Source organism: Micropterus dolomieu, linkage group LG21 (assembly GCF_021292245.1).
Source record: "Micropterus dolomieu isolate WLL.071019.BEF.003 ecotype Adirondacks linkage group LG21, ASM2129224v1, whole genome shotgun sequence".
NCBI lineage: Eukaryota > Metazoa > Chordata > Actinopteri > Centrarchiformes > Centrarchidae > Micropterus > Micropterus dolomieu.
This window is the reverse complement of record NC_060170.1, coordinates 27,991,853-28,058,374: the sequence shown is the minus strand read 5'-3', so window position 1 is coordinate 28,058,374 and position 66,522 is coordinate 27,991,853. Positions and strand designations below refer to the sequence as shown.

The window sequence follows — 66,522 nt, the reverse complement described above, 5'->3', positions numbered from 1 at the left end:
GTGTTATGAGAGCCCAGGTTGCTCTGATAGCGGCCTTCAGCTCTTCTGCATTGTTGGGTCTGGCGTATCGCATCTTCCTCTTCACAATACCCCATAGATTTTCTATAGGGTTAAGGTCAGGCGAGTTTGCTGGCCAACTAAGAACAGGGATACCATGGTCCTTAAACCAGGTACTGGTAGCTTTGGCACTGTGTGCAGGTGCCAAGTCCTGTTGGAAAATGAAATCTGCATCTCCATAAAGTTGGTCAGCAGCAGGAAGCATGAAGTGCTCTAAAACTTCCTGGTAGACGGCTGCGTTGACCTTTGACCTCAGAAAACACAGTGGACCAACACCAGCAGATGACATGGCACCCCAAACCATCACTGACTGTGGAAACTTTACACTGGACTTCAAGCAACGTGGATTCTGTGCCTCTCCTCTCTTCCTCTAGACTCTGAGACCTTGATTTCCAAAGGAAATGCAAAATTGACTTTCATCAGAGAACATAACTTTGGACCACTCAGCAGCAGTCCAGTCCTTTTTGTCTTTAGCCCAGGCGAGACGCTTCTCACGCTGTGTCTTGTTCAAAAGTGGCTTGACACAAGGAATGCGACAGCTGAAACCCATGTCTTGCATACGTCTGTGCGTGGTGGTTCTTGAAGCACTGACTCCAGCTGCAGTCCACTCTGAATCTCCCCCACATTTTTTAATGGGTTTTGTTTCACAATCCTCTCCAGGGTGCGGTTATCCCTATTACTTGTACACTTTTTTTCTACCACATCTTTTCCTTCCCTTCGCCTCTCTATTAATGTGCTTGGACACAGAGCTCTGTGAACAGCCAGCCTCTTTAGCAATGACCTTTTGTGTCTCGCCCTCCTTGTGCAAGGTGTAAAGTCAGCAGTCTTCCCCATGATTGTGTAGCCTACAGAACTAGATTGAGATGCCATTTAAAGGCCTTTGCAGGTGTTTTGAGTTTTAATTAGCTGATTAGAGTGTGGCACCAGGTGTCTTCAATATTGAACATTTTCACAATATTCTAATTTTCTGAGATACTGATTTTGGGGTTTTCATTAGTTGTCAAAATGATAAGTAATGAACACTTGAAATATATCAGTCTGTGTGGAATGAATGTATACATTATACAAATTTCACTTTTTGAATGGAATTACTGAAATAAATCAACCTTTTGATGATATCCTATGACCAGCACCTGTACATTAGATTAAGTGTTCAGGTTTGCAGCCTACAAATGTCATCATGCATCCTGTTCAGATTCCCAGTTCATCTTTGTCCTTCAGACTGTTGCTTACAGACTTGAAACCATATGAATGCTGGAAGGAGCGCTACAAAATGGGGAGTGGACACCCCTCCACTCTAAGAGGACAGGTTTGACAAGTAGGGTGTCACCAACATCTGACAGGGTGCAATTATGAAGTGTGAAACCTGAATGTGTTATATATATCTTAAACATGGCAGGACCGTACTTGCTTTTCATAGCCTTCAACTCGCATCATACAGGTGCATCTCAGGAAAATGTTTTTTTCTGTAATTTAATTCTAAAAGTTAAACTTTTCTATATCTTAGACTCATTACATATAAAATGAAATATCTTGATGATTATGGCTTAGCTCATTGAAATCAAATTAAATATTAGAATAAAGAATGTATAATACAGACATGTCGACCTGAAAAGAGCCTTTAATCTCTCATTCTGGTTCAGTACTCACCCACAATCATGGGGAAGACTTCTGACTTGACAGTTGTCCAAAAGACACTCATTGAAACCCTCCACAAGTAGGGAAAGCCACAGAAGATTATTGCTGAAAGGGCTGGCTGTATCAAAGCATATTCACGGAAAGTTGACTCCTTTTCAGATGTAATTTTGCATTTCATTTGGAAATCAAGGTCCCAGAGTCTGGAGGACGATCGGAGAGGCACAGAATCCAAGTTGCTTGAAGTCCAGTGTGAAGTTTCCACAATCAGTGATGATGTGGGGTGTCATGTCATCTGCTGGTGTTGGTCCACTTTTCTATAGTCCAGAGTCAGTGCAGCAGTCTACCAGGAGATTGTAGAGCGCTTCCCTCTGCTGACAAGCTTAATGGAAATGCTGATTTTCTTTTACAGCAGGACTGCCCACAGTTCCCAAACCACTAGTCACTGGTTTGTTGACCATGGTATTACTGTGCTTGATTGGCCAGCCGACTTTTCTGACCTGAACCTCTTAGAAAATCTATGGGGTATTGTAAGAGGAAAATGAGAGACCCCAGATCCAACAATACAGACGAGCTAAAGAGCCGCTATCAAAGCAATCTGGGTCTCCATGCCAAGTCCGACCAAGTAATGAGTGCATAAATTAACCTTTTCAGAAGGTCAACATGTCTGTATTATAAATCCTTTGTTCTAATATTTTGAGAAATGGATTTTTGATTTCCATGAGGGCTAAACTGTAATATTCAAGATTAAAAAAACAAAGGCCTGTAATATTACACTTTGTGTAATGAATCTAGAAAATATAAACCTTTCACTTTTTGTATTCAATTACAGGAAAAAAATAATTTGAGATGCAAATGTATAGCAAGGGCAGATATTTCATGCCACAGTTATTGGGGACAATAAAAAAAAATCCATCAGCAGGAGATTTTAGAAATAAAGTTGCTGAGTGTCTGACAACAGTGGTTATATTTAATTGTTTTAATCCAAATTATTGCTTCATCACAATTCATTCACCCGAAGTAGTTGCCTAATTTCAATTTAATAGAACTGCTGTTAAGCTAAATACAAATTTTGTCTATGTCTATTCTTTTGCCAGATGTGGACAGTTTATTTTATATATGCTCGTTGCTCAACAGAAGAGGGCAGCATTACAGTTTGAAAAGTGCCTCTGAACTGTAACTGAAGGCTAAAAAACATGGGAGGGAAGGAAAAGAGAACTGTACTCAGAAGCAGAACACCAGTACTGAGATTGCACATAAATTGTAATGTTTACATATTTTAATGACATCTGTGGATGAATGTGAAAGTAGGAATTAGTGTAGTGTACTGCTATATTGACTCAACCATTTTACATACAGATTGCGCATCAAAAGGCCAGTGCTATATATATTGGATTAAATGCTACTGCCTTTAGGGTCACCACTACTGTTATGTCTACTGCTGCTAATAATTCTTAATGAGCGGAACTAAAGGTATTTAGTGCAGAAAAACACAACACCAAATTATGATTTGATAACCCCATAAATTGTGGAAGCAGTGAGTTTAATGTTCCCATAAATCCTTAATTAAATCCATCCGTCCAGGAAATGCCTATGGTAGACTGACAGAACGGCTCAGATAGGCTGGGCCTTCTGCATGCTGTTGATCACACCACTAGATGTCATGGGCCCCTCAAGGAAGACTCTGCAACAGACAAGGGCCTTATAGAGGGCCTATGTTTGCTTCCCGGCTGGAAGTTTTCTTTTGTTTATCCTTTGGCTGAAACACTAGCCTGAGCTATGCCTCCGTCTCAGCAGTAGTCTGGTTCACATCTCTGATAGTGCTAAAAACCTCGTTGTTTTTAGATGTTTCTGCTCTAACGTGACATGGGGGACAACATGCCCAAAAGGAATCATCAGACATCTCACATATCGTCTGTCATAGGTCCCAAAAGCTTGCGCAACTTCCCACCAAAATCTCCCCCAAGACATCTTCTCAGTACTTTTTGAGCTTCTCTGTGTTCCACCTTTCCTTCCTGAGGTTCTCCCATTTCTCAATACCCCACCTGGAATGGAGTCCAGATGTGGAACGGGGAGAAGGAGAGATTACTTGCTTGGCTATAAGGAGCGAGGGGGCTATGGTGTGGGTGCATGGAGAGAAAATGTTGGAACGACATTAAAGTTTGTCTGGATGCCATTAAGTACAATTTGATGTAATGTGCAGTTTGGGACGTGACTTTAAATGGAAACTGTGCTCTCCAGATGAGAGAGATTTGGGCCTTTTGTGGAGTTGGAGGGGGGTGTTGTGCATGAAGCCTTATTTAACAGCTTGGATAAACAGCCCTCTGTTTCGGTGCTGAGCAGGCGCCCATCCACTCCATGTGCTTTCTTTCAGTAATCATGCTGGCTTTCTGAGCCTGCTCCAATGTACAGTATCATATACAGGAATAACAAACCTGGGGTCCACTGTGTGGGTCAGAGCACAGTGAACCATTATACTGCCAGGCATGCTCGCATGACTGAGGTGCCTGCAGTTGGGATATGTCGGTGAATACATGTCAAGCCCAATTGCATAAAGTCCCTTTTTAAAAGCTTTCCTGGTTTTGAAATGCTCTCCAGATTTGAATCACTCCGGTCTCCATCCTCCCGGGCCTCTCGTATATCAAAAAGTATTTTTAAAACAGAACTGTATTTTGGGAACTTTCCATATACACACAAGCAAAAATGTGAAAAGGAGACCTTGAGGAAGTTTATGATCCTCTGTATTTTTTGGATTGTGTGTGATTCTTTCAGTGGTTGAAAATTTAATTTAAAAAAATGTTATTCTTTCAACAAAAGATTTGAGTGACTGGAATATTTTTCTCCCAGAGTATCTTAAAATCTAAGCGTTAGTCGAACATGCAGTAGACCTAGCGGCAGTACGGGCGGCTATGGCTCAGGAGGTAGAGCGGGTTTCCTGTTAATTGGAAGGCGGGCCTCTGGTGGCTGTTCCACCAGTGTATGAATGTGTGTGAATGTTAGTTTCTGTTTGAGCTCTTAGGCTCAGTGAATGAATGGTGAATGCAGATGTAGTGTAAAAGCGCTTTGAGTGGCCAAAAAGACTAGAAAGGTGCTATACAAATATGGAGCATTTACCTGTTAGCCATATATTATATCTAGATTGACAACAACACTCAGTTGACTTTGAATTGGGCTTCAGATGCCTACTTTCAGGAGGTTAGTTTGCCTTGTTAGAACTGCGAAAACTTATTTGTAGTCATATAAAAGGTCACTTTTATTGCACCCTCTCCCTAACTGTGACCATCACTGCATAAAAACTTGTATTGAAGTATCTATTGCAGTGTATTATGGGGAGCTTGCTGTTGCCTTCCTGTTGGCTTCCAACTGGACATGAAAAAAATTTCTTCTGGGATAGAAAAATGTAATCATAAAGTTACCATCTACAATATGACAGCTCAGTCTCATTTTACTTTTAAGATCAAATTGTTTTGTGCTGCCATAACACTCTCTGCAGCAACGCTATAGAATTTTCTGAAGGGTATCTATAAAAAGTCTTTACTTCCTCTGCTTCCCGCTGATTAAATGAAAAGCCTTTGAACTGCTGAAACACACAATACACAAGAGACCTTCAGAATTCATTCATAACTTTAGTTTGCTCTCCCAATGCATGTGCACATTGAAATCACAACCTTCCTGTCCTCTACAACCTGGATGGAAACAGCCAGTTCAAATCAAAAAGCAGCAAAACAGCAGCAATGTGGCACTTCACTACCGTCAACAATCAAACATTTATAGCAAACAAATCAGTTGTACAGATCTTATAAGGATACAAAATGATAATGAGGTATTTAGTCATTATTCCTCATCAGTTGGTCTTATAATGCAAATATAGATTAAGCACAAATGAGAAGATGCATATATTCAGAAATGATTTTCAGATTTGACACAAATAATGTGTTTTAATATCATGTAGGCCTACTACCAATTAAGAAAATTGCCTACTGGACTATATCATGATGAAGGTGTGTGAAGCAGGCTCAGGTGGGTACAGCCCAGGTCACATGTGAAACCTCCTCCCTGTCTCTCTCTGGCTGAGCTGGATGCGCTAGGACCGCGGGGACCATGGCGCAGACGGAGACGGAATGGGCGCACTTGGGGTAGTAACTAAGTGAGTTTGAGTGTGACAGAGGCAAGCAGGCAAAATCGCTAGATTTTGGGAATTACACGGGAGCCGATGAAGACCAGCTCATTTCTTGTCCGAACTAATAGTTTACTCCCTGTTTAATTTTTTTTAAGTGGCGCTTGAGAGAATTCTACTGAGACCTCGGTCGGACGAAACCCTGAGGAAAACTTTTGAAGAGCAGCGGCAAAAGTTTGAGAATATACTTTTTTTTTTATTTTTTTTTTTACTTCTTCATATAGATGTCAGTGTGGCTCTGGCTGTGGCTCTGGCTGTGACTGCTAAGTCGTGAGTCTCATCAACCCCTGGATTAATTTGTAGAGTGGGAAAATAACGGTAACGTGGACACTCCCAAGTATCCTAGAAGTGATGTAAATCTCTTAAGGTAATTAATGCGACCACCAACGTTTTTAGTCAGAAAACTGCGCCCGTTTAGGAGTTGAAGAAGTTTGGATGGGCTAACACACCCCTTCAATTTAATAACTATTTGGACCAAAGGGAGTTGTGCGCCCGGGCTGCCATGACATAACGGGACATTCTTGGAAAACCGAGGGTGCTGAATATTTCTGAAATGACCGGACGATGAGTGCTTATTGTTGAGCGGAGGATCTCCAAGTTTACCATTCATTCAAGACTTGAAAGGTAATTGTGTTCCTTCTTGCCCTCATTACACCCCCCTCTGAAAGCTTCATGGTGGAGATATGGGATGACTGGAGGCGGGGGTGCAGCTGAGGTGATATCCAGCCGAAGGACAATGTTTGCGCCCGGCGTTGGCATCCCTCTGCTGCCGGGGCGTCTGGTACTGATGCTGCTCCTGCTGTCCGCCTCCGAGCCGAGGCTCTCCCAGGCTTGTCCCGGGTTGCTCGCCTCCACCAGTGGCTGCAGCTGCACGGACGAGCGGTCCAAAGCGCACGGCGTCCAGGCTGTGGGGAGAAGGGTCAGCTGCAGCAAAGAGGAGCTGACTGAACCACCGGATGCCAGCCTGCTGCCCAACAGGACCGTCAGTCTGTGAGTGTCTGACAAGTTTACTGTTACCTCTGAACCAATGATATATCACTAAATTATGATTATCTTGCTGTGGCCTAAACAGCAGGCTGTGTCTGCGGCACTGAGTGGTGAGATCACATGGTGACCTTACATTATGGCGTCATTCATGTCCTCTGGTATGACAGCAGTATTCCTTTAATATCCTATAAAGATTTATTGCAAGAAAATGTATTATCAGTTTTAAGCTGGCATAGCCTTTGCTGTAGTTACAGTAAGTGTGAACTAATTGGAGGAGTTGAGAATTTGAGGAGTGTTTCCATGTTAGGATTTAATTGGGTGAATATGTAGTTTTGATGGTGTATTTTATATGAAATACATGAACAAAGTTCAGAGCAGGCCCACACAACCATGACTCTGAGCCCATGACTTTGGGTTTAACTGTATTGAGGACTTGCTGCAGTAATAAGGCTTATTAGGTCAGAAGTTTACATCTTGATCCAGTTTAACTCTGTAGTGGAAGGGCTGAGAGTCACTTCTCTGTAAAGCATTAGGAAGATCAGTGAGAGGGAAGACTGGCCGCATAGCCATCATCTGGCCCTGCCTCTTTGACACAACTCTGTCACTTTAAATTTGCCTGTGACCCAGCCTGGCTGCTCCCAGTTCAGCTTTCTTTTTCTCCCTCTACTACCACATGGCCCAGCTGACTTGGCCAGGCAAAACTAGAATTAACAGAAACACACTTGGAGTGTTTTATATGAGAAAACACCAAAATTATTTGGTGAGAACTGGATAGCAATAATTCTGGGCTTAGTTTGATATTTTTGTAATTATGAAGCAGTTATTTGTGTGGTCTGTTTGGACAAAACTTGAAAGGGCCAAAAGACATTATCTTTAATGATGGATGGGCTACCAATCTACCAGTGACACATTTTTGGGTGTTGTTTTAATTCAGTTTTGTTCAGCAGCACTTTCTTCACAGCTACTCAGACTTTCTGAAGACACTGCTCCTTCCCACAGTATGTTACTGTCTGTGTACTCTGACCCAGTGAGAGAAATGCTAGCTGCATATGGCCACAGTTAAAAAATATGTTCAACTGCCCCACTGCAGCGAGCATTTGAGGTAAAGTAAGGGGATTTATGCCCCAGGAGAACTAAAGCCAGCCAGCAGTCCATTTATAGGGCCTTATGTTTCTTGCTTAATAAAGATGGAATAAACATCTGGGGAACACATTGCTGGAAACCAGAGGAGAAAAAAAAGGCTTGGGTGGCAGTGGTCGAGGTGATTGAAGATAATCTTCCATCCCCGCATCTAGTAATTTTGGTTGAGTTGTTTTTGTACAGATTTCTAGCATTCTGTGACACTTTTCTTAGGCTGTGTACAAGGAGCAAACGATTATAGCCGTGATCCGCCATTTTAGCTTTACCTTTCCCAGGAACTCTGTGTCTGGAAAGTTAATTTTCCTGAAGATTTGGTGAGTTCCTCAAGCACCCATGCTCCCATCGTTGCTCATGACATTAGGTCCAGATGTGGAATGTGAGAAGTTGTGTTGATATTCGTGTTATTCCTGACATTCCTCAGTCTGCTCAGAGACTTCAGACAGTATCCCAGGTGCAGCAGGGGAGCTTTCCCCATGCCCTACGCCACCTCAGTCCCTCTCCACATCGGATGGCCTGACAGCCAGCCACGCTGCCCTCTCTCCTGGAGCAGCCTGAAGGAAGGCTCTCCTCCATGCTGAGCAGGCAAGGGCTGGAGGACACCAGGCCCAGGGCTTCCGGGGTTGGCTGCTACGTGTAATGCACAACAGCTGGCCCCTGTGAACATTCCAGCTGAGGCCCCTAAGCCTCATGGGAAATCCCAACGGGGATTTGTTTATTAAAACTATTAGTTGGCTGTTTGTTGTTCCTGCCAGCCATGAAGGAGCAACCAGTTACCCCAATATTATTGCCCCCTCTTCTCATCAGTGCCTCTGCTGCACTTTGAGTACATTACTGTGAGTCAGATTATACACTGCAACATTTCTATAAACTCACACTTATCACTAGTTTAATGATCCATTATGGTATTCTCAACTTTCCACCATGAGCTCCCACTTTCCCTCTTTCTCTTTATCTCCAGCTCCCCATTTCTTTCTCTTTCCCACCCCCTCTATCATGAGTTCATCCACACGCAGTAACTCTCAACCTAAATATTTAGTCGTCTTGGTAGGAAACTGCCATGTCCAAACTCCTTCCAGATGTGAGCCTGCGCGGGGCTTGTGTTTAGGCCTAATTATGCACGGCTGCAAAGGAGCTGGATCACTGGGAGAGGAAGAGGAGCAGAAGGGTAGAAAGGGGAAAACAGATAAGAGTGTGAAAGCGAAGAGTGCCGTTGTTGAGGGGAGAGTAGGAATAAATGACGGAAGTTGAAAAGAGGCTGAAGTGAAAGAGAGAGTTGAACACGAGGGGTAGAAAAAGTGGGAAGAGGGAACCAAGAGGGGAACAAAGAAAGAGCGCAGAGCAAGAGAGAGGATGGAGGAGGGAGAGGAGAAGCTTGGCAGGCGGTTCAGAGGGATGTGCCCCCGGAGACCGACAACTCCCCAGCCCCTGACTAACAGATCTTCGACACTGGGGTGAGAGGGAGGAGGAGGCAGGGCTCCTCAGTGTAGCTTCACTTCTGTTATTTTGGTGGTGGAAAAAACAAATATGCGCCTGCGCCGCGAATGGATACATATCATGCACATTCAGCCTATAGCTCAGAAACACACAGAGCAATAATTCCTTTCTCAGCGCTGTGCAGTGGCAGCTGTGTTTGTTTTACTGTTTTAATGGATAACAGTCAAATGAAGAGAATGTACAGTGGCAGTCTATGTGTGAATGTGCTGGTGTCTCGTAGCTTGTGGTTTTTGCAAGTCGAAAGCGCGCTCCTCCCTTGGCATATTTTGTTGTCATCATTGTCAGTTACTGATGGCTTGGGATCAGTGGGTGCCAGCCTGAATGAGTGGGCACAGATGCACAGGGTAGGGGGTCAGCATGGCCGTCCTTGGCCTGATGCCCCCTCACCCAAGACAGATGCAATGCAAGACAGTTGCTCCCTGCACTTGAGCCCAGTTTGTCATTGTTGCTGGCTGGTAGTCAGGGGTTTAAGATAAAAATATTACAACTAGGGCAGTGATATTTTTATCAGTAAGGACCACCGTTGTAAATGAATGAACTGTAAAGGTTTCCGTTTATACTGTAGAGGTTGTTGTCAAACAATGGCCCAGTGGCTTTCTTGCCTAGAGTCAGATGAAGCTACAACTAGCAGCCAGTTAACTTAGCTTAGCATAAAGACTAGAAAGACGGGTAAACAGTTAGCCTGCTCTGTCCAAAACTCACTTGTTAAAGCATTAACATTACTTCATTTAGCTGACACTTTTATTCAAAGCGACTTACAATTGCTATATATGTCAGAGGTTGCACACGTCTGGAGCATATTTGGGGATTGAACACGGGTCTCTCACACCAAAGCTTTTCCCTGTGTATTATGTCTTTATGCTGAGCTAACTAACCAGCTGCTAGCTGTAGATTTTTTAGATTCATATTGAATGGATGGAGTATTTATAACCATCTTTACAGTTTGAAGATAAAAAGAAACTGGGAATAATTCACATCAATGAAGCATGTTATTAGCTGCAAATGTAAAGTAGTGATCAACAGTAACATGACATACTGTTGCTCGCTGTGGACTGAAATAGTTGCAGTGATGGTTAGGCCTACAGCACAATCCAATAACTCAGCAGTGCAACAACGGTTTTCAGCACAGAATTATTTACTGTTCTGTCTCTGGTTAGCTCATTTGGGGTTCTTAATTTAAACAGTAGTTTGACATTTTAGGAAATCCACTTCTTTGTGTACTGCTACTTCAGCTAGTTGCTGCTCCTGAACTTAAATCAAATGTCAGTGAATGAGCTTGAGGTGGTGGTAGGCAGATTTTGTAACCTTCGGACAAAGCCAGGCTAGCTGTTTCCCCCTGTTTCCAGTCTTTGTGCTAAGCTAAGCTCAACGATACCTGGCTGTAGCTTTATATTTACCAGCCAGTCTTCTCAACTGGTGTAAATGCTCCATATTTGTATAGCACCTTTCTAGTCTTTTCAACCACTCAAAGCGCTTTTTACACTACATCAGCATTCACCAGTCATACACATTCATACACTGAGCCTAAGTGCTCAAACGGAAACTAACATTCACACACATTCATATACTGGCGGAACAGCCGCCAGGGGCAAATCGGGGTTCAGTATCTTGCCCAAGGACACTTCGACACGCAACCAGCGGGAGCCAGGGATTGAACCGCCGACCAACAAAATTTTAATTCGATCTTACCAACGTAGCTGCACTTGTTTTTGTAATAGCTGAAATAATTGTGACGTTTAACGGTTTCACTGGAAATGTTAGGAGGTTAAATGTATTTATTTATTTTTATACTTAACCCCACATTTATCTGGTTTCCCTTTATTCAATGTTGGTTCAATTTAGCCGACCATCACACAGTCCCCTGCATCACTGTTCACTCACTGTCAGCTCACCTCAACAGTATCATCGAATGGCTACAGAATGAATCTGCATCCCTTTAATCACCATTTTATCTTCTGAGTCACATCATCGGTCTCTTAGTTGTGGCCCATGTGTGGACTGAAACCCAAGGGCCAGCAGATGTGTTGGTGGTTTATGTTGGGTCTGTGAGTCAGTGTTGAGGTGGGAGTATGTCGATGAAGCGTCCTAAACAGTCATCTTATCAGAAGGCAGAATTCCAATAACAGGGAGAGCTTTGGACCCTGGGCATTCCTTCAGCGATAGGGTTTATTTATGTGGAGAAAGGTGTTGAGAGGAGGGGGAGTGGGCCCTCCTCCACACATGTTAGGTGGTGCAGTGGTCAGCAATAAATCAAAAAAGCAAACAAAGGCCCGACACTGGATACTCAGTGGCAGCACCTGCCAATGCCACATAAGCCCCGGGTTTTTATTGTGCCCTCGCAGGTCAAGGTAACGTGACCAGAGTGGCACATCTCCAGACACCTACTGTGCTGTACTGTAGCTGGCCACCTGTTTGAATGATGAATGTGCATGTCACTTATCACCTCGTTGTGTTTGTTGATTAAAAGGCTGCGATATTTCAAAACCCGGCAATAACAGAGAGATGTGTTGTCAGAGTAGTCCCATACCCCTCAGTGGCCTTTTGTTATTTTAGTTTTTCCTTTCGCACTGTTCTCTTCTTATCTTACTCCAAAAATGCCTGACTTTGACTTTTCTTTGCCAGCGCTAACTTCCCTCTCCCTGTGTCCGACCACAGCGGCCCCCAAAGTTCCTGCTCTTAGTCGACAACACATGGATACAGATGGAGATAATGGGTGTCTATAGTGGGAATGCCTGTGGCTTCAGTGTGTGTGTGTGTGTGTGTGTGTGTTATTGTTTCTGATTTGCTTTCTCTTGAGAACAAATCCATGACAAAAGTGTAGTCATCTAAGGCATACCAAGAGTTCACTAATGTAATCTGAGAACTCTTAATTTACAGTTTGATTACTCTTGGGTTGAACACTCCAAGTATTCACCTATATATCCCACAAGCTTCTTTCCAGATCTCTTTAATCCGTCTTTCTGAAAAAATGTAATGTGTTCCTGGAGTTTAGTATCCACATTTTAAGACAAATTGGCATCCATTAGACTATAACACTTGCTATTCAAATTTTAAACCTCTTTGATTTAAAAAGTTAAACAACAATGCATTTTCCAGCGTGGCATTGTTATGTATGTCATTTTTCCAACTGTTTTGCAGTAATCTCTGCTGTCTAAATTAGTTTTTTCCTGTTCTGCTGTTATTACAGACATGTCTGAGCTAACAGCTGCCCCATGCCTCCCCTTAAGCTTAATACTTTGCAGATAGAAATGAGAGTGGTATTGATCTTCTCAAGTAATAAAATGTTTCTTTAAGTCTGCATATGAGGATCATAGGTTATGTCCAAGTATTCAGGAGCTTAACACTTCAATTAGGTGCCAGGCCGTGATGAGCTCGAAAAGTTATTGCGTTATAAAAGTTATAGCCTCGGAGCTGAATTTTTGAAAGCTGACGTTGATGAGGGGAGTTGCAATATAGGAGTATATAGACTTGCAATAGTCAAGAAGGGATAATGACATTAACCATCAAGTCAATCACACACACATATTTTTAATTTCAGTTGATTGGCTGCCAGATTTTCAGGCTTAAAATGACAAATAAATGAATCTCCGACTCACATATCCAATTTTAATATTGTGTTTATCAATAAAGATTGTGGCTATGCTTTTTAATTATCTGATTACATGTAAGCCAACCAACAGTAATTCATCTTCATAATTTCTCTGTTACCCCTCCAAAACATTTTAATGTTGAGTATGCCATTACTGTAACATAGAACCACAAGATATTAAAAATCTGTCACTTCAATTCTTTTATCAATCACTCCTTCTATAAATATGAGTTGGTTTACAGCCTCAATCAAAGGGACAGAGCCAGTTATGAAATAAAGCATTAAGCTTTTATTAAAATCTTTGTTGATGGAGCAAACCACTGTAAAAAGATACAGTATGAATGTGTATTCCTTCATCTGAATTCTTTGGAAAGCATGTTGGTCTACCATATTATTATAAAACATGCTTTATGATTTTTTAAGAAATTCTGGGAATCTGGTGTCAAAATTGGTTGACGTGCAGTAATTAGAACTGTCGCGATGTGATTCTCTGCAGTCACACAGAAAAAACCCCCCACAGAACAAAAATCACAGCCTCATCACAGATGCCTTTAAAGACACCGTGAGAGTATCTGGGGCAGAAAGATTTTAGCCAACCCTTTGTAAAAGCAGTCTGATTTCCCAGCAGTCTTTGCTCAGAAGCAGAAAACAGAGGCTGGTTATGAGACAGAACAATGAGACAATGTTAGCCAGGCATACACCACATTCCACTCACTGTCTGAAAAGGCTAAATTCACTAAATTGCCTCATTAAAAGTGTAAAAACACTTTAGATGGTGATTAAACTGACTATTGTGTTCCTGCTCTGCAGCCATAAACTTTCCAATTTGGTTTGTCTTGACTTGTGTTTGACTCTAAATATTGCAATAATTTACTGCAGCTTTACAGTAGGGCTGCGATATTTCTACTAGTGTTCTAAGGTTGTTAATATTCATAGCAGCTACTTGTTTACATCTTTAAAGTTCACTGCTTGTCCAGCTTTAGCAAATTGTGTATAGACAACATAAGAAACACACTTCATGGACGGTTCCTGTTAACAAAACTCATTGAATTCTAAGTAGGGTCTTCCTCTCCAAAGTGGATATTGTGTTGGTGTATGTGCGTGTGTGTGTGTGTGTGTGTGTGTGTGTTTGCCTGTGCACACACATATGGGAAGGGCGTGCATGGCCACAGCTCTCAAAATAGTCTTCAGTCCTCCCACCTCTAATTAGAGACATTTCAAAAACCCGGATTTTAATTTTAGCCTAGTAGCTTTTGGACCACTTATCCGCACACACACACACACACACACACACACACACACACACATTGAGTTAAACATACACACTTTCCGTTTAAATAAATCTGATAGGTCATACATTTGTGCATCTAAATCTGCACACAAACACACACACACACACACATAGCCACAAACCACAGAGCCTTACTCCCTGGCCCAGCCTGGTAACCCAAGCACAATGCAGTATACTCTATAATAAGTGGTTACACATATCAAATCCAGGAGTTCACTCCCCATATCTAGCCTCAAGGCAGGAACATATAATAATAAAGCTAAGTAATGCAAGATTCTCTACACACTTTAAATCAACCAACTCATATATTTCTCATGAACATGTATGACAAGTATCCGTTCCACCCCTTATATATGGGTCTTCTCTCGCCCTCCTCACCCTGTTTGATGACTGAATTACTCAATCAGGGTTTGCAAAATGATTTCACAGAAAATATTTTGCATGCAATTACATGGATGCTCCTTTGCATGACAGGCGGTAAATGGGGCTTGTAGCTTGGCAGCGTTCCTTGGTGGCTGCTCCAAGCCCTCTGGTGGGTCAGACACAATGGGAACATTCACATCTTGACATGCATTTGCTGCTAAAGTGCCTGTTGTGCTCGAGGGCATTTAATCTCTCTGTTGCATTCAATGCTGTGACTCTGTGAGGACAGGCTCAGGGTGCAAGGGGCTCCTGGGACTGCTGGCTTAGGTGGCTCTTCGTCTTTTTTACGAAGAAAGGGTTAAGCTATTTGGATGGACTCAGGCGCTGAGTAGTCAGTGCAGTCTGGAGGCCTCTTATAAAGTACTTATTGCAACAAAGATGATACAGTCACCTCCCAGTCTGAGAGATCTCTCTGCTTCTGCTCTCATTCATTCCTCCTCCCTCAACCATTCTCCTCTTGTCTCTGCAAAAGTGTCCATTAGCAAGACAGAGACGAGGGTTGGATTCAACTGATGCAGGCGCATGAAGCCACAAATACCAACTTTTTACAATCACACATGTGCAAACACTCACTGTAAATGTCATTGATTTGGATCATTTTTATACCATAAAATGGCAAAATTTATCATGTCGTGCACAGCCTGCACAGTAGCAAATCTATAATATACAGTCCAAACACAATCAAACCATCTGGACCATATTCATTATATGGGGGCGGGTGACACAGACTGGCCAATATGAAATTTTTACAGTTTTATTTTTTTCCAAAACCCGCTCACACACATTTCCTCAAATGACAATTTACTTTCCCAAAACTATAAACATACAAAAACAGCCACACTTAGTCTGGCCAAACCTCAGACATCGGAGACAAAATTAAACACTTTATTCAAAACATGTTATCTCCCAGCTAAATTAAACTGCAGATTTCTTGCTTTTGGATGAAGCTGCCAAATACAGAAACAACACTGAAATATGTGAAAAACTACTATCACGAATCAGGACACAGGCATTTCAGTCTTTTCACATTGAACAATTCCAAACAACCTGCTGTGTAAATGATGTATTTCTGTAATTGTGAGAATTGCTAGTATTTGTTTTTGGCTTATTGACAACATTATAATATGCTAAAAAACAACAACTTTGTAAGTGATTCTATAATGGAGTCCTGGTTTTATTTTTTCCATCCTTTTAACCTGGTGATTACACCAGGTCCACCTACTTTTATCAAGATAAAAACAGGCATTCATCAACTGGGAAAAGTACACAGACATATTATTTGGATAAAAATCAGACAGTAAGCACAACTCATAATAGTCTTTGTCTTTACATTTAGATATACAGTAACTTTATTTGTGTGGCACATTTCAATACAGTGTTTAGTGTGTAAAGTTCTTTATAACCAGGTAACAATAGACAGCAGTATTAGCATAGAAAAGTATTGGACTGCTACAACACAGTTCTTTGAGTTAACTAAAAGTTAACCTAAGTTTGCCTCTGTGTTATATGTGTTCAAAAAGTTTTCACAGAAGTAAAAAAAGACAGGCGTAAATAATAAAATCAATGATGGCTAAATTAATTTCAGCTGTTTCAGTTTCAGGGTCCTGGTATTGTGCACGCTGCCTCAATGTCACACTGTCATGACTTACTGGGACACTTGAATAGAACAGAGACATCATTATTGTTATTAGTAACACTCTGTTTTACCTACTATGACAAATCAAAAGGCATATTTTTATGAAAAAGTGTCAATAATATTTTTGTTCAAAGTCTTTTTTTATGATTGTGAAAACCTATATGTGCCGTATGTACCATAAAGTCTACTGTATGCACTAGTGACACACACACACACACACACACCCTGTGACATGTCATGACCCAGAATTCTCTGCCACTAATGAATGTGCCAATTACTACTGCAAGTTTGTCACCACAGGAGCCCCAACTCAGCAGGCAGTTATGTATCTGTATGTGTGTGTGTGTGTGTGTGTGTGTGTGTAGTGTAGACTGCTGTCTATCATTAAAACCTTTAAAGAAGTTCAACCAATCAATGTGAATGCAATTCATATCACAGGCTGCACACTTTTGTTCATTTTGAAGCCAGTTTACCTCTAGACTTTGTTCAACTAAATCACATATAACATAATCTAATTTTTACAAACAATTAAATTCCAATTCCTTTAACTAAAACATGTTTAAACAGGCTATAATTATTTTTAACATATCATGCAACACATGTGTGATCACATTATCTCTTCTCACTGACGTGCCCTCAGCTCATAAATTACTCTGACTGAGGCCAGCTCCTTGTCTATGAGGTTAAACTGCAATGTACGCTAGTTTTTTTGTAATGGCTTTTGATCTATTAGACCTGGCATTTGGACGGAGTAAGCGGCTTTGGAAAACATAGTAACAGCCAAATTAAGTAATACATGTTTTAATCCATCTTTTGGTTCAACCACAATATTCTGTTGATCCGCTATGTCAATCCTCATTACTCTCAGTGCAATGTGTGTGATGTGTATATAAAGAGAAATGCTGCCATGTCCACTTAGTTCTCCTCTGTGATCTGCCAATATACTTGAAATACAACTCTGGCAAGCAGAAGCTGCTCGAATGGAAAGCAAAGGGGGAAAATGCAGTAAAAAACATTGACGGTTTTGTATAGAATGTTCTCAGCGGTAACATACACAGTTAAAGTTGCTTTCACAATGCTTTGTTGTAAGTGTAAATTACTTTCAGCAGAATTTAATTACCTCTAAGGAAAATAATTTTTTTTAGTTATATAAACTTAAGCACTGCTGTGACACAGACCAGCATGTGCATTATCAAGTCAGCATGCTAATTAAACCAGGCTTAATTCAATAATGACGCTTAGAGACTCTCATTGAAAATCACTCTCATTATCTGGCTCCCATTGGTCTCTGAATAAGGACTGGATTTATGGCACGTTCCCAATCTCTTTCAAGGGTTCTTGTCTTTCACCTCGCGTGTGGTCCTTGGGGGTAAGAGACCCATCTAAAGTTAAATGATGTTTACACAGTGGCCTGTTGGGTTGTTTTGACTCTCTTTATTAGGCTGAACCTGCATCTCTCTGTCTCTGCTGGCCTTTAAGCCCTAGATCAATGCTTGGGGTGGGACAGGAGGTGGAGCGTCTAATTAGCACTCATGTCTTTGCGCTAATTGATCAGTGATCAACTTCCAGTTACACTGCAGCAGCTCCAGGTGTTTTAGCTGGTGATGCTGCAGAAATGCTCTGTATTCAAAATGAAAGAAAACGTCACTATTATTCCAAGATTGTAAAGAGTAATACATAAGGTAATGAGAGCAGGGAGCTTAGCCTCCAGATGAATTCTTATTAAATATAAATCCCTCCTTGAGACTGTTTGTGGTTTGCTGGAGAGGCCTGTAGCTACATAGAGCTCACTGTCTGAGTCCAGCACGGCTAAATACTTAGAGGGCTAAAGGGGCCAATTTGAATCAGCGCTTTTTTCTCAAATGCATCTCATTCATGTCCGGGACTAAATGCCAAACCAGGATGGAGCATTTCCTGTATATGCTTCCCGCTAATAAAAAACACAGGACTTAAGTGTGTCTATAGGGAGACAGTATGAAGGCTGCAAAGATATTGACACCAAACCTTCAGTGGTAACCGAGTGCAAACAGGACTTCCTGTTGAGTTTGGGTTTATAGCATTCTAGCTGTGGTTAGGGCAGGAGACAGAAGGATGTGTTGTCTCTCGTTGTCCCTCTGCACCAGGCTGCGATCTGGAAAGCTGAAAAGCCTCTGTGTAGCTGCTCCCTGTGTTGGTGCCGTACACCACACAGCAAGCCTTCCCAGCTCCACCACAGAGATGATTCCTCAGTGAAATGATCGGTTGACAATGACCCCAAACCAAAAGCAGCTGTGGGAAGCATGCTGCTTTTGACAGACAGTTGCCGTTTACAGTACACACAGGTACATGCAGACATATGGGCACACGCACACACATTATGCCTTCCCACAGAACTGAGGCAGTATGTCGCAGTGAGACTGCCTTCCAGCTAGGAGTCAGGGGGAAGAGCGGAAGTAAATCAGTGAGCAAATACGATTTGCGACATGCTGTCATGCCCCTTTGTGGCCCTCAAAGGCTTTGTGGGTTTAGGAAGCAAATTGAGCAAACCAACAATGTGAGTGGCACGGTGCAGGGAGGAGCTGCTGTGGTTTACTAGACAAGACTATTTGTATGGTTTTTGCTTTTTCACACTATCACGCACCAAGGAAACCCAGAGCTAACACTGAACTATAGCCCTTGCTACTGAAACATCAAGCATGCTAGTAATAGTCATTTCCTTTGTTTGATAAATAATGGATTGAAATGACAACAAAAAACATTACATTTCTTACAATATGTTTCTGTAAATCCACACTCTGTGCAACTAATACTTTCTTAAAGGTTGCTTTGACAATAGTGTATTTGTTTGTAAGATCTCTACCAACATCTGGGTTAAGGTGATGCGTGGGATATTTCATCAATTTTTAAGGAAACCTTAGATTGCCATGTTAAAATATTACAGTAGATTACATAATTTGAACTTTTGTGGTAAAACACATTTACATTTACTCATTTGGCATGTGCTTTTATCCAAAGTGACTTACATTTGAAAACACTGCAATCTACCTTGACTCCTTTATTGTATTTATTGTGAATACCTGCAGTTGTCTCAAGGATTAGGAGAGCCTAATCAAAACCTTAGAGACCAGGATTTATTCAGAAATGTGCTGGAGAACTCAACACAATTAACTAAGGTCAACTTATTATGGAAAGTGTAGGCCAAAATTAGTAAAATCAAGAAAATGTTTGGCGCGAGAGAGAGAGAGAGAGAGAGAGAGAGAGGGGGCTAGAGAGGTACAGAGAGAAAAAGAGAGGGATGGAAGGAGAGAGAGGGGAGGGAGGCAGCTTACACAATATCCACACACAGAGGTACAGACAGTAAAGGTGATGTTGCTATAGACTAAATGAAAAATGGTACAGATATTTATAGTAGTGTTAATGATAATAATCGTAATGTTAATGATTATAATAACAATAATAACAATAATAATAATAGGACTAGTAACAATAGTTGTTGTAGTAGAGGGTGTCGAGCAGGAACACGGGGGCAGCAGGTGACCCGCAGCCACAGATCCAGACTCCACAGCTCCAGAGCCAGAAAACCTGCAGGAAGTGATAGGAGGAGAGAGGAGAGGGACGAGAAAGCACAAGACTACCGGAAAGGGGAGAAGTTGTGTTAGTAACATGCAATAATAGGATGAGGTTGCATACAGAGGGAGAGAAAGTAGAGGAGAGAGGAGCTCAGTGCATCATAGGAAATCCCCCGGCAGTCTAGGCCTATAGCAGCATAACTAAGGGATGGTTCAGGACTCACCTGAGCCAGCCCTAACTATAAGCTTTATCAAAGAGGAAAGTCTTTAAGAGCCTACTCTTAAATGTGGAGATGGTGTCTGCCTCCTGAACCCAAACTGGAACCTGGTTCCACAGGAGAGGAGCTTGATAGCTGAACTAGCTACTTTTGGAGACTCTAGGAACCACAAGTTATTAGTTTATTAATTAGATAAAAATTATAAACAAAAAATACAACTTCTTAATCCCTTCTGATTTTTGTTATTGTTAAGTTCATCACTGTTCAAAACATACTTGTTTTTAGCCTTGGTTTTGTTAAAGAATGAAAAATTCACATGTAGTCATTTCATTTTATTCATTTCATATGTATTCATTTTATTCATATTCATTTCCCCTTCAAGCTTTAAGGTAATAGAAAACATAATACAACATGTGACAAGTGACGTGGAGGTGTATATGTACTCTATGTCTCCTGTGGTTTTACTGACCCTGTTTAACCCCTCGACTATGAGTACACTACACATGCAGGGCTGGTGTCTGTGCTTCTGTTTGACCTGGCTCTTTTCATATGACCTCCTGCTTTTTGATCTTCATGTAAATTAATTAGATGAAACGGGTAAATGGGATCCTGAAGCCTGACATGTGGCCCTGATTTTTTTTTACATAGATTAGATGGATTCAATTAGCCTGTCTGATTTCTCAGAGGCTTTTGTGGTCTGAAAGGGTTAAGTGAATGAGGGATACCATCCACAGTCTGGACTGAGTTATCACACTGTCATGCCATGTAGCATACAGCATATTGCTCTTGAAAGCAGAATAACTAAATCTGCCATCTGATCTGTCACTTCTGCAGAGGGAAGAGAAGCCACTCATGTACAGTAAGGCCTCAGTAGCAGTACTGAGCAGATGCTAGACTTCCAAGTAGCATGGACTTCTATGATAAAGAAGCTACTCATCGTCTTTGCTTAGAAAGCTCTTTCTAACCTTTGTATGCGATGCACCCTCATATGCCTCAGCCGTCACCTGCCTCCAGACACTGCTGCATCTGTCTGATGGCTGTCCAGGAAGTGCTCTCTCTACAACCCCTGACCTCTGAAACTGGGTTCTGAATAAACAGCAAATTGGCTGGGTTTCCTGTTTAGCCTGATGGGAACGCCAACTATTTCTGTCTGTTTACAGAGTTCTGCCTCCCTCTCTTTCTCATAGTTGTACTCTCTGTATTGTTTATGAAAGAACAATGTCCTACAACTGTGCTACAAACATCAGGCTTTGGGGATTATACAGTAGTGACCAGCCAACCAACTCCTCTGCGTTCCTGGAAATCTGTGCCTTTTGTTGTCTGGGGAAGGGTTTCGGTTAGCTCATCTTGAGGTCTTTGTTTAGTTGTGAAAGTCAGCTTTCAAGTCCTGTCATACAGAGTAGCAAGATAATTGAAATACTGTGTGTTGAAATGTCTTAACTTGAGACAAATGAGGGTTATGATGCCACATGTGAACTTCATTTTTTCCCCCAAACAACACACAAAAAAATACATCTGTGGAAACTTTGCAACTCATATTATAATCATGTATTTTGTTCTCATAGAAAATGCATTGATACAGCATAATAAAGACGCGTACAAATGCACAATCAAGCACACCAAAACCAAACAAGTGCACCATCTGAGTGGTAGTTTTTTCTGCATAAAAGGCTTTGTCAAAAAGGAACTATTTGTATCTAAACTGTCTGCGTTGAATTAAATGTCTTGCTTCTTTGCCAGATGTGACTTTCTCCTCTCCTATCTGTTTTGAATTATTCAGGCAGTTCCGGTTCTTCTGTAGCTTTCATCTCGGGCCTGCATCCAGTTACGGGAGTGATACTGTGCCCAAAGTCAAGTGAGAGACCTTAAATGTCCAGGAGTCATAGGTTCAAATACAGGCTACGCCATGAGAGGACCGACTCTGCTCTCATCTAACATCCACTTGTCAAAAGTCTTGACTTAATAACAGTGATTTATTTCAACAATTCAGTGTGGATTTGTGAACATGACTTGTTTTTATTTTTTTTACAAAGCTAGAAATAAGGCTGTTATCTAGGACAATGTAAATTTTAGAGGCTTCAACTTTGGAAATAAATTTCTGGATTTTTGGATGGTAATTCTATTGATGTAGCACATTTTAAAATAAAACAGATTTTGGTTTTAATGCTAAGTAAAACAGGCCTCGGTTTCACTATTATAGTCATTATCAGTAAAGCAGCTCTCGTCTTTTGATTGCAGCACTGTTCAAAAGTACATGTCTCTGGTTTATAATTTTAGTAGATAATTGTAGGACGATTGAGTGTGCTGTCCAGGATGACTGGAGCGCAAGATGATTTACTTTACATGTTTTGTTTGGTCCTTGAATGTCTTCAAATCGTCCTGATACTGTGGCTGTCAGTCAAGTTACTGAAGTGAAGAAGTATGTGAGGCCAGTGTGTCCCTGTATACCAAAACTGGATGATTAAATCGGGTCATTAACTGAGTTGGAAGGTGCCAGGCTGAAGGCAGTGTTTTAATTGATGTGGCAGGAAATGAGGGGGGAGCAACTGCTGCTGCTGAATCTGTAAATCTCGCAGACTGTTCACAGTCCGCTCCCACTTTTAAAGGCGCTCACACAGCTATGCTCTCTCGATTAAGAACACACTTAATGTCGCCAACAGCCCATTAAGCACCATGTGCTGGGGGCGAAGATGATGTGAAACTAAAGGGTGTGTTAATGATGGCGTCAGAGCAGGGCCTCTGCTGTGTCCTGAGCTCCTGCTGAGGGGACGTGGGCAGTAGCAATAGCAAAGGGGATCTTGGTCTTGGCTGAATATTGAAAAAGTTGACCCCATCTTGAAGCATGAGACAGGATGCATTGGCTTTTTCAATTTTTAAGCATAACCACAGTCATTCCCTAAACTTTCCCAGGTGTTTTAGTGGCCTAAACTTAACAACACATGGGATGCACAATGCAAAGCACAGTCTCTGGTGTCAATGTTTTGTATCTCGAAGGCCCAACCATCTACCCCAACCAAAGTCTGCGCAAGAATGTCATACTTGTTGAAAAAATAAATAAATAAACGTTGCCAATGAATATAATCCAGGTGGCAATTATGTTTTCCACCATTGGGTATTTGGCAAAGCAAATCAGTATATGGTATAAATGTGTTTTGTAGGAGACTGTGTTGGAACAGCTTCAAACACAGGGATGGATGCTATTTTCTTGACATGTTACTAATAAGAAATGTCTCCATTGGGTCCAGTGAGGTTTGGGTTGTTGTGAAAAGACATATCAGAGGTTGTTAAAAAGGAACTTAACACCAGGCTGTAAAGAATGTCAGGTTATTTTTTAATCAGTTTGAGTGTTTTTATGTGACTGTGATCTTTTTAACCTGTGTATAGAGCCAGGTGGCTGAACACCTGTTGGCTGTAGCTTCATATTTAACAAACAGACATGCGAGTGGTATTGAACTTCTCATTTTACTCTCGGCAAGAAAGGGTATCTCCCAAATAGTTTGCACAAACTATTCCTTTAAAAATCTATACAAAGGTCTATCCTAACTGACTTTGACAATGGAATGTCTCTCAGACCATAGTGATTACCGTTAATATCCATTTCCCATGATCCCCTGTCAGACAAAGCAATCTCAACCTCACTTCCAGAGTTTTCCGTGGCCCTCTGGTCCGATAAGAGTCCTATAAGCCAAGTGATACGCCAGTAGGGAAAGAGCTAATTAACATGGCCTGTGCCGCCACTCGTTAGATGTGGAAAGCCATCCTTTTGATGTAAAAATGTATGCAAAATGATTATCAAGATTAGAGCCTCCCTCCTAATCTAGATGTCCTATTCCCTCTTTAACATTAATTGGAAACATCTTAAGTTAATGTCTCTGGTCAGGCTAATCTCGTGTGACTGCAGCACCAAGTGGACATTTCACTTGGCTCTCATCCTCTTCTTGTTAACTGTTCACTCACTGTTTGGTTTAACCTGAACTTTCACTTATAGAGTCATTTAGCATATTTGACGTTAGCAGCATCTTCACTATAGTCCCAGTGGAATATTTCTAACAGTACTGGTTTTTTTTTTTACAGGATTCTGAGCCACAACAAAATACGAGTTCTGAAGAATGGATCCTTCTTTGGACTTTACGTTTTGGAAAAACTGTGAGTAGCCAATCACCCTTTATGATTGTTTCACTTCTGCAGATGCTACAGTGTCATCATGTTTATTGTTTACATATGATTTATCTTAAGCGTCCGTGTGTGAGCTTTTGTTTTAGCTTGCCTCTGGGCCTTAGAGAAATACAGACAGTGTATCAGTGAGATCTGAGAAGCTCTGTGCGCTTCTATCCAGTCATGGGCTTCTGTCCAGCAGGGAGGATGATACACTCAGACTGGCTATCACAGAGTTATGTTGAAAAGTTCACATAATTACACTTTAGTCCTCCATTATCAGGTAAGCCACACTCCACGGGACAAGATAAGGGAGATCCCTGGAAGGAGGTGCGTGTTGGCAGATTCGCCTGTGGTTCACAGACAGTCTAGTCCTCAGCAGTACAGTAATCTCTCTGAATGGGGAGGGAGACAGGTGATAGACAGTATAATTTCTGGGGAAATATGAATGAATGGCAGTCCTGGTGACAAACAGGAAATTAACCATAGTGGGGAATGTTGCCTATCATAATAGCTCTTAGCCTTAAATCTTTTTAGCTATGCCAGTGGCTCTTGGTCTGTCTGTTGGTCAGCTGGTGCACCACTTTGGTACAGACTGAAATATCTCGCCAGCTGTTTGCTGGATTGCCATGCAATTTGATACATATCACATACATGATGCCCACATAATGAATCCCACTGACTTTGGTGACCCTGTGACTTTCCACTATGAGGTTAATATTTTTTTGTTTTGTCTTTACAACTATTTAATGGATTGCCATGACATGTGGTAGAGACATTCATGGTTCCCAGAGGATGATTTTACTATCAGGATTAATTGTAATACCTTTTGTTATCCCCTAACTTTTAATCGAAGTCGTTAGGTAAAATTTGGTCCTGTTCTTTGGTTTATGACTATCAGAAAATGTTATCATTCATAAATGGTGCTCAGCATCAGCATGCTAGCATTGCCATTGCGTCAGCATAATAGCATTGTCATTGTGAGCATGTTATTTGCTGGAAGAGTCAGATGAGTTCAAATTAGTAAAATTGCTCAGACTACAGTAGCTGAGTGACATTTGACATTTGTATAGCAGTAGAGAGGCTAGTAGCTAGCTGGCAGCCAGTATCCCTTTAATCCCTTTATCAACTTTACAGCCATCACAATCAAAACAGGCGTTTACCAGCTTCAGGCTACCACTTCTAGCTCCTTGGATACCCTGATGTGAGAACTACATCTAGTATGTGTTTCCCATCAGAAGGTATGCTGTTTTACAGAGCATGCCAGTAAAGCTTTATGGTGTCCTGGAAGCTAACAACACACGGAGCAGCTTCAGTCTGGATACTGTATACTTATTTTATTGGAGGGGGGGTGGGTATGTTGAAGGGATATTAGTTCCACATGCCACTTGGAGCTGCCACCCAAGAAGCTAACGAGCCTCTCAAAAATGTTGAAAGAAAGAAAAATATGGTAATTTGTTGCAGTTGTTAGCTTGTTAGCTACCTGCTGGAGATCACACCAGACGTGCCATTCGAGAACAAAAGCCAAATTTGCTGACTTGCAGTTTTTATGTCTGGCATGTGAACGCCGTGGGTGAATAATTGCAAGGTTCTCAGTTCTCACCTCAATTGTCTTGCACTGAAGATGCTGATAAAGCTGTTGACAGGAAGAAACCAATCCACAAACCTGTGACTAATACTACTTGGAAGAATAAATGATGATAAATAAAGTCAATGTAGATCCGTAGCTTGAAGTGTTTGATGGAAAATGAACTGATGTTGCTTGTTTTTGTAAGCGCGGACAAGGTTCCCTGTAACGCCGTCGGGTCGGTGGGTCAGGTAACCTGAGCATACCCACTAACTGGCCTGTGTAGCCAGATCAGTGATAAAACTAGCATGGGGCAACAGGGTGGAGCATTCCTGGAGTCTCATAACTAAAAGACCTGGGAAAAGACACAGAAGAGACAGACAAACTAACAGACACACATACTTATGCTCCGCAGAGGGAGTGAGAACATAACGTAAATCATGCAGGCCTCATTTCACTCCTCTGCCTCAACCTCTGCTGGCTCTGTGACACACAGCAGTGGAGGTCTGCTCACTCACTCTGACGTCTTCAACCTTTAATTGAGCCCTGCACAGCTTATAATTACATCTGAGCTCATGGTAAAATTGCTGTCTGATGTGAAAAAAAGTGATGGAGGTTTGAAGGGATGACAACAGAGGTGAGTTTATAGTAGAGGTTTGGAGTCTGTGTCTCTGTTTGCTTCATGTTCGTACTGTGAGATTTCAGCCCGCCATGGCTCTTCAGGTCTTGTCATTGTTTCCAGTATGTTGTGTACATGTGCTTGTCATTTGCAGCAGTAGTGAACAGTTACTCATATTATGTGGTCAGTGCTGTAATCAAAGGCCAGCCCACTAGGGCTGAGTAAACACACATCAGGGAATTATACTGCATCTCTTCCCCTACGTGACAAGGATAAACACTGTCTGCTCCCTGACTGCACACACACACTCTCACTCTTGGCCCATCTCTGTTGTGACTCCAGTGTGTACTGTAACTCTGAGTGTGTTTCCTAGTATGGGCACCCTCGCTTCTTGTCCAGTCATTTCAAATGGGTCTGGTAACTCTCTCAGCAGATGCACACTCACACCAGACGTCTATTCAGAGTTGAATGCAGTCTGATCTGCTGTTGTTAGTTGGAGAATATAGCTCCAGGGCAGGCCACCCTCCTCCAGGCCTGGGCCAGACAGTGCAGCAATCTACACAGTTAGCCCTTTCATTGGGACCAACCTCCTCAAAGCCACTATTGCCTTCATAACCTGCCAAACCACCCAAGTGCAGAGGAGCAATTTAGCCTTGTTTGTTTTTGCCCTCTTACTGGACTACTGTGTTTTTGTAGCTCTTTTAAATAGGCTTGCCATCCAACAGCTACATTTGGATCTTGGAATACCTCATTTTTTTCCAGCTTGTGAGGTGAAACACCAGTTGAATCATACCAGGCTTCTGTGTCAATGCTTGCTACATGCAAATTAAGTCACATTCACACACAGAACCGGGCCTTCGATGCTGTGCTTGTGTACCTATTTGAGTACCTCCACCTCTGTGCACGCCCTATCTGATGGGAGCCAACGCTGGCCGCTCCTCTAACGAGCCGGGACCTTTATGAGTTGCGGACAGATCTCAGCAGCCTGTCCTGTGCTGATTTGAGGCGAGGTAATGAGAATAATGAGCAAAGAGGGCCGAGGCAGTCTGGCTCTTGTCCAACTGGGCCCCATTGCACCATGGGACACGGGACAGGCAGGCAGGGCACAAGGGGCCCTCATTACCAGGTCTGTTCACCCTACAGGGAGAGAGTGAGCAGAGAGCAAAGAGGGAGTGCAGAGGGCAGCGATGATGATGGATGAGGGAGCAGCAGGGCGCTTGCAGTGGACAGGTCTGAAAGGCATGAGTGAGACTTGTATTTAGGACTGGTGAGAGGCTGAACGTGTTGGCAGTATGATAGACTTTGTCAACATGAGAGTCTGAAATTATCCCTATGAATCTACCTAACGTGAAAGTATTCACAGGAAATATCATGCAAGACTTCCTGTTGACTTGTAACAGCTTCATTCAAGAACAAGAGATAAGGAGTTGCTTGTGATTTATGCTTCTGGAGCAACAAGAATTAAGGGAAGTTTGTACCGAAACCTGTGACGAATAAGTCACACAGAGCATGAGAATGTGCAGATGCTGGATATGTTTAGGAAATGTCTGCATCATAGGAAAGATTTACACAATTATCATATTTAAGAATAATTAAGAATGCTTAGACCAATTCTTTACTTTGTGACTTGATAGTATCTGTGTTACAAAAAGGGGAGACAGGCCGCTCAATCTTTGCCTCGAGCCTCTCTGAAACCGACCTTGAAATCACCTCTGCCATTCTGAGCAGCTGGGTTTAGGAAGTTGTCCAACTTAAACAACTTTACCATCTGACACAGGGGAAGTGGAGCCGAGATGGCTAAAGATGGTATGGTGGCTGGAGAGAGAGCGGGAAAGACGGAGAGAGGGAGACAAGGAAAGCGCAATGCTGCAGTTTGTCTTAAATCTGAGGTTGTTTTTCTTTGGGGAAGATTAACATTATTTCCACACAGGCTAAGCAAATTACCTTGATGAGTGGGAACAAAGCAGAGGTGGGAAGCACTATAGCATGTAAAAACAGTGGATAATGTGTGGACATGGCAAGGAGCCCTTCTGTCTAGACCAGTCTGGGTAAGAAGGTTTAGATGTACCAGTCCACTACCCTAAAGACAGCTAAGGCCAGCTGTGGAGGTTGCACATGGGAGTCTCATTTCTCCCTCACAGAAAAAATGCACATTTGTTTTAGTGTTTGCCCGCACACGCCACTGAGCGGCCCCCGTTTAAGCAACGGTCACCTAATGAGAGTGCATGACATTAAGGGGTGGAGCGGGTGAGGAAGGGGTTAAGCGTGCTGGAGAGTGGAAACAGAAAGGGGGGTGCTGCTGGAGTTGATAGACTCCAGATGTGTCTTTCAGATAAACTGAAGGAACGGGGTGTGTTTGTATTGCAAGCCTAGCTCAGTCATGGCTCTGGGGGTTTATTGAAACAGCGAGCGAGCCCCCTCATAAGCCCATTACCAAATCGTACACTTTATACACCAATAACTCTCTCGCACACTCATTCTGCAAACTTGATATGGTTTCAATGGCAAGTTCCTCCAGAGGAACTTGAGCTTTCTCTGGACTCACTTCCCCCCACTTCCGTTTGTGTTCTTTTCTGCTTTATTTTTGCATCTCCCCTCTCCCAGCTCACTGGTTCTCTCGATGTTCCTCTCCCTTCCCACTCTCTACATGCTGTAGTCCACCTACTGGCTGAAAATTCACTTAGGACATGAGTCTTCCTTTTCATTGATAATATGAATGAAAGGTGTTTGTTCCTGTTTCCTTCCCAGTTATAAAGTGAACATTGTTTTAAAGTGAACATTGTTTATATATATATATATATATTTATGACCTCTGACCCTGACAAACTTTCACTTTTGATCATTTATCTCGCAAACAAATATTATGATCTAAACTGTATGTCCCATAAACTAAAAACATAAACTCATTGTTTCTGACTGCTGTGCATGCTGGTAGATTTGGTAGATCTCGTAAAAATCCACAGAGCTGCCAAAATGGGCATCACCTCCTTCTCTCGGCTGCTCTAAACGCCAGAACTGAAGTCAATAACAGTCCGTGGTTCCAGAGTTTTCCTTGGCAGAAAACTCTCCAGCTCCCCTTGCTGCACACTATAGAAACATGTAATCAACGTAGGAAATTTTACACTTCAAATAAAAGTGTGTATTGCTATTTCTGTACATCCTGCTCACGGTAGTGCAGTTGTATCCACAGTTACTGTCACTGTCAGTCATGAGCAGAGCCGATGGCCTTATTTTGAACCGTAGTACAGTCAATGCAATGGATGGTCAGGTGACTGTCCAGGTATTAAAGGAAATATCTCAAGTGTGTGTCCAATGGTAATCCAAATGACAGCAGTTTTGTGAATATAATAGAAAAGGTCCACCTTTGCTCCTTTGGCTTCATGGCTACACCAAAGCAATTGGTTTCCAGATGAACACAGACAAAAAGTTGATTAGGTATATACAATCTTAGAGGAACCAGAAAAAAAATAAAGAAAATAATCTGGGGAAGGGGCAGCAAAGCAGGAAATTAGTAGAAAAACAAGAGCTCGGCAGATCCCGGTTTCCTGTTTTGGGGGGAAGGCAGGAGTATGTTTGGGGCCTGTGTTACAGAGCCCCCATTGTGAGCAAGTGTGTTGAGGAGTAGGGAGGTGGGGTCTGCGGGGCCATACACAGGGATGATTTTGCTCAGTACTGAATCCCCTAACCCACCTGCCCCTCCCCATACGGGAAAGCTAGCCAGTAAAAAAAGGAGAAAAAGGAAACTGTAAAAATAAACGAGCATTGGCCCCTGCTAGAGACGCCAACCAGACAGGAAATGACACGCGGCACAAAAATGGTCTCCAATGACCTCTGTCAGGAACGAAGGTGCCAGTTATCCCCCTGCTTTCTTTTTCCAATACGCCTTTAATCCACTCATAGACATGTATATTTGTTTCTGTCTTCTGGCAATTGCTTATATTGGTGTGCATCAAGAGATGAATATAAATTAAAGTACAGAAATTGCCCCTGTAATGCCATGTCTTTCCATTAAAAAATTCCAGGAACAGGAAATTCTTAATTCCAGTCTGGCGATAATGAGTGGCCATTCCCTGGCTTCAGTCATTTTCCCAGCTCCCTCCGGGGCCAGGGCCTAAACAATGTCAGTGTAGCACTCCAGTCCCTGCCGCTGTGCTCCTGATAATGGAGCACTCTACGTCTGGAGCGCTTTACAGACCATGTCTTCATTATTACCCTCTCGCTGCCCTACAAGCACGTCGCTCCTCTCCAGCCTGCATGGGGCCCAGGTGCTCATCCCATATACCCACAGAGAAATGACTCTTCAGAATGGCAGAGGACTAGCCCCATTGATCAGGACAAGTTTGCGGGGCGGGGGGGGGAGACATTCTTAATGGCAGCCACTGGTGTTAGGTCCAGCGGCAGCAGACAATAGCCCCTTCTGGGCTGGGAGTGAGCTTGAGTCTGTCACAACCCAATCACACAGGCCACATGTGGCGAAGGGGATAAAGCACTGCACTCCCAAGGTTACAAAGTATGATTCAAAAAAGGAGACCATAGTCATAACAATAATGTGTCACCACCACTCATCTACATGCTGCTACTGAAGATAATGAATAAAGTATTAGCTGCAAGTTGCAACTGCTTACCTTTTTTACTTTAATATTTTCATGTTCATGAGCATCAAAATATGTGAAAACAGTGAAGTACTTCTTGTCTCTGTTCTGCTATGATCCTCTTGCTTGGTGACAGCTGTTGTCATCAGTGTCAAGGCCACTGAGCTGTGAAGCTGTTGTCAGGGAGGGCGCTGTGTACTCCAGAGGGCACACAGACAAGTCATTACCTGAGTCTTAGGCCTACCGGAGCTGCAGTTTGTATTGTACTGTCGGTTTGAAATAAAGTTGGAAATAAACCTGAGTGTGAGTGTGGACGAGTGTTCAGGGGCTGCAGCAGAGATTTAGTCTGGATTATGGCAGTTAACAAGCGCTGAAATTTGGGCTACAGCAGAGCTAAGCGCTTGGCTGCTGCTTCAAGTCCTGTTGACTCTGGTGAGCTCCTCCACATTCCCCAGCTTGGTGATAAGAGAGTGTATCAAAAGTAGTGGACTGCTGATACTCTTCAGGCCAAAGCACACACAGCACTGTAACTCTCAAGCCAGGTATAAAGGAGCAGACCATAGGAAATGCACATGTGTGATACTTATTTTTTTTTATTGCTAGCTGATGACTACATTTTATCAAACTGGGCAAAATGTTGATCTTCAGAAAGCTTGGAATGCTTTTAAACTACACACTCTCAGTGTCATGTGCCAGTGGTGGCTCTCAGAGCCTGTTTCAGGGGCATAACATATCTGTATCTCATTTAAGTGCCTACAGAAGTCTGGTAGCCCCACTTCCTTCTAACGCCACACCTCCAGATTTCTTGTACTCTTCAGCCCCAATGAACACTGACTCAAGTGACATTACAAAAACTGTTTTCACATATGCAGTAGCACTCCCCAAGATCTGTAAACGGACTGATGTATAAAATAGGTCGAACTCCCCTTTAATGCCCCTAATTCTATACAGAAGAATACGCTGGTTGGTTATCGTTATCAGCTCTGTACTAAAGGCTAAAAATGCCCAAAATAATAATAAAATGACTGCATCACATTGCTTTAGAAAAAAAAAAATATATATATAAAGACCAGAGAAACATGTTTTATTCCAATACAATAAGCATATTTTAATATTCTGAAAGACATGAGGTTAGAAAGTAAGATTGATAACCTAATCTAATAACGAATAAGGATTTGGTGTTTACGTGGGCCCTTGCTTACTTGTCTTAATCATCCCATTACAGATCCATGTTTGAGTGAATATACATGGAGGTCAGTGTTACACACCAAATGCATGTGTGTATGAGTGTGAAAAAGACAGACAGGGAGGGAGAGACGATCATCAGAGAGAGGAAACAGTGGGCAGTGCCTCGTCTTTCATCGCTGCACTAATGAGCCCCGGGACACACAGACTGGAAACAGCAGTATTGTTCTCCCCCTGCCCTGGTCAACAAATCCTATACAGCTACTGACACACAGAAACACATGTACATTCAGAGCAGGACACATAAGCACACAAAGACTACCACATGGGACGTGACAGGCCAACAAGGCCACACACACTCATACTGGAGCGTATTCTTGTTTTCTGTCTCTGATATGAATGGCAAAATGTATTTAATATCAAGCAGATTTCTATTTTTAAACTTGGTCAGAATCATAGAGGTGGAAACATCTCCACCTTTTTAAAAAGCTGCAAAGTTGTTGCAAAGTGTTCTGTCTGACAAGCTGGCACGCACTCAAAGTGCTGGGCTGAGCTGTCCAAGGCTGTCTGCTTTGAGATAAACACAACAGACCTCAAGCTTTTGGTCCAAGGCCAGAAAGCTTTTGCTCCATCATTATAACCTGTCTCCCATCTATAATCCAGATATGAGCGATGGTTTAGCGAGAACTTGGACCAATGGCAAAACCCCTGATCTCTGACTTTATCCTAGCCATACCGCACAGTATAATTCTTTACAGGAAGCCATTTTCTCAAACAATTTGCCTGCCCTATTTTGATCAAAATAACACATCTCTTGGAAAGCACACAAGACAATGGTTAAGAGATGACTGAGGTTGTACATGGTGTGAGGTTGCGTGGTCGAGAACAGCACCAAGAGATAATCTTAGTGGAAAAAAGGACCAGAAAGTCCCCAGAGGTCTTGCCTACCACAGTGGCATCTTGGCGAAATAGACAAGAATGCACCCACGATGTTGATGCTTTCGGGTTCCTGTGAGGAAATCATCGTCTTTGACTGTTTGACAGTGAGAGCAGGCATTTTTCATGTTGTTGGAACATTGATCACATTCCAACCTACATTGGCACTGTCCTGCCGATAACCATCCGTTTCTCGACCTTCTTTAATGCCACTATTCCCACCTGGCCAATAAAAAACTTCTTGGATTCAAGTGTAGAGGACTGTATAAAATTAAATCCTCAAAGGCAGTTAAAGGAATTAATACTTAATGGTTTGCAATTGCCAAATTTGTCATGGGAAGTCATTTTGAAACCAGCAGAAAAATGACAGAGCCCCTTGCCAGCAGTTTTAGATTCCACTAATATTTTATTTGGTCAAGTATCTGCATCTTGCTAGTGTCAAGCCCATGTGACCGATGGGATAAGATTTCCTATCTGTGTGCAGAAATACCCTAATGTGTCCCACTGGAAGAGCAAGTTTAAGGAAATTTGTCTCCACTCTGCTTTACTTTAACTTAACCTTCTCTTGAGGTCTCAGTGTTAAAGGAATAGCTCAACATTTTGGGAATTATACTTTGCTTCTTGCTGAGAGCTGAAAAGATTGATACCACTCTCATGTCTGTCTGTTAAGGATGAAGTTATCTAGCAGCTGGTTAGCTTAGCTTAGCCTAGAGACTTAAAACAGGGAAACAGCTGGCCTGACTCCACTGCCTGACTCCACTTGCCAACCAACACCACTAAACACAGTTATTAATACTTATCTTGTTTCTTTTATCAGTGCAAAAAATGTGTGAAAACGGTAATTCGCAGATACTTCTTGGCTTTGAACAGTAACTTATTTGAGTCTCCACTGGTTCCCTAACAAAGTCAGAGCAAGGAAATAATCCAGCATAACCCCCCGTAAAACCACAGCTGTCATCCTTACTCTTTGATTTTATTGTGGATCAAACAAACAAATATATGAACAGAACCAGACAAACTTTCCCCCCATTTTTCCAGTATTTATGCTAAGCTAAGCTGCTACAAATTAACAATACAGACAGAGAGTGGTATTGATATTGTCATCTAACTCTCGGCAAGAGGAAGCAAACAAAAAATGTTGAGCTATTCATTTAAGACATGTCAACATGTCTGCATGCATTTTCACATTGAGCTAATATTTTCTCTCTCCCCAGGGACCTCAAGCACAACTTAATCAGCACCGTCATGCCTGGAGCCTTCCAAGGCCTGTCTGAGCTTCGGAAACTGTAAGTAGACATTAACATGATTCACATTCCTTTCGGGGTTCAGAGTAGCAAACATATTAACAGAACAGAAATCATAAGTCAGGGTAGGTTTTTTATGATATGAGCAGCATCATTTGCCAAATTCACATTCGTTGTGGAAATAGACAGACCCACATATCCCCTCACATCTATCTTAAGCAGATTCTGTTTTGGCAGCTCATGGCAGATGTCATACATTATGCTGAGCTCCTGGTGTTAGTGTGACTATAAAGGCCTCCTTCGCCAAGTGTTTCTGCTGGTCCTTGTGGGGCTCCTCCAGTGTCCTATATGGCGCCACCACCGTCGAAACCTCAGGGCCACGCAACAGTTCCTCACACATCATTGGATGTGACAGTGTGGCTGTTTGCAGCCACTCGCTGCTCACTCATTGTGTTTTTGGACACAGAGGTCGGGTTGTGGCGTGGGTAGGAGCTGGTCGTCTGTGCTGCGCCGCGTGACTCCCCTTCCCTCCTCCCACTACTTGTGTTTTCCCTGCAAGGTCTGGGGCTTCTCAAAACAAACAGGGGGAGATAAACACATGCTCTGGACAGCTCTCTGCTGGGTAGTGTCAGAGGTGCAACAGAGCAGATCCCTCTCTGGCTGTGGCTATACATCACACTCAGAGGTGGACGGCAGGAGAGGGGCCATGCTTTTACCCCATTGGTGATAAACCGTTACTGGGGTCCCATGGAGTTCAGATAAGGGAAAGTGGCAGGGACTGTGGGCATGCTTATTTAGATGTTCAACTTTCTAAGCATTCTAGCAATGGAAAATACAAAAAGCAAAGAAAACCATTTATCACTATTTATTTTATATAAACAAGGGATCCTGCACAGTTTTACCTGTGTATATGTAATGTTTGATCAGATATCACAAAAACAACATGGGTATTGAAAGAGTCAAGATATTACAATCTATGACTGAGTGACTGAGACGAGTCCTCTTGAATCAAAAATAACCAACACATTCCTTTGTCTTTTCACACTTTTAGTGACCTATCCAACAACCGCATTGGCTGCCTGACTGCAGACATGTTCCAGGGGTTGACCAATCTCACTAAACTGTAAGAGACAGACAAATAGATTCTATGAAAATATTGTACTGTCTGCGTTGTGGGGGAGGCTATTGAGCTAACTTGTTCTTGTCCTAACTTGTGCACTGCTAGTAACCTCTCTGGCAACATCATATCGACCATGGATCCAGGAGTGTTTCAGGAGCTGCTGTCCCTCAAGCTAGTGTGAGTAGTAGACACTGTCGGCACTCTAAATCCAACTAATTCACTTGCACAGCGCATAGCATTCCATATCCGAATAAAACAATAAATATTTTAGACAAAGATAACATTTATTTTCAGTTCATTTTTTTTTGCATGGGGTTTACTAACTTTTACCAAACCTGTAGAAAAACTCAAGTATGCAATGAAGATTTATTTGACATGTATTTATTTGAATTTGAATATCTATTCATTATCTGTAGATGAAACACATATTTGAACTAAGGCTACCATGAATCAGAAGATAAATCTGTCTTCAAACATTTCAAATCTGGTGAAAAACAAAACGTTTGCTTGTTTTTTTATATGCAGTACTGACAGTTCTTGCGTAAAAGAATAACAGTCTTAATAAATAAAAACATTACTTTCTGATTGAAAACAATACATTTGTTATATGTATCAAATGTAGTGTTGGGGTGGCTGTAATTCAACTAGAATTCAAGTCTTTTTTTCATGTACAGATATGATATGTTGATCCTATGATGAGCAACTGGAAGCAACACTGTATCTGAGCCAGGTAGAGTGAAAAGTGAAAACTCTCAAATCTCCCACAATAAATGACCATCACTTATCTCTCCAGGAACTTCAACTCAGACTACCTGTCATGTGACTGCGGGCTCCGTTGGGTCCCGGGCTTCTTTCGCAGCAGTTCAGCCCGGTTGGGGGATGAAACCCTGTGTGCCTACCCCAGGAGCCTGAGAGGAAAGCCCCTGCGTGGACTAAGGGAAAGCCAGCTGAGCTGTGGTGAGAGCCTGGCTAGAATGAGGCATATGAATGAGGCGGTTCACCACTTTCTTTCAGAGAACATTGGCTTGTGGATTACACTGACAGTGCACTCATAACAGCTCTCAATATCGTCCCAGTATTTCTAAGAATTAGTAGACCAAAAGGGTTGAAAGAGATCTATCCCGGCAGCTCAGCAAAGACATATTTTTAAAAGTATCAGTGAGCTGCGTTGACAACGAATCCTGTGGGTTGCATTTATGAATTGCTGCTGCCTGCATTCAATCTGCTCTAAAACAGCAGACTCATAATAGCTTCTGTGGAAACATTTAGCTGAGGTTGAGTAATGAGAGAGTAGCCGAAATAATTCAGAGCGATGTGTAACGGTCACATCTGCGTCTTTTCCCACCATGTTGCTCAGATGGTCCTCTGGAGCTGCACACCCTGTCACTGCTGCCGTCCCAGCGTCAGGTGGTCTTCAAAGGCGATCGGCTGCCCTTCCATTGCACTGCTGCCTTGGTGGACAAGATCACCACCATACACTGGCGTCACAATGGTCAGCTGGTGACCTCTGACCCAGAGATGGGTGTCCAGCTGGAGAACAGTGTGCTGCATGACTGCACCTTCATCACCAGGTGCAGAAACTCAAGTAACTCTGGCAATCTGTCCTCTGAAGGCGATGTCTGTATTCAAATGCTTATAATCTTTATTCTTCTGCAAAGACAATTCTGAGTGGATTGATAAACTTAAAGAAGAATGTTTAACTAGTTCAGACACTTTGGACACATTCAGACACATTGGAGTATGTGGTGGTAATGTGTTATAATGAGCTGTCTCTACCCTCTTTATCCAGTGAACTTATTCTTTTCAACGTACATGTGGAGGCCAGAGGAGAGTGGGAGTGTGTGGTTTCCACTGGGCGGGGTAATACATCTCGCAGCATTGAAATAGTTGTACTGGAGAACAGTGCCTCCTTCTGTCCAGAAGATAAAGTTGTCAACAACCGTGGGGAGTTCAGGTTAGTTGCAGTTACAGTGATTATTATTACTGTACATACCTAAAGATTCAGTGTTCTCATTCTTCTTCGGTGTTAATCCCCAGGTGGCCCAGAACTCTGGCAGGCATCACCTCACATCAGTACTGCCTGCAGCTGCGCTACCCCTCCCTGTCTGTGGAGGGAGGTATTGAGCAGAAGAAAGCCTCACGGTACTGTGACCGTTCTGGGAAGTGGCAAGAGGGTGACTATTCAGACTGTCACTACACCAATGGCATTACCCGTGTCCTGCATACCTTCATCCTGGTCAGTCATGCTGTCAGAGCAAGGTTTACTACAGCACATGCTTCCTATTCAGTAAACACTATGTAGATTTAGTTTCATTTCATCATTTAGTTTTCTGTTTTTGCTCTTTCTTTACAGAGGCCCATCAATGCGTCCAATGCTGTCACTGTGGCACATCAGGTGCGCACATACACCCTGGAGGCTGCAGGCTTCACTGACTCTGTGGATGTGCTGTATGTGGCGCAAATGATGGAGAAGTTTCAGGAATATGTCAGCCAGCTGCGAGAGGTGAGAAAGATTATGTTGCATTTATGTGTGTAATGTATTTTCCTGACAATACTATCCTTTTACTGTAACATTTCTGTTCTGTTTGTTCCAGTTGTCAGAGGTGTTGGTCGAGATGGGCAGTAACTTGATGCAGGTGGATGACCAGATCCTCGCTCTTGCCCAGAGAGAGAAGAGAGCCTGCAGCTCCATCGTCTACTCTCTGGAGACACTGGCCTGGCCTCAGCTACACAGTCATGCTCAGGACTTCTCCATGGTAGGCAGTATCAACTTTTTTTTAAGTAAGAGCTTCTAGACAATCCCACTGTATATATTTACAGGTCATTGTAGTCCCACATAACAGAAAAAATCAATTTTATTTTTCTTACGTACAGGTGTCTAGGAACATTGTGATGGAGGCCCACTTAATTCGACCAGCCCACTTCACTGGCATAACCTGCACTGCGTATCAGCGTCGTGAGGTCTCAATGGGAAGCCTTGGAATGGAAACCGCAGAGTCTGCCCATGAGCAGCAGCTTCGTTTTCGGTGCAGCACTGGCTCCCATAACACCTCCCTCAACAATTTTCCCCTAAAGGTGAGGCGTGAGCACCCCTTCCTGCGTCTGTGGAATTAGTTCGATCTGCATTCACAGTTATCATGGTGTACTGGTAGATTTCAACATAAATGTGTCTGGTGTTATTTTTTCTACAGAACTCAGTAGCCCTGGCCTCTGTGACTCTCCCAGCTACTCTGTTTCCTCCTAATGCTCCGGCAGACTGTAAGCTGCAGTTTGTAGCCTTCAGAACTGGCAGCTTTTTCCCTCTGTCTGGAAACTCCAGCAACACTGGGGAACATTCTCGCCGACGTAGTGTCAACACACCTGTCATCTTTGTTGGCCTAGGTGAGGAACCTTCTCAGCCTACTTAGTGAAATCACCTTTGTTTTCTCACACATTAAGGAAAGTGCATCCTAAAATAGTGTAAGAAAGGCACTTAGTTTTTCTGGGGCTTTTTTTGTATTCCTGTTCTTGTAGATAGCCTTGTAAGCCATGTAAATATTTTCAGTGCTGTGACACTGTAGTGTAATTTCTAAACAAAACAAACAAAAAAAAACATTAACAACAGAACACTCACTGTTCTGTTTTAAATTAGTTGTAGAAAAGGCAGGGAGCCAAGTTCTCTATCAACATTATCATTAGTTGTATTTTTTTTGTGCTCATTCATCATCATTTGTGCTGTACAACGTGAAGTTAAAAACTCACATTGTAAAAAAACTTATGGAATTTACTTTATCTGGGCTACTAGGCCTGACAAACCACAGCACTGTTCCTTGTCCACTCACCATGAAATAGTTGTTATTTCCACCTACATATAAAGAGCATAAAGAGTCCCAGTCTCTGATGCTGAGGGCCATTCTGGGAATTGTTGAAAATCAATATAAAAGACCATGAGACATGCCGAGGGAAGGTAGAATGGGCATCCCAAACAGACTAACTTAACAGTATAAAAGTATCCATGACTGATTTTTCAGTTCAATGCGCAATAAACATTTCAGTCATCAGTACAGTTTTGTATTAGCAATTTGCCCCCTTTTCTGTGGCAGACGGCTGCCCCATGTGGAACCATTCGGATCCCATCTGGGTGTCGCTGCGCCACTTGTCCCCTGGCACTGATGCTGTGTCAGCCCAATGGAGCCTGAAGGCACTGGAGAAACACGGAAGCTGGAGCCAGGAGGGCTGTCAGTTGGTACACAGTGACAGCAGCACCTCCACGATGCGCTGCTCTCTGCTTAGCAATTACGCTGTGCTGCAGGTAGGATAGCTTTGGGTATTTAATTTATCATTCATTCTGGATTGGGTGAGACTTTTTGGGTTAGACTTATGAGCGATTTTTTACCAGGAGGTGCCTGACTTCCCCAACTCCACACCCATCTCTGTAAGGGTGCTCCACCCTGTGGTCTATGCCTGCACTGCAGTGCTCCTGCTTTGCCTCTTCACCATCATCATCACACACATACTACACCACAGGTACTGTAGCGTATGTGCATAAACAGATTTCCTCGCTGCTATTTGTCATTTGTTCCATCTCCTCATTATTTTGCTCTGTGCCCCTACAGTTCTATTCACATATCAAGAAAGAGCTGGCACACGTTACTGAATACCTGCTTCCACATCGCCATGACAACAGCCATCTACGCAGGAGGCATAAGCTTGACCAGCTACCCAGTGGTTTGTCAAGCAGTAAGTCCTTAATTTACACATTCTCCTTATTGTGATTAGTGGCGTGTAAGCTTGTTGTCTTATCTGACTGTAACATGTGACAGGTGGGCATTGCCCTTCACTACTCCTCGCTGTCAACCCTGCTGTGGATTGGAGTCAGTGCGAGGGTCATCTACAAAGAGGCTGTGTGGAGAATGCCCCGGCAGCCGGAGGGAGAATCTCCTGCCCCACCTACTCAGCGACCTATGCTCAGGTCAGTGAGCAAGCCACAACTCCCTTTTACCCGCTTTCTGTCCCATGAAATTGTTGTTTGCTGTCAATACGGTTCATGTTGTAGACAGATGCAGGGGTTCTTGTGCATGGCCACCCAGACTGTGCACCATCAAAGTGGATCATTGTGCCCAACAACTAAAGCCCCTCTGTTCTTAAGGAAACCTTGGAGGGACATAACAGAGTATTGCTGTAAGGCACAAAAAAGCTATAAGCCTATATGAACTCAGAGTGGGGGAGGGGGGAATGTGTGACACCAGCATAACAAAAGCAGAGGGGGGTCGTCATAAATCTGAGCAGGGTGATTTAGGGGGTCCACTGTCTTTCCATATATTGCCTTCTATTTCTCCTCCCCCTGCCCCTGTGATCCTGAAGCTGTGATCATACACTGACCTCACTGGCCACCCCTTTTTTGCCCACTCAGCCACATGAGATCAGGCCACATTAAATCACAGACTTCTGGAGCCCAATACTGACCTTTGTAACACTCTGCCCACTAAGAGAGTGAAGGATCACAGAGCTCTGTTCAGATTATAGACATAGCCAGAGAGACATAAAAACACAAAAAGGAAAATGACACCGACATGCACACTTTAAAAACATTGCAGCAGCCAAAGGTCATACAGCATCCTGTGGCACAAACAAGAACTGCTCTTTATTTCTAAAACTGCAGCTGGGAACTTGTGTTTGATATGTTTTTTTCTGTTATTCAAGGTTCTATTTGATAGCTGGTGGAGTTCCTCTTATCATTTGTGGGATCACTGCAGCTGTCAATGTCAACAACTACGGAGACAACAGCCCTTAGTAAGTACTTTTTATCCTTGAGCCATTTGGCTCTTGACATCGTGTTGTTGTGTTTGGTGCTGAAGTGAATAATGTGTGATACGTTGAATACACAGACATGTCCTTGTTTTGCATTGACCCTTCAGACTTTTTTTCTGCCTCTTGCAGCTGCTGGCTGGTTTGGCGCCCCAGTCTCGGGTCTTTCTTTGTCCCTGCTGGTCTAGTGGTGTTGGTGACCTGGATCTATTTCCTGTGCACTGTGCTTCGCCTGAAGCATCGTGTGGCTAAAGAATGCACAGGAACCACCCTGTCCTCTCCCGTGACTGAGAGCCAGCCTGCGCTGGCAGGAAGCACAAGCCTTCTCTCAACAGACTCAGTGGTGGGTCCTATAAACCCAGTTGTGGTGCCAGAGGACCAGTATTCTTTGAAGACACAGTTCTTGGTGCTTGTGGCAACTCACTTCCTGTTTGTGGTTCTGTGGTGCTGTGGAGCCATGGCAATGTGGCTGACGGGGCACACTAGCTTGTTGTTTAGCTGTCTCTATGGGATGGCTGCCACAGTTTTGGGGGTATTTCTGGTGGTGCACCACTGCTTCCGGCGTCTAGATGTGCAGGCCTCATGGCTGGCATGTTGCCTAGGCTATCGCCGCTCTCATACCATGTCTACTTACACACACACCTGCACTACCGGAAGTGGAGTGCAGACCTCTGAGCAGGGATCACAACTTTTCATCAACTGCCATCCACCTGGTGACTCTCATAACTCCTCATCAGTTCGGTCATCTTCCACACCAAGTGGAATCAGCAGTGTGGGCCCTGGACCCTGCAAGCTCACCAACCTGCTGCAGGTGGCACAAGACAATCCAAACAACACTTCACGTGCCGCTGTGGGCAACAACACTAGCACCAGTACGGACAACATCACCAAGCCAACGAACAATATTCTGCCCACCATTAACTCTGCAGCCCCAGTGCATCCACAGAGAAGGAAAGTGAGTAGCAGAACTAAACAAGGAAGCAGCCAGTATCACCATCGGGGTGACGGCAGAGGTCACTATCGTCTCAAAGCTCTAAGGACTGCTGCAGGAGGGGGCAGCCTGGGAGCTTTAGGACCCAATGGTTTAGAGCACTTCAGCTCTTCGCATGCAGTTTACAAACAGGCCACGAGTGAGAATGGCAGCATCCACCACAGCCTTTCAGAGAACCAGGCCAGCCCGCTTACCAATGGGAAGCGCGTTGGAGAGTCAGTGGCAACTAGCCCCTCTGAGGGAAGTGATGGGGGCAGTAGTGGGAGCCGCAAACCCTTCCCCCTTCTGCCTTCTATGGCCAGCAGAGCGGCCATGCACAGTGCTCAGAGACGTTGCGCCAGCAGAGACAATTTGAAACTGGCAGCTGCTGCAGAGCGAGACACTAAGCGCTGCTCCTACCCTTTGAACAGTGTCACCACCACTGTGCCAGGGGCCGCTGCCCCAAATGGCACCCTCAAAAACTCAGTGCTCGAGCTGGAGCAGGACATGAGTGGCACAGACCAATCCCAGAGCTCCGTTGGAATGAAAAGTGGTTTGTGGAAAAGTGAAACCACAGTGTAACCCATACTTATGTGAACTTCTATGCATGACCTTAATGGGCACTTAAATGATTGGGTTATGTTTTAATGGTCTCTTGATTACAATAATTATATAATTTAAGACATAAAATCATGAAGGCATCCAGGACCCTAAACTGGTACTTTTGCCTTCGTAGCATTGTAAGAGTTCGCTGTGAAATGGTAAAAAATTATAAGGCAGGTTTTTTTTAAATGTCATTTTCAATCATAAGATACTAATTTCTTTTATTGATTTCACGGAAAATGTACAAGATAGCTCTGAAATTGGCATATCATGTTGATTTTGGATGTCTAATGAAAGCTTTACTGTTGTGACTTTTCTATGCATTTCAACTATATCATGAAATGGAATGCAAGATGATCCATTTCCATACATACATACAGATATATGCATTTAATCTGTGGACAACCTTTCACCCTTTTGTTGGCTTCAAGTAACTGTTTGCTTGTGCTTATGTATGCTTTTGTGTGTTCTGTGTAAGTTTGTGTTTGTGTGTGTGTGTGTGTGTGTGAGTGTGTGTGTCTGTGTGTGTATGCACATAAAATAGGAGAGTAATTGCATGAATGTGGCTGTACAGAATCTCTGAGTGAATTAAAAAAAGCTAAGCGAGACTTTTGGATATATGATGAAAATGTTTTATTTTTATTTCTATGTACTCCTAACAGCACTGACAGAGCTCCACTTACCTAAGACATCCAGAAAGAAAAAATCAGGGGGGAAATCATAATTGGCTTTCTCTCAGCCAGTCACTTGGTTCAATTTTCACTGCTACCCGGGAACTGAAGGACTGCCCCTCCTGGATGGTAGAGAAACTTGTCAGTCATTGTCAGAGATTAAAATTTGTGTTTCAAATCAGGAAGATCGCACAGGTTTTGCAATGGAAAACTTATCTAACCCAGGCTGACTTTGCCACTAGAATTTTAGAGGTGTTCGCACATATCAGGAACATGAAAAAAAACTTCTCTGCATGCAGATCATAAGCTTTTTGAATAAATCCAATCAGAATGTTGCCTTCACATTGAACTTACAAAGACCTAAAATGTACTTCTGTTTTTTTGGACAGGTTGATACTTGATACTACTTACAATTCAGGAAATTACATAAACAGGAAATAGTATTTCTAAGCAGCTCATCGTCACTGCTTTTTTACATTGTTCTGTGTGAGGAAGTTTTCATGAAATCCAGATATTCACATACTGTATATTGCTACTCTTAGGTGTTTTAATATGGTCAGTATGTTGTGAATACTATTTTATATTCTTTGAGTAGTATGAGCTTTTGGACCAGCTCCGAGCAGGATGTATTCACAAAGTAAAACATGAAAATTACCATCTATTCCATGTGACCGTAACTTAACAACTCATGGGGAAAAATATAAACATAAAGATAGACTTGTTTTTTCTCATCATTCAGTTTGAATTTCAATGTTCAAATGTTCAGGGATTTTATGCATCTGGTGTAGATACTGTCATCAGTGCACACCTTCTTACTTGGCCACGAGTTACCAAGGTCTAAATTTGACTTTGCCTTTGTATCAGTAACTACGATGTTGCCAAACCAAATGTTTATTGAAATACACTTTCTGAAAAATCATAATAATTCATTTCTAATGGATGTTTTTCCTAATGTGTGTAAAAATGCCTTGTGCCGAAGAACTGTCAATTGCTTTGTCAATAATTCACATTTCTAATAATTTACTGCATTAACTGCATGTTAAGTTGTGCTGAATGTCCAAGCCCTCTCCACTTATATTTACTCTTTGACGTGTACTTTCTATATTACACAAGCCTGCAAAGACCCATGAAAATGGGGTGTTATGAAATATTTTGTTCACAACTTCACGCCCCATTAATGATCAACTATTAGGGATACTGCGTCTTGATGGAGGCCTGGTGGACACATCAAGTTGAAGATACTAAGATGGCAGTGAGAAATAAAAGATGTGATTGCATCCTGCGTTTTCTGGATGATTTAGCTCATTCGTGTGTTTCATCAGTCATAATCTGAACATACTGTTCCTCCAAATTTTTGGAGGGTCAGAACATTCACCGTTCAAGGCAAAAATTTTACATTTGCACATCTGTATCTTATTTGCCCTTTATAATATATTTTCCAGCAGTGACAGTCTATAAATTTCTGTCTCAATACTTTAGGTGGAAAATTTGCAAAACTGGTCTCTGTTCAGTGTTATTGTTGTCTTGTTTGAGTCTTTAATGACTTTTGCGAGAGTAAACTGATTCCTGATCAGTGGTTGACAATGCTACTTAACGGTCAACGACGTCTGAACGCCCTCCTCCTCCACTGTCCAATCTCTGACGGGCATTAAAAACTGGCAGAAATATTAGCCAATCAGGCAGCAATATATAGAGTATGGGTGGGAACTCATAACATCAGGGAAGTGAACAATATATCTAAGGGGAGGCAAAGCAAGGAAACTGTGCTTATGAAATCCTCTTAAAGGAATTAGCTATTAGTCGCAGCGCAGTGAAGGTTACGCTGGCGTTAAGTTGGTTAACCGGGAGTTAACTCAAGTGTTACCGGAGGCCCTGACATAGCGTAACGAAGAGGTTGGAGAAGTATTGCGACATCAACCTGAGCTTCCTGAACTGAAGTCAAGCTAGGTAACCTAAACCTCCTGGCGCAGAGGACGCCGAAGGTGAAAAAACACAGCTCAGGAAAAGGTTAATTAAGCGCCCGGCGTAGTAAGATACTTCATAACAAAATTCGGATTAACTTTTGGTAAAGCTTAACGGACTTTCGCGATGTCTCTGGCCGACCAGAGCCAGCAATGGTTCCCTACGAGTGTCCAGGTAACGGTGCATCAAGCTCGGAGCCTGCGTGTCAAAGGCAAGAATGGCACAAACGACGCCTATGCCATCATCCAGGTGGCCAAAGACAAGTTTTCCACCACTGTGGCTGAGAAATGTGTCGCTCCAGTGTGGAAAGAAGAGGCTTCGTTTGACCTGCCGCTCTTCCACCCGGGCAACGCTGAACGCTGCACACTGTATGTCATAGTAATGCACCGCGCTCAGGTGGGCCTCGACAAGTTCTTGGGTCAAGCTGTGGTGAACTTACTGGAACTGCATGACAACAACTCTCACAAAAAGACAGAGTAAGTGACCACCATTTCTGCGGGCCAAACCTGTTTCCAACTCACTCACAGAAGTTGTTTGTAATAGTTCAGACAGCCACTAGTCTTCTCCAAGTTTAGCTTTTTATTCCAGTTTATTTACAGTAGCAGCATCACACCAGTAAGTCCTTGAAAACTTTACAGAATGAAAGTAGTCCATTCACACAATAAGCCCAATAACACATATTACTAAAAGTAAATTTGACTTCAGGCAACACCACACACAGCTTAAAAGCATGGTCAAACTGCAATCTACAAATAAATAGGAAGGTAATTAAACATTAGGTTGGTTTACACCCTGCAACATCCCCAGGTTTTATTTATATTAATTTAGAATTTTTTGCTCCTAAATTATTTGAGCCAAGGCTGATATTGTAGCCTTTTCTGTAAAACTCATTTGACGGTGTTTTATGGATTATTTATTATTGCTAAGCGGACTTTAAAGGAGCAGGGCATCTCACTTACTGCTAAACTCACCCCAATGTTGTTGGTATATCGCAGTGCTTTCAACAAACACCTAATTAGATCATGATTTTTACTAACATAGCAGTCCAACAGATTTGGATTTTGACTAAAAGCCATCTTTGAAAAATAACTGTTTAAATTTGGCACATTGTAGCTCTAACCCTTTCACACTCAAATTAAAAAATTAAACCTGCTTTAGATTTTTGTTGCCGAGTAAGTAAAAATTATTGAGTTAATCATGTATGCATAAACTGTGAAACCTAGCAGTAAGGTATCCGTCAACCCTTGAGTTTACTCTACATTACATTGGCCATCAGGAGTTTTGTCCATCTAATCAGGTTTCAGAGACAAGTATAAACACAAAAACATTATGCAGTCTTTTAATCATACATTTTGGGTGTATGCTTCTTTAAACAGGCCACAAATTAGCCTTTAAACATTAACATTGTGACGGACCCTCTATCCTCTTATCAGTGTTTGAGAGGAGAAGCAGAAACTGTGGAGATGTTGGGAAAACAGTCCAAGATAATTCTAATTCTAAGCCTTCTCCCTCTCCGCTTGACCAACCCTAACGTGCAGCTGACACTTTTACTTCATAAATTGGTGTGAAGCCAACTGTGTCGCTGCCAGCTTTGTGATTGAGGCCCAACTGGAAATAACTTTCTCACATTGGTGCTGTTAATCCTGTGCATTCTTCAGGGCTATTAACTAGCATGCAGTATGTCTGCACACACCCAGATATTTTTTGTGAGTCAGGATGACATCACGTTGCATGGGTGTAACATGGGTGTAACAGGCATCAAAATAAAACACTGCATTAGTGTTGAATGGAATATATAGATACACGAACACACCCTCTTTGTAAAATAGATTTTTAAAATAAATATGGCTTAATATAGACTCGGCCGTATACCACAATGGGGGACCTTTCCAAGTAGCTGTGAGTTCTCAGTAATCACTCAACCAAGGGTTGGAGTGTTAGATTGACCTCATTCACTTGATTATTGTACCATCACTGTATCTGAAACATTATCGTGTTTGCTCAGTAAGTTTTTACAGTTTAATGGCAAAGTTCATTCGTTGCACTTTAAAAAGGCTGAGCTCCTTCTTTGTCCCCGCTTGGCTCCCTCACTCTATTTCCTTCAAGGCCCAACACGCAGGCTGGGTATGGGGTGATGCTGTCACTTGAAGCGTGTGGTGTTAGATTACTATCCTGCTTGCCTGTTGTGCTGATACAGGGTGCGACATTGACAACTCTGCTGAAAGGGAGCTCTGCTGTTTGCCTCATGTAGTTGAGTGTATTTGAGATTAAATTAGATTATAGTGCAATGTATTGGAGTTGGTATTAGGATAGGAGTCATTTACTGTCACAAATCATCAGCCATTAAGATAAATAAGTAGGTGACTATTTAAATTAAAATGAAAAGTTTTATATAAGTTGTATTTTACATTTAGGTGGCTATTGAGTGTGAAGGGAATATTAAACATTTGTTTTAAATGCATATGCTATAACACATACAATGACAAAAAGCAGCAGATTCTCACAATCTAAAACATTTTATAAAATATCTACCTTTTTTATAAAATATCTATCAATCTGTTGTCAAAATATTTGCAGATTAATTTTCCGTCAATCCGCTTGTTGTTTCTGTTCTAGATATTGAGTTGCAATATTGGACTAGTTCCTACAGTTTTTGCTTTGACACTTGAGCCACAGTATTTATTTTGTAAACAAAGGGTAGAGCAGTGGCACCAAAAATACCCCCCAATATTCACCACACATGAGATCCACCTTCAGAGAATTCAAACTAAATCTGATCTTCTAATCTTGCAGTGGCTTTATGCAGATTTTTGTTATTTAATCCGATGTAATTCCCAGTTGATCCTTGAAAACCATTGAAATGCAACTGGTATCCGTGAGTGTTAAACCAATATAATGCAGGAATCTATCGATATTACCATATTAACACCCCTTTATTTTATTGGCCATTCTGGCGTTGGCTGGTATGATAATACAGGCTCTCCTGTTAATCATTAGACATGAGTCGAGAAGAGTGCCGTTGATAGTTAACTGCAGAAACCAGTCCAACAGGATCAGTTAGAGCATGCATCGGGCATGGCTCTATACAAACCGTACACCCCGTCAGTCTGTTAATAACAATTTCTGTACTGTCAAATAAAAAGTGCATTCCCTGCTGTAATTGATGTAGACAAGAAGAACAATTTGTTTTTTTTATTAGCTCGAGGAAAGTGTGATCTCTCTGTCCTTGTGCTGAGACTTAGTGAGCTTTTGTTTAACTTGGCACGCTCACTTTAGGGAGGGTAAGCAAGATTGTTTGAATTAGGCTGAGTGTAGCTTTCATTGCATCACATAGAGCAACTCCCTGCATGTTTGAAAGTGTTTGAGGAATGTTGGTTCACTCCTATGCTTGTTTCCTGACGGTTATCCTCCAAAGAGCCTGTCTGCATGTCTGCTACAGTACACGACACAAAAGTGAATGCTGCAGCAGGAACATGAACTGCAGATAACTGCCTGGTTTGTGGCACACCACACTTTATATTTAAATTCAGTGACAGATACAGTATCTTCACTAAAACTTACAAGGTTATATTGAACCTTAATCTTATTCTGCAAACTGATTAAAGAGGAAATCACACAGCGACTTTTACTTTACCATTTTTACAGTTGTGAAACTGTTTCTCAGTACTGACTTCACTTTTGTAAAACTTGTCACACAGTTAGCACAACCGAAGTCAACGTGGACAGAATTCAACCACCACCAAAGCTCTGTGTATTTACACCCCATTTTACATACTGTTTAAAAATTGTTTTTTGTTTTTTTTATATTTATGTTCAAAACCAAACATAATACAAATTCACTGTAATTTAGGCTGTATTGTTACATTGTGCTACATCTAAAACTATTATTTTTTTTAAAATGCATAAACTTCTAATTGGGACATACAACATTTAGCACCTGTTGTCATTCCTTGGTGACCTCTAAAGAAAGACTTGTGGCAGGTGAGGAAAGGTAGGCAAGTGAGGCACAATCCAGACCACCGTGTTATTTATTAGGGCGATGTTTTAACTTTCTCTTTTAGTCTCTGAGTGTTTTAAAGCCCATCCCAGCATGGAGTCACTTTTTTTTGCACTTTATTTCCATAAGTCAACCTTCATAGAGGAAATATTTCCCTCATGTGGGTGGAAAGTTTATCACCACCGTCACATGATCAGATGTTCTTCTTAGATGCAATGAATGCTGCATGTCTGGACATATTTGCAGAGGAATGGCAGGGATGAATCAGACATGAAAAAATAGTCTTTTCCAGTTATACTGCAGGATAGGACACAAGGTGTGATGTGAATGAGAACTTTTGGCCAAATGCAGAAGACAAAGTTGACTGGCACTGTGATATTTCTGTAGGTGTAGCAATTTTGGCTTCCAACGATTATGAAAACAAGGTCATTGAGATAAAATGATTATTGTGCTGCATTCCGTTTCACAAGGATGCTCTTATTTTATCTTGTGTTATAAATCCAGTGTGCCCCTTATAACTTGTTAGTCAACATTATTAGCTTAAGCCTACGGCATTTTACACTGCACAAATTAGCCTAGCAGCTAGTAGACTTCTCATCTACTCATAGCTTAACAAATTAGCCTACATATTATTTATACCATCTTTACTGACCATTGGTTTAAGAAACTGTTTTTGAAAATGAAACATTCAGTTTTAAAATTTCAGTAAATACATAATCTTTCCTAAGTCAGTGAGTAATTGTGCTAAATAATCAAATGTCAGTGTTGACCAAAATAATCGTGCAATAATCGAGGAGCCCTAGTGTGTAGAGTTTTGTATTGCATTACTGGAATTACTTTATTTTCATGTTGTGCACTTCGAATTTCTTTCTGTCAGTAATGATAACTCGGTATGAAAAAATGTGTGCCACAAATTGTGACCAAAAAAAAAAGTCTCTGCTGTTTAACAACATTGTTTACAAGGGGAAAGGCCATAATGGACACTTCTGCCACAGTATTGGTACAACTAATAATAGCAAGGCTTTAATTATACAAGCAGGAAGCGTCTGTATGTAATGGCACTAATTGCTTGTTTTGGTATGGCTTTAGAAAGGGCTCTCCAGAACACTCCTGCCTTTCCCTTGTAGACAATAAGTGCTGGTCCTGTGCAACAGAGAGGTCATGAGAGGGGGAGCCGGAACAAAGCTGTCAGACTTTATCTGTGGTTGACACTGTGCTCCAAACAGGAACTGGAACAAGCTGTACACTAGTTAATGACACCTATGAGTCCCAAGTCTAACAAGACACAGCAGACCAACACCAACAGAATTGAAGTCGGCGCTATTAAGAGCCAGGGGATTTATTTACAGTATGTAAATGAGTGTTTTTTATATTCAACTAGCATTTAATCCCACCTTAAGTGAGCCCATACGTTTTGTTTACGTGGCAGTTTTGCTGGGCCAGCCCTGCATCAAATTACTGTGTAAAAGAGTAACCTAATGACCAAAACATGGTTTGGTGGAACGGCTCTCTTGGTTTGTAAACACTAATATTACACAGCAGTTGAACATAACATTTATTTGGATTCAGACTTAAATGTGCAGTGTATGGCTATAATTGATGACGTCTTCAAATAGCTTCTTTTGTCCGAGCAACAATACCCAAAGATGTTTAAATGATTATATATTGTGCCAAAAGCAGCCAGTCCTATCATTGGAGAAGCTGAAACCAAAGAAAGTTTTGCATTTTGCTTGGATGATGAAGCAGTTTATCAAAATTGTTGCTGTTTAATTTTCCATTTAATCCATGTTTCAGTGGACTAAATAAGCCTGCAGCTAATCAAATAATTATCATTGTTATTAATTAATTAATTAATTAATCTATTGTCAAAATCACATGTTCATCACATATCCCATCCCAATGGGTCTATCCTATTTAATTAACTTCTACTATCATGTTCTGAAATCATGGTAAATCAGGCAAAGCTCAAAATAAATTTAAAATGCAGAAAAGTGACATTTCTGCTTCGTTAATGAATAAAACAATTCATCAGTAATGAATCATTATTCATTTTCATTTAATAATAACTTTACATAATAAAATCTTTAGGAACGGTTCTTAACCATTGTTGCACTTGGAATTCAATTAATTCAGCTAGTTTTTGTACAAGTCAACTTGTTTTATACAGTTTTTAGAATCACGTCATATCAATGCACTGATTTGTCATATTCTGTCTTATTATCTGAAACGGGACTAAATGTACTGAGTTCAAGTGAAAATGTCTGCCTGTATTGCCATGTTTCTTTCTTGTATCTAAGTCTTAAAGGGGTCTAAATTAGCTGATGAGAGAACCCTAAAAAAAACCTGTCAGGTTTCAAAAATGACATCATTAACTTTTTATTTGATTCATTTTGCATTTTTCGTTTGCAGTTGGTTCAAACTGGTGGACAAGTCTGGAAAAGAGGACAAGCCGCGGGGGGAGGTGCTGCTAGATGTCCAATTTATGAGAAACAACATGTCTGCTAGCATGTTTGACCTTTCTATGCAGGACAAACCGCGCTCGCGCATCTCTAAGCTGAAGGACAAAGTCCGTGGGAAGAAAAAGGATGGCTTCTCTGACTCTGCCTCAGCTATTGTTCCCTCTGTCAGCCAGGTCCTCACAGACAGTGAGACAGAGGCTGATGCACAGTCGCTCAATCAGTTACCAGGAGAGAAAAAGAAATCTAAGCTCAAAACCCTCTTTGCTCCCAAATCAAACTTGCAGCGTAACATCTCGCAGTCCATGTCTACACTTGGGAATCCCGAGAAGAATTCATCTCTCAGTGGCAGCCGCTCATCTGGCCTCAATGTAGACTCTCCTGAAGGTAGCTATATCTTTCTGTACTCTGTGTGTTGACAGTTCTGCCTTTCCTCTGCTGCACAGTGCAAGTTAAATAATGGTGTTTTGCATGTCAACAATGACAACATGCTTCACTCTCTGTCCTCCCACAGTTAAAAAGAAATTTAAATTCCTGGGACACAAGCGAACAGGCAGCTCTGACAGCAAGGTGTCGCAGGGTCCTTTCTCCCTACTGGGAGCGAAGGCCAAGCAGAGTAACAGTGATCTGAACAACCTGTGCATCAACGGCAGCCACGTGTACACAGAGGAGGAGTCCAAGAGTGGTTCTACTCTCAGTCTGAACAGCTCAGGCCAAGGATCTGTAGAGGACGTCCGCAAACACACCTCTGATATCTCTGCAAATTCCATTATAAGTGTACCTGTCCCCTCCTTCAGCCATGAGTCTACAGACAAGGCAAGACTGGCGCAACAACGCCACCAAGAGGAGGAGGAGAGAAGGCAGGCTGAAGAAAGGCGCATAGCAGAGGCCAAGAGGCTGGAGGAAGAGGAGAAATACAGAGTAGAGGCCAAGAGACTGAAGGAGGAAGAGGAGCGCAGATGTCAAGAGGAACAGGAGAGGAAGAGGCGCTTCCTTGAGGATGAAGCAAGGAGGAAGAAACAGATGGAGGAGGAGAGAGAGAGGAGGAAGCAAGAAGAAGAACGCAGGATGCTGGAAGCAGCAGAAACCCAGAGGCTCGAGGAGGAGCGTCGCAGAGCGGAGGATCAGAAACGACAGGAGGAGGCCTCCATGAGCGACAGGCTGTCGTCTCTGTTTGGGATGATCAAAAAGAAAGAGGAGAAAAAAGAGGAGTTACAGCAACATCCTAAAGAGGAGCTGCCCATCCCAGCCCCCCGCAGTAACTCAAGAGATCAAGATCAACCCGTCTCCCACCACTCCACCAACCCGTTTGACAACGTTCCCTTAAGTTTGGATCCTAAAGTTAGCACTAATGAAAGCCCAGCTGATCGTCAGAAATCCAGCCACAACCCACAAACCTCCTCTGCTTTGGGCTTCCTCAACCGCACTGCTAAAGTGTCTGCAGTCAAACCCAGGTAGGCCTTCATGTTTGTTTGTATTACATACTCTCAACAAGTTACTCTGCACTAATGTTATGTAATACTGTTAGGATCATGTCAGTGTGATGACACTGGGGATGTTATTGGTTGCTTGTAGTCATGCTATACTTAGAGTTGCTGGGCTGGAATTTGAATAGTGCTCTCAATAGGCCTGCAAGTGAAACAGCACAAGTGTTGCCTTTTTGGTGGTATGTGCATTTTATTTACCCAAAAGAAAAGGCCACACTAATTTCTTTTTTTTTTTTCCTCTTGTTTGTTACCCATGTACACGTAAGAGGCAGATAAGTTAGGAATGTTATTTAAGAGAATCAAAACACAACTGCTAAGTTTCGTCCTACACCCCATCTGTCAATTTCACAACTTTTCGTCCTGTTTCTGTTCTGTTGATTCAACCTTGTGACTGTCTTGAATTACCTAAAACTTTGAATGGATGGCTGATGGCTGACTTGTTTGACCTGTTTGGTCTCTGGGTAATCTGGGTGTGGCTTGTGTTGGTGAGCAGGTTGTGGACTGAACAGAGCTCATAAGGAGTGACGGAGCCACAGTTCAGTACTTCTTTGTGGACGTCTTGAGTGGTTTAGATTTTTATTTTTTTTTTATTTTTTATAGTTTGTGGATTGGATTGGAGTGGAGCATTTTATATTTGAATCAAAATGGTAAGGTGCTTATGCTTGCTATTGTCAGTGACATTACAGTAGTCCTTGTTTCTAGAATGTTTGCTTTGCTAGACAGCAGCTAGAAATTAGATTTTTAAGTTGTTTGTATTATTTAGTTGTGATGTTACATTTTGATGCCATGCTGGACTACCTAATATAATCCAAGTGGCATAATCTTAAAGCAGAAAAAATGTGGCACAAGTCACCGCTAAAAATAGAAACACACATGAATATCAGAAGTTTTGTTTGGAGGTGTGCCACTGACGTTGAACAATGGACCATTTCATGAACAAGTGATTTTGTTGTATGTAATGGCAACGATGTCTGGTGCAGATTTAGGAAAGCAGTTGAGAGTAAAGTAAATATTGAACTGTCAAAGGGCTAAATTGTGTCACTGTAGATGGGTATTTTTGTTGACATGTGAGATGTTAGTTGCATTGGTGACGGGTTGTACATTGGTGGAAATTACTTCAGGTAACGTGATGGTCACACTGACCTGTAGGCCTTTGTTTTCACTTCTTGGCAGATTGCCTCAATCTCTGGAGTCTGAACCCGCTGACTGCCAAACCCCAAGTCAGCCATGTCCTTCCCAAGCCACCTCTGAGTCCACCCTCTCTAGTGTCCCATCTGAGTCCCCTGATACTTTCTCCAACCTCCACTCATCCCTGACTCCACCAAACATAAGTCAAAACCTGTCTGGTTCCCCTTGTGACAGCATAGAGAATTTGTCCTCTGTTGGATCTTCACCCACCATGGCGGATAAGAAGAGAAGAGCCCCCATTCCACCTTCACATCCAGTACATGAGACAGTCAGACAGATCAGAAACCCTGCATATGTAGAGGTAGATGGATCACAGCAAGGCAAAAGCATCTCTCTACCGCTTCCTGACTATGAAACTCTATTTCCTCAGAAGAGACACGGAGTGCAAGGGCAGACTCGATGGGACCACATAATCGCTGAGGTCAATCAGAGAAACAGGACCACTCCATCTGAATTTTTGGGTCAAGAGATGAGTGTGGATGGCCCAGAGGAGCATGAACCTGGTCAAAAGTCATCACTCCCGCAGGAGAGTCCTGCTATGAGACATTATCAAACACAACCTCAGGAGACCAAACCTATGTCAACAAAAAAAGTAGCAGCCCCAGCTCCCCCTAAATCAGTCTCACCTCCCCCTAAATCAGTCTCACCTCCCCCTAAATCAGTCTCACCTCCCCCTAAATCAGTCTCACCTCCCCCTAAATCAGTCTCACCACCCCCTAAATCAGTCGCTCCTCCACCACTCCGATCAGTAGTGGATTCCAGTCAAAGAGAGAGGCAGAATATCGCTCACCAATCTCTCATGAGGCCTACTCCGTCTGCAGTACCAGGACGTGTAGAATCTGACGCTTCAAGCAGAGAAAGTCTCCCATCACCTGCAGGAACACATGCACCCAGACCATCTAGCCTAATGGATTGGCATATTACAACACCACCAAATGATCAACAAAAAGTGCAAGTCATTGTGAACAAAGAGGCACCCACAGCCAAACCCAGACAGAGGGTTAGTGACAGAGAGCCAGTAAAGCAAGAAGATTCTGCTGTAACACCAGTAGTCTCAAACAAAAATTCAATCAGTAACATCCAAACATCCAGTATGAGCAGTGTGGACAAAAATGTCAGGAAGACAGTGGAGAACTTTGCAGATTTTGACCCATTCCCCAGTACTGAGCTGCTTTCCAAAGACCCATGGGCACAGCTGAAGCAGAGCCCAGAAGTAGATGACCTTTTTACCAGCAGTGTACGGAAAGAGCAGAAACTAGAAGATCAGGAAGTGATGGCAGATGATTTTGATAAATACTTTGGTCAAGAGAAACCAACAGATCCATTTGCTAGTTTTAATGGCAGTTATTTAAACAAACACAGCGAGTACAGGCAAAAAGATGAAGATTCTAACCAAGTCAGTCCTGATTTCCAAAGAAGGAATTTACCGAAACAAAAACGGATTCTTTCATCCACTACTCACTCGGATAATAAGACTTCCAAGTCTCGACAAGAACACCCATATAAAGAAGAAAAAACCATACTCACAGCTAAGCAAAGCCTCTCCGCAAGAGATGTCATGAATGAGCCTATCACACCGAAGCTTCAAGCTGATTTGAAAACACCAAGCTATTTTTATGGAGGACAAGATCCATTTGGAGCTGAACCTTTTTCTGTATCCTCTGCCTCGACCTCCTCAGAGCCTCTGCAGGTAGTTATGGAGGAACCAGCACCTGAGGCAGGAGGTTTGTCTGGGGGAAAGACACTTTTGCGAGCGTGGGTCTCACCCTCTGAGGTTATGCCTCTAAGTGCTCAGAATAGCAATGGAGGTGGGCTAGCCGTAACTCCACGCAGGTGAGATTGAACATGCTACTTACAAAGTATGCATTTGTGGACTGCTTATCTAGGCTTTGCATATGGCCTCTGGTTGCTGCTGTGGTATGGGGAGGCAGATAAGGTGCTTTGATTTACTGTTTGAGTAAACTCATTTGGAGTTTGATTCTGAATATTGCACTTGGGTCATGGTGGAATAATTTGCACAACACTAGATTAAATTGTATCATATTTTCTCCTGCTTATCATATATTTTTATTATTTCCTGTAAAGTTCTGTACATATTGTTGTGCTTACTTGCAGTAATGTTTTTGAGGGCTTTATTATAATGTATGCACTGTATTTACAGGCCTCATCCTGTGAAGCCCATGAGCTCCGTTGAGAGCCAGCATCCCAACAGCACCCCTGCTGTGAAAGAGATAAAGGTCTGTGACAGCACACCGGGGAAGATTCAGGTACTGTCATGTTTACACACTGGGACCAAAACAGCAACAGATTTGTTGACACAGCAAGTTAATTGGATTTTCTTGCAGGAGGAATTCTGGGTCACATTACATAAAACATCTTTTCACACCGTTTAACATAATCTACATTATTCATATTTACAAATCAACCTTTTTTTTGTTAATCCTCAGAAATTTTCCTGGGGTTGAAATTAAATTCTTCAAAGTGAATTCTTGTAGCAGTCAACTCTGAAAATATTGTTAAATATTGAGCTTGAAGGTTCATTTTTGACCTTAGAAATAGTTTGACAAAAAAATATTATCAAATGATCCTCTTATCTTCTTTTTCCACTCCGCAGATGGAGTTTTTTGTTGTCAAAAACCAAGCAATAAGTTGTCAAAACACAATCTGTTGAGAAAGCTGTGGGTGACGTGGGTAAAAGCTTTCGAAAAATTTAAATAAAAAATATTTAAATTACTTGGTTATTATTTATTTAAAATATGTTTTGTAGTGCAAATAGGGTAACAAATGTAACACTGAATCTATAAAAAAAAGCCTTCTACAATGTTTTGTTTCAAGCGACAAATGCTTAATTAAATCAATCAATACGTTTTAATTAGAACACATATATTTTATTCACTTGTCCTCACTTTTCCTCAGGTGACAGACTCGGTGCAAAGTGGACCTTACACTCAGCTGACACAGGAAGAGTTGATCACAATGGTGGTGAAGCAGCAAGCTGACCTGTCCAAGAAGGACGCTAAGATCGTTGAGCTTGAAGAGTACATAGACAACCTGCTGGTCCGCGTCATAGACGAGAAACCCACAATCCTGCAGTCTCTTAACTCTGCCAAGCCAGTGTAAGGCAGGTATTGGCTGCTGGAGGAAGAGAGTCCCACTTAAGGACACAGTTATGTATGTTGTGTGTGTTTGTTACTGTGTACTGAGAGGAACGACCTCTGTGAAAGTCTTGGAGCATATGCACTTTTTTTTTAGTTCCAGAGTCAAAATTTGTTTGAGAATGCTGCAAAATTGTCTCTGAAGTTGTAACATTTGGTGATAACTTAATAACAAGCAAGTACCTTTTTTATATAAGCAAATGAATGTACTTATTTTAACACTATGGTACTGGTATTTTCTTTAAAAACTTGGCAATATTTTGATTTATGTACCTCACTTGATTGAAACTTGGGTTGAGCTTTATTTAATATACTAATGATGATGGTTTTTTTTAAACCTACTATATATATTTGTTTCCTCTTTGAACTGGGTTTTGTGTAACTGCGGTGCGATGATTGATCATACACATAACCTTATACAACCATTCTGTATTCATGCACCACTTTGATGAGGCAAGAATGTAATATTTCTCTCCATATAAATATATTTGCAATACATTGATGAATTCACTTGCACGGCATTTCTGCAGGTTATAACTATAAATTATGACCTCACAAGCTGAGTCATGGTTAACATTGATTGTTTTTAAGTGCACATTGACTTTTCCCTCCACCACTTAAGTCTTATTTTATTAGTTTCTTTGTTGATGATTTTGGCTGTCATGTATTTTTTTAAACCAGACAATAACATTCCTCCCCCTTTTACTCACCACAGTCGAATGTCAGATGGTTGTCCAGGCCTTTAATAGATATTGTGCCTAATTTTTTGCTCCAAAGAGGCGTTATTTCGAAAACCAGCAATAAATAAAAGCAAGCAGCTACTATGTACTGTATATATGTTTGAATTGCACAGCAATTATTTTATTTCATGTGGTTGCAATGTAGCCTGTGCACATAGTTTGAAATATTATGCAAGTAAAAGTACAGTACAAACTAATAATAACAATGTGAGTTTTCAATCACTGTGATGTTTATGTTGTGTAATAAAAATCAATAGATAATCCAAAACTAATCATCAGAGGAACAATAGACTCAGCATCCTAAATAAGCAACCAGCCTTGTCTTTGTATTTTAACTATTAAATGAACCCTGCGTCTATGCCTTTATATTTTATGTCTTGGCAGAAGTGATAGCAATATTAAGTGTCAGACTGTACAGACCTGTGCCTTCAAAACCTTTTTCATGACTTTTATGTCTGATTTGCTGGATGGAGGGTTGATGGCTTCCTCTCTTCTTTTTCTGGAGCAAGAGGTCAAAGAATGTGCATCCTGATTTATCAAGTGTTTGTCTGACGTGAAAATAACTACAGTTGATGTAAAAACCTCTGCAAGAAGTGATGCTGAGCAACATATGGTGTTATTGGAAATAAAGACACTAATTAATTCACCATTGTTTGTATCTGCAATTATTTTATCCATGGTTTTAAGGAACTATAACCTATATTTGTAAATGAAATATGTTTAATTGCTTCATCTGATGTCTTAATCAGGTGTGTTTGCCTACTTCCAGCTGTTTTAAGTTTAGTAAATTTGTTACACTCACATAATATATCTACATAATAAACCAACAAGAATAAGAAACGCATGTTACCATGGAAACATCCAAAGCATATTTTATTGTACAGCTGCATTTCAGGCTAAGGGTAATAATTTTAATAGTAAGTTTGCAAATCCTTCTTTAAAGGTTCAGTGTGTAATATTTAGGAGGATCTATTCACAGAAATGCAATAAAATCTGCATAACTAAGTTTTCAGTGGTGTATAAAGACCTTGCATAACGAACGTTATGTTTTTATTAACTTAGAATGAGCCATTTTTATCTACATAAACCGTGGGTCCTCTTACATGGATGTCACCATGTTGCGCTGCGATGTTTCTACAGTAGCTCCTTAAATCTTTATTACAAAAAGAGTAATAAAGTGTACATGGGACGTAAAGAAGTATACAGAACTTTGATTTGTGCAAAATCGCGTATTGCATACATATTTTACATACAAATAATTTGTAATATGGTTATAACTGTTAATTTGCTGTGCATGTATAAACTAGATGTATAAACTGACAACGCTAATCCAACACGTCTTTTTATTAGCGTCCACGTTGATTCCACATTCCAACTTAAAAGCAGTAAGTTTCCATCTAATTGTCATGCGAATTTTAAGTGGATTTTTGAAATGTAGCTAAAAAGTAAATGCGAAATATGTGCGTTTCCATCAGTTGGTTCGGAGTGAATAAATCAGGGGCGAGTTCCCTTGATCTTAGAAAAATGGAGAGAGGTCCTCAGGCATATGTGCTTCAAGCGTACAATTTGCTACCAGCCATGTCTCCACACATTATGGGAATATCCAGCAAGATGCCGACAGCGGAAACAGCCGATTAACTGTTTTTCGACAAAGGCAAAAACCACCTCAAGAAAATTAAGGATTTTTTTTTCAAATTTTGCCGTTTCCATCAGGAGCACAAAGCCTCTGGTTGCAATTTGCAACCCGCACCACTAAATGCCACTAAAACTTACACACTGAACCTTTCATTTTTTTTCATGGCAATTACAAGAGGCTGTTTTACAAATGTTCGAACCTCAAAGCAATAGGACTGAACTGTATGTTTGTCAGGTCAACAAATCACATGCAATGACAAAACCAACAATGAATTAATCCTACTAACAAGTATTGAGTATCTAAAGCCAGATACAGCTTGCTCCTCTGTGCACAGACCCTCATTGTTTTCCTATTCAAAAACTCATCAATGAGATTCACCGTTGCACTGACTGACATCTTCCCTCATTATGATGAAAGGGGCACTGTTGTTTAACACCATCGGGCTCCTCCATAGAAAACCATATCCACAGCTGAAAATAGCCACCAACAAATTCATAATTTACTGCTGCTTGAGTAATTGTTGCTTAACATTACAGCGCCCAGCTGTTTTGGCAAATTACCTAGTACCTTTTTTAAAATGAAAGTATATATTTGTACATATAAGTTTATATGTTAGTTTTGTGCCTTAATTAACAATGCTCTGGCTCCTTGCTGAGAGCCACACAATGGCAGAGGAAGTCATTAAGTATTGAGACAACTTACTGTGTTCAGACTTAAAAGAGAACCCCAACAATTTTACACATCAAAGTCTGTTTACATGTCTTGCAGAATTCTACTGCATAATGTGAAAAAACCTGTATGAAACCTCCAGAAGTAGCCACTTAAAATCAGACAAATTGCCTCAAGTTACATCTCTTCATGCATTGTGTATGTAGGAAGCTGGTTTTGACAAGGAAGAAGAGTGTGTGGAATAAAAAAGGTGACAAATCTGGTTTTGCTGATGTGATGTTGAATCTTTTTTTCTTTTCAAACTATCCGCCGTGAGTCCGACAATCTTAAAGGAGTGCAATGCCAAATTGGTGGAGTACTCTTTTGTGAGTATTTGGAAACTACATGGCAACATTTTTGACACTGTGCTACTGAATTATGGAGCAAATAACGTGGCAACCTTAAATGAAAGATAGAACACCATACAGACTTAGGAATCCTACCAATTTATAACTATATATATCTAATTCTGCATTACCAAATATTACCAGAATGGGATGAGGATACGCTAGTAACAAAGAAGCAAGGATTAACAACAGTAGCCTAAACAGGAGCTTCACAAAACCACACTGGCTGTGGCGCAGTTGTTGGCCGAGATGCCGATGCGACGGCGGCATGTGAACATTTTGCGGAGCTCAGCGCGGAAACGGTCGTGCAGCCAGGCATAGAGGAAAGGGTTACAGCAGGATGAGCTCATTGCACACAGGTGACAGAGCAGCTGAATGAGCAGAAAGTACCGCTTATCAATCAGGTCGATGTCAATGTCACGCAGCACATTGAACACACTGATGGGCATCCAGCAGAAGCCAAAGGCTGCCACCACCAGGCTCACCAGCCGGAAGGTCTTGCGTTTGCGCATGCGCTGAGCCTCCGCCTGGCTCTGGGTGTGGTGGCCAGGTACGACACAGTTACGCAGTTTGACAGAGATGCACAGATATGAGATGCAGAGCGCTGACAGAGGCAGGACGTAGGTGATAAAGAGAGTGCTGTACGCGTAAGCCAGACGCTCCCTCTCTTGGCCCATCCAGAACTCCTCGCAGATGGTGAAGCCCTCATTCTTAAACTCCACGTGGTAGGTGTGAGCCACAGCTGGAGCCACTAGACTGCAGGACAGCAGCCAGATTCCAGACAGAAGGTAGGTGCAGGCCAAGACTGAGATGCGCTTTTTCAGAGGATGAACTGTGGCATAGTATCTAAAAAGGAGCAGATAAGAAGATAGCCTATTAGATTAGATCTATCTATCATGCCAAACACGAATTAACTGCACGAGAAGACCAGCATTCAGCATAACTTGCCAACATCAATCAACATGCAAATGAAAGCACAGCTGCCACAAATAATGCAGCTTCAAAAATAACCTCAGTCAAAATGCAGTCAACACCAAAATGACAGTTTCTGGCAAAACATTAAAAAACATTTTTTTTATTAAAATCAAATCCAATTCAGCTCTGCCACTGCAAGGTCCACAGACAAAGCAGAATTTAGGCTTCTGGCAGGTTTGAATAAATGCCAAAGCTGAAAACATTCCACTCATCTGATGAGGCATTATACTGTAGGATATGTCAGTGAAATGCACTATGCATGTAAATAAGGTTTATCGGAAGTCCCCAGGAGATTTATTTATCTGTCCTGAGTCCTCACAGTGGCAACTCATTATGATTTACCTGTCAACACCAATGGCTGTGAGAGTGAAGACCGACACGTACACCGTCACAGGCTGGATGAGGTACACCAGGTAGCACATGAAGCTGCCGAAGACCCAGCCATGTGGGTTGAAGGCATAGGCCAGTGTGAAGGGAACACATGTAGCACACATCAGCATGTCAGAGAAGGCCAGGTTTCCAATAAAAAAGTTGGTGACATTGTACATTTTGCGGGTGCGGCAAATGACATAGAGGAGCAGGTAGTTTCCAAAGACGCCCACCAGGGCCACCAGAGTGTAGCAGGGAATGATGAGCAGCTTGAAGGACTGCAGCAGCTCTACGCCCACAAACTGGGGGCTGCGCTTGGAGGAGCCGTTCTGCAGTGCCACCTCGAAGACTTGACCGGTGTCGCTCCCATTCACCTCACGCATTGCACACGGGGGGGTGAGCTCAGCTACCCAGTTGCTGCCTGTGCCCTCCATCCCAAATGGCTGTTGTTAACCTGGGGGGTGAAATCATGGTTCAACAACAGGCACAGTAAACGATTCAGCTTTATCAAGCCAAGAATATGCTGAATGGACAGACATGCGGACACGTTTATACAATTTGTGTCAATTAATTCACTTCAATGGAAACTTTCTATTTTTTTTATATTCCTGAGTAAATGCAGAAAACTTGTCCAGTTGAATGAGCAAGTTCCACTGTCCAATTATAATTCTTGTCCCTGTCCTGTGTAGCACCAAAGGGAAAATCACTGTGCTGACAGTAACTTCCATTTAGAACAATAATGTAAAGTTTCCCTTGACTTAACTAAATTTAAAAACTACCACATAGATTTTGTTGTAAGTCTTAAATGAGTGGGTTGTTTTGCTGTAATACAATTCACACACAAAGTAGGTATGTCACTGTGAGTCAGGCTTATTACATCAGCTTTTTTTTTTTACAAAGAATATTAAAGAAAATACTGCTGTGTGATTCAGAGCTGCTCTGGACTATATCCATACACCAGAGTATTATCTACCCACACATGACACACTGCATGTGCATATGTAGGCCTAGTTGAGGAAATGTAAAGGACATATGACAATATAACTGCATGACAACATAGAACAATAGTGACACATGGTGGGGTGATGAATGCACCCAGCAGCAACACATTTTGATTTAGTAAAAACCCTTTTTGGAGGTTCTGGTTACACAATATTTTGATCTCCCTGAAAAGTGTGGATCAGATGAAACAAAGTAAAAATCACTTTTTTAATACAGTAACTGCTAAAAAGAAATATCAGAGGAAAGATTTCTGCTTCAGATTCACTCAAAATGCCCCACATCACCATTTTCCAGATGGCAATTAATCCAAATTCCTGAAGTTACCAACATAGAGGCACTGGACATAAGTCATGTCTCAAAGTATAACAGAATTAAAACCATACTAAAAAATTTAATTGTTACTGCATAAACACTTTTTTTACTTACTTCTCTTCTCTTGGGTGTTGTATAGGCCTATGTATGCTGTACATATTGTAAAGCCCCTTGAGGCAAATGTGTGATTTGTGATATTGGGCTGGACAAATAGGATAAAGCTTATTCAATTTACCGTATAATTTTTAAATGTGTGGTTATTTCTTATGTCAGCTTTAATCTCGGCTGTTGTTTCTATATGGTCCTTCTGATTTGACAGCATGTTTAATAAAAATGTCACGGCAATTAAAGTCTGAAATGTCCTCGCAGAAATCACTCAGATAATGACGTCTCACATCTAAGGGCGACCATGCAGCGGGTTATGCGCTGAACCTACGACGACAGATTTGATTCACACACTGATTCTAATAATAAGTGAATAGAATAGCTATATCAGGAAAAATATATATGTCAAATAGCCTAATTGATCACCTGCTCAGCAGAATTTGTTAAATTATAAAAGAACTGCTAACACGGCTGTATCCCTTCTGCCAAGAAGGAAAAGCTACATGCTGAAATAGTGGCAGCAACATTGTGCTATCAGATACATTTTGATATTTAAACAACCAACAATGTTAAGGATTAAACAAAAAAGATGAAAATTATATTAACTGTATCTTGATTAGTGTCTCAAAAAGAAATGCAGCCCTTGAACCCTGCGATAAAATTAGAAATAAACTGTGCAGTTATAGAAAAGTCTTTTGGAACATATCACCACGAACACGCCTCTAAATTAAAGCCAACAAACTAAATATTTATTTCTCATAGCTCACAAATTTGCGTTATAGTACTGACCTTTAGTTATATGCTTAAGTAAAATAACATACCATTTGCGCATCTCGAATGTGAGGAAAAGTGGCACACCTACTGTATGTTAATTCCCAGTTTTCAGCAGAGTCTCAGTGCAGGAAAGATCCGGCGCGGAGTCTCGGTGTGCCTCTGGAGATGCGCGCTCCTCACACAATTGAACGCATGCGGGTTTCCGAGCAGCAATTACAGGCTTGCATCCGCACTCCGAACCTTTGATAGGCCTATTTTACGACCCAGCAGTAATTGGCATCGTAATTACTTTTGTGAGAAGCGTTAAGAGCGTGTCGATCAACAGGTGCAGTCCCGTTGACGGGGATCACTCGCTTTTATATCTGCCCTTAAAGTTGACTGACAGCTCTGACGCGCGTGTCTCCGTGGACTTCCTATAGTCTGCATAGTCTATGCTACAGAGTACTCCTACAGTAGTTCAGTTATCAACAAAAGCTCTATATGCTAAAGAGAAGTTACAGTTTGCTCTTCCTTTTCATTTTTGCATTGGTATCCTCTAAATGGGCTTAATAGCCTAATATTCTTCACTGTAGCCTGTACAGCCTATCTGACCAGATGGAAAAGATCAGTAGGCTTATTTATGCTGAGAAATACAGAGGAACCATGACATTTCCATTAGGTGGAATTTATATGTCTGAGCCTACCTTTTTATGCAACAAAAGTCACACTGCTGTCTGGATTAATGCAGAGGTCACTGCCACAGTGGCTGTAATGTTTGAACTGCCATCCTTCACTGGTCACAAATATTTGTAAAAGGGACTGAGGGGCAGGCTGATAAGGAGGTGAGGTGACGTGATGTCTAAATGCTGAGTGGCTTCCGTGAGGAGGACTGTCAGAGATGGAGCTCTGTAGGCATGGTGTTTCATTCCCAGTTTCTGCTAAACAAGTTAGGGCAGACAAATCAATTGTGGCTATATGCTTGCAGAGTGATTCTGAATTAATAGCCTGGTGTGAAGCCAGGTGACCAGGCTTGGTATAGGAGATCCTGATGTGACTTTTTGCAGTGAAGCTAGATTCAGTGTGCCTGAGGCTTTGGTTTGTTCATTTAAAGCTACAAGAGTTTGGTTGTAATCAATAGAGGTTAACCGTCCCCACTCTTCCTCCTGCATGCAGACAACATAGCTCAATGCCCTGTCAGCAGGATCTGTATAAACAGAGGTACGCCATCACTTATTCTTGAAGTTCATACTCCACTTTTTGACTAAAATGTGTATATATATAGTGTATCTCACAAAAGTGAGTACATATTATATTTGTATTATATTAATATTTGATTATATGTTTTCATGTGACAACACTGAAGAAATGACACTTTGCTACATCGTAAAGTAGCGAGTGGACAGGTTGTAAAACAGTGTAAATTTGCTGTCCCCTCAAAATAACACAACACAGCCATTAATGTCTAAACTGCTGGCAACAAAAGTGAGCACACCCCTAAGTGAAAATGCCCCTGCACTATCCTCAACCTTAAGGTGAAACTATTAAATATTATTATTATTAAAATAAAGTTAAAAAGACTTTGAGCATTAAACATTTAATTTTCTGCATTCTGTTGACATTTTCTGCACCACTTTATGGTGGAAATGTCATTATTTATATGAAGGGAAACAAAATTAAGGTGGCAGG

At 41.8% G+C, this 66,522-nt stretch overlaps 3 protein-coding genes across 4 annotated transcripts; 2 read left to right on the top strand and 1 right to left on the bottom strand.

Annotated features, from left to right (window-relative positions):
* The first annotated feature begins 5,846 nt into the window (after positions 1-5,846).
* adgra2 (adhesion G protein-coupled receptor A2) lies at positions 5,847-43,581 on the top strand. The gene is made up of 19 exons (XM_046034722.1): positions 5,847-6,859; positions 24,270-24,341; positions 34,464-34,535; positions 35,545-35,616; positions 35,719-35,790; positions 36,407-36,570; positions 36,971-37,184; positions 37,403-37,567; positions 37,651-37,849; positions 37,967-38,116; positions 38,208-38,369; positions 38,488-38,688; positions 38,805-38,994; positions 39,696-39,904; positions 39,992-40,119; positions 40,209-40,332; positions 40,416-40,564; positions 41,296-41,385; positions 41,533-43,581. The coding sequence occupies exons 1-19, from the start codon at positions 6,558-6,560 to the stop codon at positions 42,950-42,952; spliced, it is 4,155 nt and encodes a 1,384-aa protein (XP_045890678.1). The 5' UTR covers positions 5,847-6,557; the 3' UTR covers positions 42,953-43,581.
* Positions 43,582-45,367: 1,786 nt separating this feature from the next.
* rab11fip1a (RAB11 family interacting protein 1 (class I) a) lies at positions 45,368-59,276 on the top strand. Of its 2 annotated transcripts, XM_046034463.1 has the most exons (6): positions 45,368-46,082; positions 52,013-52,446; positions 52,574-53,513; positions 54,720-56,567; positions 56,896-57,001; positions 57,651-59,276. In XM_046034463.1, the coding sequence occupies exons 1-6, from the start codon at positions 45,733-45,735 to the stop codon at positions 57,852-57,854; spliced, it is 3,882 nt and encodes a 1,293-aa protein (XP_045890419.1). In that variant the 5' UTR covers positions 45,368-45,732; the 3' UTR covers positions 57,855-59,276. The 2 variants fall into 2 exon arrangements, with proteins under 2 accessions (XP_045890419.1, XP_045890421.1); XM_046034465.1 differs by lacking the exon at positions 54,720-56,567 and having other exon boundaries at positions 45,370-46,082.
* A 2,174-nt stretch (positions 59,277-61,450) lies between these two features.
* prlhr2a (prolactin releasing hormone receptor 2a) lies at positions 61,451-65,045 on the bottom strand. Its single transcript, XM_046035589.1, has 3 exons — positions 64,946-65,045; positions 62,638-63,118; positions 61,451-62,166 (listed from the first exon to the last, which is right to left on the bottom strand). The coding sequence occupies exons 2-3, from the start codon at positions 63,096-63,098 to the stop codon at positions 61,530-61,532; spliced, it is 1,098 nt and encodes a 365-aa protein (XP_045891545.1). The 5' UTR covers positions 63,099-63,118; positions 64,946-65,045; the 3' UTR covers positions 61,451-61,529.
* Between the last annotated feature and the right edge of the window lie 1,477 nt (positions 65,046-66,522).

What these genes read in the sequence shown, in the direction of transcription:
- adgra2 (XM_046034722.1), top strand. Translation starts at nt 6,558, where the DNA reads ATGACTGGAGGCGGGGGTGCAGCTGAGGTGATATCCAGCCGAAGGACA. An exon ending in TCAACAATTTTCCCCTAAAG is followed by an intron (nt 38,689 to 38,804) that starts GTGAGGCGTGAG and finishes TTTTTTCTACAG; the next exon opens with AACTCAGTAGCCCTGGCCTC. An exon ending in GCAATTACGCTGTGCTGCAG is followed by an intron (nt 39,905 to 39,991) that starts GTAGGATAGCTT and finishes ATTTTTTACCAG; the next exon opens with GAGGTGCCTGACTTCCCCAA.
- rab11fip1a (XM_046034463.1), top strand. Translation starts at nt 45,733, where the DNA reads ATGTCTCTGGCCGACCAGAGCCAGCAATGGTTCCCTACGAGTGTCCAG. An exon ending in CAATGTAGACTCTCCTGAAG is followed by an intron (nt 52,447 to 52,573) that starts GTAGCTATATCT and finishes GTCCTCCCACAG; the next exon opens with TTAAAAAGAAATTTAAATTC. An exon ending in GCACACCGGGGAAGATTCAG is followed by an intron (nt 57,002 to 57,650) that starts GTACTGTCATGT and finishes ACTTTTCCTCAG; the next exon opens with GTGACAGACTCGGTGCAAAG.
- prlhr2a (XM_046035589.1), bottom strand. Translation starts at nt 63,098, where the DNA reads ATGGAGGGCACAGGCAGCAACTGGGTAGCTGAGCTCACCCCCCCGTGT. An exon ending in ACAGCCATTGGTGTTGACAG is followed by an intron (nt 62,167 to 62,637) that starts GTAAATCATAAT and finishes GCTCCTTTTTAG; the next exon opens with ATACTATGCCACAGTTCATC.